The 70162-nt window shown below is 42.9% G+C and overlaps 4 protein-coding genes across 8 annotated transcripts; 1 reads left to right on the forward strand and 3 right to left on the reverse strand.

Annotated features, from left to right (window-relative positions):
* Positions 1-9568: 9568 nt before the first annotated feature.
* On the reverse strand, positions 9569-20377 carry TAP2 (transporter 2, ATP binding cassette subfamily B member). The gene is given in 13 exon segments (XM_047858279.1): positions 9569-9893; positions 9896-10061; positions 10407-10543; positions 10903-11062; positions 11479-11652; positions 11803-11991; positions 13353-13481; positions 13966-14163; positions 16937-17142; positions 17440-17570; positions 19036-19150; positions 19240-19737; positions 20224-20377. Coding segments are annotated over 12 exon segments (2313 nt in total). The 5' UTR covers positions 19730-19737; positions 20224-20377; the 3' UTR covers positions 9569-9675.
* A 1717-nt stretch (positions 20378-22094) lies between these two features.
* Positions 22095-26030, reverse strand: PSMB8 (proteasome 20S subunit beta 8). Of its 3 annotated transcripts, none has more exons than XM_047858284.1 (7): positions 25993-26030; positions 25211-25363; positions 24292-24439; positions 24022-24133; positions 23226-23355; positions 22664-22868; positions 22095-22416 (listed from the first exon to the last, which is right to left on the reverse strand). In XM_047858284.1, the coding sequence occupies exons 2-7, from the start codon at positions 25355-25357 to the stop codon at positions 22328-22330; spliced, it is 831 nt and encodes a 276-aa protein (XP_047714240.1). In that variant the 5' UTR covers positions 25358-25363; positions 25993-26030; the 3' UTR covers positions 22095-22327. The 3 variants fall into 3 exon arrangements, with proteins under 3 accessions (XP_047714240.1, XP_047714239.1, XP_047714241.1); XM_047858283.1 differs by lacking the exon at positions 25993-26030 and adding an exon at positions 25664-25976; XM_047858285.1 differs by lacking the exon at positions 25993-26030 and having other exon boundaries at positions 24292-24600; positions 25211-25337.
* A 489-nt stretch (positions 26031-26519) lies between these two features.
* TAP1 (transporter 1, ATP binding cassette subfamily B member) lies at positions 26520-34374 on the reverse strand. 2 transcript variants are annotated; one of them, XM_047858280.1, is made up of 11 exons: positions 33502-34374; positions 32906-33020; positions 32620-32750; positions 31382-31587; positions 30747-30944; positions 29843-29971; positions 29499-29687; positions 28745-28918; positions 28327-28489; positions 27894-28030; positions 26520-27124 (listed from the first exon to the last, which is right to left on the reverse strand). In XM_047858280.1, exons 1-11 carry the CDS (start codon positions 34097-34099, stop codon positions 26912-26914), a joined length of 2253 nt encoding a protein of 750 aa, XP_047714236.1. In that variant the 5' UTR covers positions 34100-34374; the 3' UTR covers positions 26520-26911. The 2 variants fall into 2 exon arrangements, with proteins under 2 accessions (XP_047714236.1, XP_047714238.1); XM_047858282.1 differs by lacking the exon at positions 26520-27124 and adding an exon at positions 27132-27341.
* Positions 34375-34541: 167 nt separating this feature from the next.
* Positions 34542-39858, forward strand: PSMB9 (proteasome 20S subunit beta 9). 2 transcript variants are annotated; one of them, XM_047858286.1, is made up of 6 exons: positions 34542-34773; positions 36607-36674; positions 37686-37820; positions 38481-38610; positions 38854-38995; positions 39551-39858. In XM_047858286.1, exons 1-6 carry the CDS (start codon positions 34744-34746, stop codon positions 39676-39678), a joined length of 633 nt encoding a protein of 210 aa, XP_047714242.1. In that variant the 5' UTR covers positions 34542-34743; the 3' UTR covers positions 39679-39858. The 2 variants fall into 2 exon arrangements, with proteins under 2 accessions (XP_047714242.1, XP_047714243.1); XM_047858287.1 differs by having other exon boundaries at positions 37689-37820.
* The last annotated feature ends 30304 nt before the right edge of the window (positions 39859-70162 follow it).

Genomic DNA, 70162 nt, shown 5'->3' on the forward strand with positions numbered 1-70162 from the left:
TTTTATAAAATTGAACAAAATAATTTCTTATGATTTTTCTCCTGTTCATGTATTAATTTTTTCCTTGTCATTTCTTATTTTCTCTACTTTTTTCTTGATTAGGTTTGTCAGTGGTTTATTTTATTGAAAAATTTTAAGCTTTTGAATTTATTCTGTTTTCCCATTTTCTAACTCTTCATTTCTGCTTTTATGTTTATTATCTGCTCCTGCTTTCATGTGACTGATTGTGTTGTTCTTTTCACTAAGCCATGTGGTTTCATTCTTTCCTTTAATTGATTAAGGCCATAAATTCTCCACTGAGCACTGCCTTAGCTATACCTCAGAACTTTGAAATCTGATTTTGAATTATAATTTTTCTAGAAATTTTTGGTTTTTTCTCTCTGATCAAGAAAAAGACAGTTTAGCTTTCTATGTGGAGAAGTATTTATCTTTTCTGATTTTTTTTTTATAATTATCCAGCTTGTTCCATTAAGGTTAGAAGATAGTGTCTAGAAGATAGCATTTCTACTTTTAGGAATTTATAGAGGCTTTTTGTGCTGTAATATGTAGTCCATTTTCATTTATGTTCTGCTGGAACTTGAAAAGATGTGTTCTCTATTTCTTATCAATAAAGTTTAATGTAGACCCATCAGATCTAATTTTATACTGTTGGAGTATCTTCTGTGATCATCCTTATTTTTGTCCACTGAGAAAAGTAAATTAAAGTCACCTAACACTAGAACACTTCTGAATATTTTCCTTGTATCTCCCTTAATTTCAATCTTATTAGAGTTGCTGATGTGCTATTTGGAACTTGAATGTATCCCTTATATATGCATTATGAGTTTTACACTTTACATTATAAAGTGCCTTCTTGTCTCAGTTTTTTTCTGTTTGAATTTCATCTCTTTAATAATGGTATCACGACTTTCGCTCTGCTTCCTTTTTGTTTACATTCTCGTGTTATGCTTTCTCATAATTTTATTTTTTGAATAAATGAGTGGACCTTCTGAGTCACTCTATTTTAGGTGTTTTGGGTTTTTTGTTTGTTTGTTTGTTGTTTTTGTATATTGCAAACAGCAAAGTTTTTCTCTCAATCTAATCCAAAACTATTTTTATTTTATGTATATCAGTAGGCTCATTTACAATTAATATAGCAAATAGATTCGGTGTAATTTGTGACCTGTAAGTAACACTATTTTCTGTTAAATATGCCGTTTATATGAGTATTTCTTTTAGAAAGTCTTTCATTATGTCTCATGTTTTTTGTTTTGTTTTGTTTTGTTTTGTTTTAGTTTATTTATCTATTTGGAGAGAAAGAGCATGAGAAGATGAGGGACAAAGAGAGAGAGGGATAGAGAGAATCCCAAGCAGGCTCCACACTGTCAGCACAGAGCCCGATGCAGGGCTCTATCTCATGACTGACCTGAGATCACAACTTGAGCCGATATCAAGAGTCAGACAACCGGCTGAGCCATTGTGCTCCTCATTGTGTCTCATGTTTCCTAAATTGCAGTTTTTCAAATACTACAGACAAGGCCATCAGTAAGTTTGTTCTATATCCTTACTCATTTTTCCATTTAATCTATAATTATTGAGAAATATGTTTCTATTTGTCAGTTTATTCTTATAATTGTGTCTATATTTTCCGACACATTTTGTGGCATTTTTGCGAGGTGTACATTGACCCTGTTTTAGTATAATGTTCTAGTGACTTCTTGCTAGCATTATGCAGTGATCGTCTTTGTCTCTACTAATGCCTTTGGTCTTAGACTATATTTTTAGATATCAAAGTGACCACATTGTCTTCTGTTAGTGTTAGTTTTGTGTATCTTATTGCATGTCTTGATTTTAACCCTTTCACGTCTTTAGGTTTTCTTTGTGATTAATGAGAAGAGCATATAACTGGATTTTGTGATCCCCTTTCCCACAGTTTCACTTTTTGCAGTTTCAGTGACTGCCCATAAGTCAATGATCCTCCGTCTGACATCAGGTCAGAAGGTCAGCCTAATGCTAGGTCACAATGCCTACATCACTTGCCTCACTTCATCTCATCACATAGTCCTTTTATCATTTCACATCATCACAAGGTGAAGAAGGGTGAGTACAACACAATATTTTGAAGGAGACAATACAAAACTTTTATTACAGCATATTGTTACATTTGTTCTATTTTATTGTTAATTTTTGTTGTTAATCTCTTACTATGCTTAATTTATAAATTAAACTTTACCAAGGTATGCATGTATAGGAAAAACAAACTATACATAGAGTTCAGTTGCTATCTGTGGCTTCAGGCATCCACTGGGGGGGGTCTTAGAATGCATCCCCCTTAGATAAGGACAACTGTATTATTTACCCAATCTGAAAACCTTTTTCTTTTAACTCTATATTCAAACTGTTTACATTTACTGGGATTATTAAATTATCTGAATTTGTTTCTACTATTATTGTGTTTTCTATTTTGTTATGTTCTTTCTTTGCTTCCTTTTTTTTCTCCTTTCATCATTCATATTAAATTGATTACTTTTTTTTTTAATTTTTTTTTCAACGTTTATTTATTTTTGGGACAGAGCGAGACAGAGCATGAACGGGGGAGGGGCAGAGAGAGAGGGAGACACAGAATCTGAAACAGGCTCCAGGCTCTGAGCTATCAGCCCAGAGCCTGACGCGGGGCTCGAACTCCCGGACTGCAAGATCGTGACCTGGCTGAAGTCAGATGCTCAACCGACTGCACCACCCAGGCGCCCCAAATTGATTACATTTTAAAGTATTCTCTAATTTCCTCCTACTGGCATAAGATTTTTAATCTAATTTTAATTTTAATTAATTTTAATCTAATTTTAATTTCCTCCTACTGGCTCCATTGGATAAGCATCCTACTTTGGCTTGGGTCATGATCGTGTGGTTCTTGAGTTTGAGCCCCACATTGGGCTCGCTGTGGTCACCCTGTCAGCACAGAGCCAGCTTCAGATGCTCTTTTCCCCTCTCTCTCTGCCCCTCCCCTGCTCACATCATCTCTCCCAAAAACTAAATAAAACATTTTTTTAAATAAAAATAAATAAAGAAGAATTTTAAATTCTAATTGCATTAGTTAAGAGTTACTCTTACATTTTTAACATGGCTACCTAAATTGGCAATATCCAAAGTTAATCTCTACCCTCCTTCCAAATAAGACAAAGGCTTTACAATGTTTTACTTCATCTGCTTCATTCTCATGTTGTGATTGTTCCATCATTTTCTTACATTTAATAGTCATATCTGTTAGTGATTTTTATAGTTATAGTCATTTTTCTTTCCTTATTCTGATTTACCAATATTTTTTTAAAATTTATTTATTTTGAGAGAGAGTAACCGTGAGTGGGTGAGGGGCAGAGAGAGAGGGTGAGAGAGAATCCCAAGCAGACTCCACACTGTCAGCGCAGAACCCAACATGGGGCTCAAACTCATGAATCATGAGATCATGACCTGAGCCGAGATCGAGTCAGACACTTAACCAACTGAGCCACCCAGGCACCCCTAATTTACCAATATTTTACACAGATGTTTTGCTGCTGTTGTTTTGTGTGTGTGTGTGTGTGTGTGTGTGTGTTTCTCATCTTTGTGTCCCAGTTCTTCTTGCTGAATTTAGAATCCTTCTTATGTAAGTAGTAATAAAAACAAATGACAATACCATATAATATCATTTTTTATCCATAAGATTGATGAAATCTAAAAAATTAACAACATTTGGGATACCTGGGTGGCTCAGTTGGTAAAGCACCAAACTCTTGGTTTCAGCTCAAGTCATGACCTCACAGTTTCATGAGTTCAAGCCCCACATCAGGCTCTACACTGATGGTGTGGAGCCTGCTTGGGATTCTCTCTGCCCCCCACCCCTGACTCATGCTGTCTCTGTCTCTCTCAAAATAAATAAATAAACTTAAAACAATTATTTTTTAAATTAACACTTTGTGTTGGTGAGGAAACAGATGAATTCGTATATTGCTGATGGAACTGTGCATGAATATAAACTATATGAAGGCAATTTTGCAACAAGTATCAATATTAGTAATATATATACACTTGGACTCAGCAACTCCCTCTTTAGAATTTTATCCTACTGATATTCTTGCACATGTGTATTAATATGTTTATGTAAGGCATTGTTTATAAAACCAAAGACTTCCAATAACCTATAGGAGAAGACGGGCTAAATGAAATATGGTACTTCCATAAAACAGAATACTATATAGACATATGTTTCTAAGTGTAAAAAATAATGTTCACAACAGTGGGTCTAAGGACCTGCTCTTTGTAAAAAATAGGGAACAAGAACATATACACATATTTGCTTAAATTTTCATAAAATTTCCCTGGAAGGACAATCATAAAGCTTGGAACATGGATTGTGCATGCAAGGGGTCTTGGTGAACCATGAGAAGGATGGGAGTGAGAGTTGCCTTGTATACCTTTTTGTGGCTTTTGAATTTTAAATCACATTAATATAAAGGCCTATTCAAATAAATTGTATCTTTAAAAAAGGAAATAGTAAGAAGGTAAGCAGATAGAGGGAGTATAGGCAACTCTTTCAAGGAGTTTTGTAGTAAAGCTGGGCAGAGTCCATCTTTTCCAAAGCTTTGTGATGCAGGCAAGTTAGTAAATGTGTCTGAACCTCCATTTTCTCATTCTTAGAATTGATATAGTAATATCTGTCACATAGGATTATCCTGAAGATAAAGTAAGAAGATACATGTCAGGCACATAGTATAGCACTAGAATGATTATTGGCATTAAAATTCTTACAACTTGTTGGGGCACCTGGGTGGCTCAGTCAGTTAAGTGTCTGACTCTGGCTCTGGTCATGATCTCATGGTTTGTGAGTTCAAGCCCCGCGTCGGGCTCTGTGCCAACAGCTCGGAGCCTGGAGCCTGCTTCGAATTCTGTGTCTCCTTCTTTCTCTGCCCCTCCCTAACTTGTGCTCTCTCTATGTCTCTCAAAAAATAAAGAAATGTAAAATAAAATAAATTTAAATTATTACAACTTTGAAGTCCATAAAACTCTAGTTTCAAAACCCAGTATTTCCTAGGACCACCAGATGGGCATCAGACTCAATAAGATGGGTGCTTTTTTACTCAGCACCAAAAACTGGGAAGATCTTTGTTTTCCCTACACCCTAGTCTTTTCCCCAAAATTCTGACAACTCCACTCTTCCTCCTCTTGAATCACAACTGCACTGTGGACTGTAAGTTGGTTACCCTATTGGGCTGGGGCATAAAGGACTTGAAATTCAACTCCATTTCCACACAGGGCAAAGCATATGGAATGGGAGGTTTTCTGGGGGCTCCAAAAAAAATCTATGAGAGTTTCCTAAGGTCTCCCTTCTTCCTTTGGAAAGATTAAAATATGACTGAATGGAAAAGATGCTGAAGGTAAGTGACAAGATGGGGAAGTTAAGGGGCCAGAAGATCAAATGGCATTGGAGGGTAGGTGGGGTGAATGAAAAGAATTAGAACTTGGGCAATCCCTATCAAAATAACACCAGCATTCTTCACAGAGCTAGAACAATCCTACAATTTGTATGGAACCAGAAAAGACCCCGAATAGCCAAAACAATCTTGAAAAAGAAAACCAAGCGGTGCCTGGGTGGCTCAGTCTGTTAAGTCAGTTCTGGCTTAAGCTCAGGTCATGATCTCACAGGTCGTGGGGTCGAGCCCCGCATCAGGCTCTGTGCTGACAGCTCGGAGCCTGGAGCCTGCTTCAGATTCTGTGTCTCCCTCTCTCTCTGCCCCTTCCCCATTGGTGATCTCTCTCTCTCTCTCTCTCTCTCTCTCTCTCTCCTCTCTCTCTCTCTCTCTCTCTCTCTCTCAAAAATAAATTAAAGAAAAAGAAAACCGAAGCTGGAGGCATCACAATCCTGGGCTTCAAGATGTATTACAAAGCTGTAATCATCAAGACAGTATGGTACTGGCACAAAAACACACCCTCAAACCAATGGAACAGAATAAAGAACCCAGAAATGAACCCACAACTGCATGGCCAACTAATCTTTGACAAAGCAGGAAAGAATATCCAATGGAAAAAAAGACAGTCTCTTCAGCAAATGGTGCTGGGAAAACTGGACAGCGACATGCAGAAAAATGAACCTGGACCACTTTCTTACACCAAACACAACAATAAACTCAAAATGGATGAAAGACCTAAACATAAGACAGGCAGCCATCAAAATCCTAGAGGAGAAAACAGGGAAAAACCTCTTTGACCTCAGCTGCTGCACAGCAAAGGAAACAATCAGCAAAACTAAAAGGCAACCAACAGAATGGGAAAGGATAATTGCAAATGACATATTGGATAAAGAGTTAGTATCCAAAATCTATAAAGAACTTATCAGACTCAACACCCAAAAAACAAATAATCCAGTGAAGAAATGGACAAAAGACATGAATAGACACTTCTCCAAAGAAGACATCCAGAGAGATGGCCAACCGACACATGAAAAAATGCTCAACATCACTCATCATCAGGAAAATACAAATCAAAACCACAATGAGATACCACTTCACACCAGTCAGAATGGTTAAAATTAACAACTCAGGCAACAGCAGATGTGGAGAAAGAGGATCTCTTTGGCACTGCTGGTGGGAATGACAACTGGTGCAGCCACTCTGCAAAACAGTATGGAGGTTCCTCAAAAAATTTAAAATAGAACTACCCAGCAATTGCACTACTAGGTATTTATTCAAGGGATACAGGTGTGCTGTTTCAAAGGGGCACATGCACCCCAATGTTTATAGCAGTGCTATCAACAATAGCCAAAGTATGGAAAGAGTCCAAATGTCCATCAACGGATGAATGGATATATTCATTCATGTGGTATATATATACAATGGAGTATTACTCGGCAATCAAAAAGAATGAAATCTTGCCATTTGCAACTACATGGATGGATCTGGAGGGTATTATGCTAAGAGAAATTAGCTAGTGAGAGAAAGACAAATATCATATGACTTCACTCATATGAGGAATTTAAAATACAAAACTGATGAACATAAGGGAAGAGAAGCAAAAAATAATAGAAAAACAGGGAGGGGGACAAAACATAAGAGACTCATAAATATGGAGAACAAACTGAGGGTTGCTGGAGGGATTGTGGGAGGGGAGATGGGCTAAATGGGTAAGGGACATTAAGGAATCTGCTTCTGAAATCATTGTTGCACTATATGCTAATTTGGATATAAATTAAAAAGTAATTAATTAATTAATTTTAAAAAAGAATTAGGACTGAGGAACAAACCAGAATTAATATCTGTGGTTACCAAACAGACCACACTTGTAGGCATTTGCCTAAGGTCCACACTTTCACCACCAGGGAACATTTTCAGAACGTGTCCCTGACATCAGGTCTACCTGGGAGTTTCCTTGAGATAGCCATCTTTCAAGATATCCTAAGATCCTAAGGTCTGCTACAACTTTCTGACCTGCCCATCTGGATGCCTGAGTTTTCTTCCCAGCTCAATCACTGACTAGCCGTGTGATTTCAGGCTGGTTTCCCTTTCTTTAAAATAAGATTTGACTGCTAGTTATTTTTAAGATGACTTCCAGGCTTAAAGTATTAGGAATCTATGGGTGTCATTATAGTGAAGATATCAAAGAATTTTAACAAATTATCTTCTTCCAGAGGGCTACAGTTTCCATAAGGTTGAGAGATACAGGAATTATTATTCCTATTGTATAAATAGAGGAAGGAAGGAATCAGGCCAGATTTCTCTCCCTCCAAACAGGTATTTCATGCTCAGTGATAGTCAAGACATAAACAGCAGAATGAAGCAAAGGCTTATCTGCATAAGAAGCTACCTACTTTCACCCCACCCTGTTCCCAACAGTTGCCAGGCAAAAAAAAAAAAAAAAAAAAATCCAGAACAGCAGACATGCTGGCTAGTTCATTGCTTGAACTGGAAAGTACCTGCTGTTTCTGGAAATGTGAAAGTTTCTCTTTCCTAGAATAGGAACCTTCAAAGGTAAGGCCTTCCCAAAAGGCAGTAATGTACACGGCTTTGAATCTTCAGTGGTTGGTGTATGTAGGGAGAACTGAGATCTACTCATTTGTGCAACAGACATTTGCTCATTGTTTACTATGAATGGAGCCCTGTGCCAAGTAGTCAATAGGAAGCTTAATAAGAAAAACAGCCTTCCGTCCAGGAGTTCATGGTCTAGTGGAAGAACAAAGGTGTGGGAGGATAGTTTAATAAAAGCTGTGAAAAAGGCAAGCTCTGGAGCAACAAAAGTACTTTCTCCAGACTAAGGAGATAAGGAAAGTCTTCCTAGACCCAACCACTGAGTTAAATCTTGAAGAACTTGGGATAAATTGGGAGGGTGGGTCAGGGAATGGGAAGAACACACCATATGCAAAGGCACAAAGAACTTAGGAGGGCAGGAAGTTAGCTGTGGCTGAAGCTTAACACAACAGGAAAGGGGGCTACAAATGGGCTGGACCACCTTGCATACTCTGAGGAAGATCTGAGCAGAAAAGAATGAAGATCACTTGAAGGACTTCACAGAAGTGACATCACCCTATGTGTCTGCTAGGAAAACAATGACTTCGTGAATAATGGCTGGAGGAGATGAACCAATGGCGTGGAAACTTCTTTGGAGATGAGATCATATAAGACTAAATGAAAGTTGTTTGTTTTAGTTTTTATTTATTTATTTTGAGAGAGGACAGAGAGAGCTTAAACCGGAAAGGGACAGAAAGGAAGAATTCCAAGCAGGCTCCATACTGTCAGCACAGAGCCTGATGCTCGGCTCAAACCCACGAAACCATGAGATCATGACCTTAGCCGAAATTAAGAGTCGGATGCTCAGCTGACTGAGCCATCCAGATGCCCCTAAGACTAAATACAAGTTATAATAACAACGGGACTAGAGACAGAGAGTGGATTCAGAGCCATTTACCTGATCTGATTATGAATTCAAGATTATGAACACAAGATATAATATAATTTGTTGGTTGAGATTGTGGACTCAGAGGTCAGGCCTGGATTCAACTCCAACTCCACCACTGTATAACCTTGGAAGTTATTTAATCTCTTTGAGACTGTTTCCTCATCTGTAAGATGGGGATAATAACAACCAATCTAATAGAGTTGAGAGGAAAAGGACTAAATATGATAATACCTGAAAAACATTTAGCATAGTTCTTATTCATATTAAAACTCTAATAAATGGTAGATATTATCAAATGTCTTATTAACACTGTTAATTAGGGAACTGTGCTCTACTCCCACCCCATACTCTACAGACATCAGTGAGAATGGGGAAAGATACAGAGAGGCAACCTGGTGAATATTTATGTCATATTGGCTAATATTTATCTGAAAGAACAGATAAGACACTGATAGGATAGCTGGCAAAGTAGTAGCTATAGTTACCTCTGGAAAGTGAAACAAGGGTTAGTTTTACGAATATGTGCCATTTACGTAATAAGAAAACAATTTTTTGTAATTTGACTTTATTTTTTATTTTTTAAAATTTACATCCAAATTAGTTAGTATATGGTGAAGCAATGATTTCAGGAGTAGATTCCTTAATGCCCCTTTACCCATTTAGCCCATCCCCCCTCCCGCAACCCCTCCAGCAACCCTCAGTTTGTTCTCCATATTTATGAGTCTCTTTTAATAAGAAAACAATTTTTAAATAGATGTATTATATCACAATACACTACTCAGCACCAGGGAAATGGTCACAGATAACACCTCCCCCCCGCCCCACTGCCAGCCGCAATAAGAGCACACATGGTCCAAACTTCCAGCATGCTTCCCAGACTCCAGGAATGACTACCCAGAGACACGAGCCCAGGGAAACTGAAAGCACGAGCTGCTCTGGGTCACGGAGATGGCCATGAGAGGGCTTGGTGTCCTGGGGCCTCAGTCCTCCAGTTGTGTCTGCAGCAGACGGGAATAGAGGTCCTGCCCCTCGGCTAGCTGAGTGTGCTCCAGCAGCTCTCCCTGCCTGAGCACCAGGATCTGGTCCGCACTCTGCACCGTCTTCAGCCTGTGCGCGATCACCAGCACCGTTCGGTCCCCACGGGATCTCCAGTCCTGCAGCTGAAGGGGGAGGGTCACAACACCTCAGAAAGGTAAGAACGGGGTGGGCACCACGTCCCCAGTGGGCACCATCTCTTGTGGCACAGGGTGAAGAAAGCATGAAAGACCAGAAAGTTGGAATGAGTGCAAGATAAACTGCCCTTCCCTCTCAGCTGTCCCCTACAGGAGGCGGATAGAAAAGGGAGCTGTGGAGAAAGAGGGGGTGTTCCCACACCCGGGATTCTCCATTCCATTCCCCACCCCCTGAAAAGGCACAGAGACTCATCCGTCCAATTCTGCATAGACTGGTCCTTCAAACGTGCCTCCTCAGGTCCCACTGTCCTGCCCTCCCACACCAGTACTTACAGACTGCTCACACTGGACGTCCAGGGCACTGGTGGCTTCATCCAGGATGAGGACTTGTGGGTCCCGCACAAGGGCCCGGGCGATGGCCAGACATTGTTTCTGTCCCACAGCCAACTGATTCCCTTTCTCCCCTACATCTGAAGAAATGGAGAAATACCCTTCTTCAGACACCAGTGGCCACAACAACATCCTCCTCAGGAGCAGGGGCAAGTGTACAACTGGTATTTCCCCTCGCACGCATCAGGGGGTATGAGAGCCGGTGTGAGGACCTGTGGGGGCTGCCCTCATAGAGGGAGCACGCTTCATAGAGGGAGCACTACTCCCACCGGCTGTTGGGAACAAAGATTCCCGGACAGGACGGGCAACTAAAGAACTCCTGGTGTTGGGGAAGGAGAAGTCGGAGCCAAGCAAAGGGCAAGGAAACACCAGACATGGACTTGCGGGGACACAACCCACACCCCCAAGAATCTCCAGTTTCTCTTCTGACCGAAGGTACCTGAATCCAGTCCATGCTCCATCTCCTGTATGAACCTGTCTGCACTGGCACCGCAGGCAGCAGCCATCACCTTCTCATCACCGCAGCTCTTCAGCCCATAAGCAATGTTGTCCCTCACAGAACCCGAGAACAGCACAGGCTCCTGCCCAACCGAAGCCACCTGTGCAGAGGCGATGGGCGCAGAGGGCTGTGCGTAAACCCCCATGGCAGGGATCCTCCTTACCTCCTCGTCTGCCTCCCTCAGAATGGACTCTTCATGGGGCACCTGGGTGGCTCAGTCGGTTAAGCATCTGACTCTTGATTTCGGCTCAGATCGTGATCTCACAGTTCATAAGATCGAGGCCCGAGTTGGGCTCCACGTGACAACATGGAGCCTGCTTGGAATTCTCTCTCTCTCCTTCTCTCTCTGCCCTGCCCCCGTTCACACACACACACTCGCTCTCTCTCCAAATAAATGAACTTAAAAAAGAAAAAAAAGAACGGGCTCCTTGTGTTTCTTCCACGGATCTCCCATGCTGTCTGCACATGGTTCTTCCCTCCTATCTCCTCCTAACCCTCTTCTTCCTCCCCACCCACCTGCCGGTGCAGGTAGCAGTGTTCATACTGGGAGACAGGCCTCCCGTCCAGCAGCACCTGCCCTTTAGTGGGCTGATACAGATTCTGCAGCAGGGCAGCCACGGTGCTCTTCCCAGACCCATTGGGTCCCACCAGTGCAGTCATCTGACCAGGACGTAGGGTGAACGTCAGCCCCTAGAAAAGTCAGGAAACAGTTAGAGGCTTGCCTCCGGACCCTCCCCTTCTCTTTCTATCAGAGGTAAGATCAACTTCTCAGAGGCAAATGGTCTACAGGCCTCACCCCCTGGGAGCGAGGGGTCCAGGTTCCCTCCCCCTTTCAGACACCTTGAGCACAGGCTGGTCAGGGCAATTGGGATATGCAAAAGAGACATCTTGGAATTCCACAAGGCCCTGCAGAGTGGAAGGCGCCAGCGTCCCCAAAGGAGGCATATTTGGCTCTCGGTCCAGGTATTGGAAAACTTTCTCGGCAGCCCCTATGTTGCAGAGCATATCTCCACACATGTATACCAGGGCCTGGAAAACAGAAAGGGAGGGGTCAGCTAATCAAACGTAGCTTCCCCAGACGCCAACTTCCCAGCTCCTCACACACTCCCCTGCGACACCCTGGCCAAGTCTCTCCTCCCCTCATCCATAAAGGATCCCCTAGGGGCACCTGGGTGGCTCAGTGTGTTAAGCGTCTTCAGCCCAAGTCATGATCTCACGATTCGTGAATTCGAGCCTGGCGTCAGGCTCTGTGCTGACAGCTCAGAGCCTGGAGCCTGCTTCAGACTCCGTGTCTCCCTCTCTCTGCCCCTCCCCTGTTCACATTCTGTCTCTCTCTCTCTCAAAAATGAATAAACTTAAAAAAATTTTTTAAAAAAAAGGATTCTCTACCTTCAAATGTATAATTTAGATGGAATTTAAAGGCAACCCAAAACCCCACTTCTGCCAATTCACAATGTAAAGGATGGAGAGGTCCACACCCCTCCCATATGGCACTATTTCTATCCCCAGACCCTTCCTATCACTGTTCCATATCATTTGGGCACACTCCGTCTTGTCTAACTAGATAGATAGGGAGCTCCTTAAAAGCAGGCACGGTGCCCACCTCATACCTAGCCCAATTCTCCATACATGTAAGATGTTTCACAAACATCTAGGAAAATTATACAATAAACACCAAGACCAAGTAACTAATTATTTTTTGAAAACCAGTAAATATTGGGAAAGAACTAAATGCTATTTTGCCTTTCCTACTCAACCTGTACCACTGGGTAACCAAAGAGCAGATGAGGGGAAGTCTCCCTGCATATAGATGCATTCCGGCTAGTAAATGGAGGAAGGGGAATGTGTCCCTGTTTTGCAAATCCTAATAATTCAAGGGGTCTAGGCACTGAGCATTCATGGCTGACGCCCCCACACATATACACAAGAGAGAGATAAATGGAGTACATACACATATGTTACCTGTATGAAACCACTGTAGTGCATGAATTTGAAGAATTACTTGACTTTTTTTTTTTTTTTTTGGTGTGATGAGGGCTTTGTGGCCAGATTTTGTAAATATAGAGATATTTAGAGATACGTACTAAAGCATTTACAGATAAAACTATATCTTCAATTTGCCTCAAAATAATATGGGTGGGGGTACAGAGGAGACAGACTGGCCATGAGTTGAGAATTTTAAAGTAGGTGATGGGTACATGCAGATTCATTACAGTTTATCTTTTTTTTTTTTTTTTTTGCATATGTTTAAAATTCTCCATAACACAGTGAGTTGGGGGTTGTTTTGTTTTGTTTTGTATTTTTAAGGGCAGCAGATAAAGCCGAAGGCCCAGAGGCCAGAGAGGAAAGAAAACAGGGGGACAAACAGTATGCACAGGTTCCTGACTCACATGCACATGCGTGGCCGCCACCTCCTGGTAGAGCAGAAAGGAGAGCAGTGCACCCTGGGTGAGGTCCCCAGCCAGAATCTGCTGCAGTCCACGGTACAGCATCAGTGCCTGCATTCCCAAACGCAGCATCTGGAAGGTGAAAAGAAAGGCACTGAGAGGGGCACCTCAGTGGCTCAGTCCGTTAGGTGTCAGATTCTTGATTTTGGCTCAGGTCATGATCTCGCAGTTTGTTAAGTTTGAGCCTTGCATTGGGCTCCATGCTGACAGTGCAGAGCCTGCTTGGGATGTTCTCTCTCTGCCCTTACCCTGCTCCCTGATCATGCGCTCTCTCTTCTCTCTCTCTCTCTCTCTCTCTCTCTCTCTCTCAAAATAAATAAGCTTAAAAAAAGAGAAAGGCACTGAGAAAGAGTCCACATTCTTTGCCCTCCCCACTCCTACCACATTGAACAGCAGAGACCCCAGGATGAGCTGGAAGTTTCCCATTGCTTTCCTTGCCCCTACCTAGGTCCTACCCCCCACCCCCCACCTCTCCTCACTCCCCCACACCCCCAGCCCCCTTGACCCCCACCCCCCTCACCTCTCCCCTCCATCCCCTGCCATGCAGCCTTCTCACCCTCCGAAAGAGCCCATAGAGGGTATGTTCCAGGTCTCGTTGCCACCACAGCTGCCGGCATCGCTCCAGGGCCTCCTTATAGAGACAGATCTCCAGCTCCTCGGCCCCAAAACTGCGCACGGTCTGCAGCCCTCCAACTGCCTCCCGCACCACCTGCCCTGCTTTTGCCACTGCGTTCTGGATCTCCTGGAGCACTGCCTGGAAAAGGAGGGCAGGGGATATGAGGGGCTGACTTGGGAGAAGATAGGACACCCCCAGGTCTCATTCCTGCCCTTGGGATGCTCTGCTGATCTACCTAAAAATATCAAACTGTCCTCTTTCACTCTTCTTCCATTTCTTTCCAGAAGGACTCATGACAGTAGAGAGGGAGGGAACAAAATATTACCAAGCTCTCAGTGCTAGGTAGTGTGGGAAATACACGCTATTTGTGTTCCTTCATTTAAGGTAATTCACACAAGTTTCAGTGTCTGAATGAAGAAAGAAGGGGTAGTTTTCCTAAAGGGCCACAGCTAGTTAACAAAAGGTGGGGATGTAACTCAAAATGGATCAAAAACCTAAACCACAGCTAAAACCATAAAACTCTTAGAAGAAAACATAGGGGAAAATCTTCAGAACACTAGATTTGGCGATGATTGCTTGGATATGACACTTAAAGCACAAGCAACAAAAGAAAAAACAGATAAGTTGGTCTTCATCAAAATTAAAAACTTTCATATATCAGAGGACTCCACCAACGGAGAGAAAAGGAAACCCACAGAATGGGACAAAACATTTCCAAATTACGTATCTGATAAGGGGCTAATCTCCAGAATATTGAAAGAACTCCTACGACTCAACAAGTAAAACACAACCCAATTTTTAAAATGAGCAAAGGACTTAAATAGACATTTCTCCACAAAATATATAAAAATAGCCAATAAGCACATGAAAAGATGGTCAACACCACTAATCATTAAGGAAATGCAAATCAAAACCATGGTGAGATATCACTTCATAACCATTAGGGTGGCCCTTATTTTTTATTCTTTTTTTTATTTTTAATGCTTTTTATTTTATTTTTGAGACAGAGATAGAGACAGACAAAGCATGAGTGGGGGAGGGGCAGAGAGAGAGGAGGACACAGGATCCGAAGTAGGCTCCAGACTCTGAGCTGTGAGCACAGAGCCAGAGCCCGACATGGGGCTCGAACTCACGAACCATGAGATCATGACTTGAGCCGAAGTACTGAGCCAACCAGGCACCCCAGTCCTTATTTTTTAAAAAGTGGTACATATATGTATACAACAGAATTTTATTCAGCCATAAAAAAGAAGAAAATCTCACGATTTGCGACAACATGGATGGAACTTGAGGGCATTACACTAAGTGAAATGAGCTAGACAGAGTAAGACAAATACTCTATGATGTCATTTATATGTGGAATCTAAAGAAAAAAAAATTTCACAGAAAAAGAGATCATCAGATCTGCAGTTACCAGAGACCGGAGGCAGGGGTGGCTCAGGTCGTGATCTTGTGGTTTGTAGGTTCAATAAGGGATTGATTAGAGGAAGGTGGTCAAAAGGTACAAACTTCCAGTTCTATGCTAAGTACTGGGGAACGTAATAAAGAAGAAACAAACAGAAGATAACAAGTGCTGGAGCGGGATGTGGAGAAACAGAAATCTTTGGGTATTGCCAGTGGGAACGTAAAATGGTGCAGGCACTGTGGAAACCAGTATGGCGGCTCTTCAAAATATTAAATACAGAGGCACCATATGATCCAGTGATTCTACTCTTGGATATATGCCCAAAAGAACTGAATGCAGAGACTCGAACAGATATCTGCACACCCATGTTCACAGCAGCATTATTCACTATAGCCAAAAGGTGGAAGCTACCCAAGTGTCCAGCAACAGATAAACAAACTGTGGTCTATGCATCAATGGATGATTAGCCTTGAAGCGGAAGAAAATTCTGACACGTTCTACCACACGAATGAACCTGGAGGACATTACAGTAAATGAAATAAGCCATCACAAAAAGACAACTACTGTATGATCCCTCCTGTATGAGATACCTAGAGTAATCAAATTCATAGAGACAGAAAGTAGAATGGTCATTGCCAGGCGCTGGGAGGAGGGGAAATGGGGAGTTATCATCTACTTAGGTACCAAGTTTCAGCTCGGGAAGATGAAGAAAGTTCTGGAGATGGAGGGTGGTGATGGTTGCACAGCAATGTGGAATGCACTTAATGCCACTGAAATGGCATAATTAAAAACAGTAAAAATGGTAATTTTTACATTATATATACTTTACCATAATTTTTCTAAAAAGAGAGAAAGTGGAGCTGATATTCAGACTCAGGACTTCCTGACTCCATGTTTCTACTTTTCTCTACACTCCATCCAAATTCCCTCCCCTAATTATAAAGGGGAAAATTCTATCTAAAACCCTCTAAGACAGCACTTTTAATCTTTTGTGGGGAAGGTATGTACAGACTCCTTTGAGAATCTGATAAGAAGTTATCCTCTCCCGGGGCGCCTCGGTGGCTCAGTCGGTTGAGTGTATGACTTTGGCTCAGGTCATCTCAAGGGTTCATGAGATTGAGCCCCATTTTGGGCTCTCTGCTGTCAGCATGGAGCCTGCTTCTGATCCTCTGTCCCCCTCTGTCTGCTCTCTGTATGCTATTTAAAAATAAGTAAAATATTTTTTAAAGATTAAAAAAAAAGTTTATCCTCTCCCCAGAAAAATGCTCCCTCTCCTTCCTGTCTCTCTCTCTCTCTCTCTCTCTCTCTCTCTCTCTCTCTCAAACACACACATACATACACACACACACACGTGTGCACACACATATGCACACACATGTTTATATAAAGTCCCAGGGGTCAGGGCCCTTCTGAAGCCTGTCAGAACCGCTGCTCTTGGGGCTGAGAAGAGAAGACCTTTGGGAGAGCTTTCTTCTCCCCTGGGGATTCCCCAACAGCCACACATACCTGATGGCGGACATTGTACATCTTTTCACCAGCTATTACCAGAGGCATCTCGAGCAAAGAGAGGAGGGTGAGTCGAGGGGACAGGCTGATCATGAAGCAATACAGCCCCACCGTTTTGACCAGGCTTCGCAAGAGCACATTGGCATTAAAAGCAAGCCACTGGCTCAACATTTTGGTATCGGAGCTCAACCTTGAATTCAGTTCCCCTGGGGAGGACAGAGCCGGGGAGGAAATGGTGTGTAATGGAAGAGCCCCAGAGACACCTCCCGCCCCGACCCTCCCCATTGACACAGCCCCCTCATCCAAACACCCCCTTCAGTTGCAGAGAGACGGGTGGAAGCCACCCCACTACCCTGTCCCAAAGAGAGCACAGCAGCTCCTTGTGCGGGCACAGCAGGTGGAGGCGGGAAGAGAAACTGTTTGGGGGTGGGGCGGGGAGGGGTAGTGGTCACTGAGGGGCAAGAAATGTCCAGGGGAACCCACACCTGGACTCCAGGCCCCACCTGTCTTAGTCTCCTGGAAGAAACTGAGGTCCTGGCGCAGAAGGGAGGAGAAAAGCTGCTCCCTGACCCGCACGTTGATACTGGACTCGGTGAAGGTGAAGATGCCTCCTCGGGAACCTGCGCACAGGGAGCTGTGGGGTAGGGAGGAGAAAGGGGATGAACAGGAAAACAGATGCAGGGAAGGAGGAAATGAGTGAGGGAAGCAGAGGAGAAATCACGGAATGAAAAGAAATGCAAGGTTGGAGAAAGTGTACCACAAGAGGCAGAAGAGAAACAGAGAGGGAGACAAGGGGAGGGGCAGGAATAAACAGAGAAAGAAAAAACAGGTCATGGTGAGCTAGATATGGGAACAAAATCACAACACATACAAATCCACGAGCATTTCTGGGGTTCACTCCATGCAAGGCACAAGGGAAAACTGTAACAGCAATGAAGAGATGCCGTCAAGAGAAATAGCCTATGACTTGCTTCTGACCTGGCCTCCTTCGGTGCTGTCCCTCCAGCCTTCCCCTCTGTCTTGGTCTCTTTCCTCCCCACTCTGAAGTCTTTCTTCCTCGTCCCACATACTTTATTGTGGGAACCACAGCAATGAATTCCCTTGCCCTCCCATTCTCTGGAGCCCCAGAGTCATGCTGTTCCCTCATCTCTACTGTCCCTGCTGTTGAGAATTCCTCTTAGACCAACCACTTTTCCAACAAAACTTAAAGGAAAAGTACTTCACACAATATGGCTTCTAACACAAACCTAGTTACTCTGTTTAGAAGGCTGCTGGGGTCGTCAGATGTAAAATGAGGAGGGTTTGAACTCTGGAGATCACAGTGAGAACGGACAGAAAAGAGCCACAGGAAAAACACTCGGAAAGCAGAGAGTGATGGGGCTAGTGTCTGAACATCAGAAAGGCATCAATGATACTGCTGCTTGGAGCCTAGGAAACTGATCATGTCATAAATGGGAATAAGAAGAGGAAGCCACTTTCAAGAAGACCAGGAGGGAGGATGATACATTTGGAGCTCTGGGTATGTGGAGTGTGAGATGAGAGTGGGTGACCCAATGGGAATGACAAGGAGGCAACCGGATTATAAGATTGGGGCTGGGTGTAGAAATATGGAAACGCTTTCTTAGAATCAAAGAACTGGGTCATGAGGAAAGACTATATTTGAGGGTCCAGAGAAGGAGAAAAATTCTCCAGAGGATATAGAGTGGATTGGGAAGTATAAAGGGAGTCTATAAAAGCTAACTGAAGAAAGAGATCAATAATAAGAGATTATTCAAATGCCAAATGCTACAAAGAAGAAAAGAGAATAGAGGACTGATTTAAAAAAAAAAAAAAGCAGTGGCTTGACCAATAAGTACTTTTGAGTAACTGGTTTCAGCAAAGGGTAGCAAGGATGGAATGGAAGTACAATGTTGGGTAAATATGGTGAATGAAAGAATGAGTGAATGGGTGTGTAAAATAGAATGGTGAATGAATAAACACGGGCATTTTTAGTTTAACTATTTTATGCTTTGCGAACAAAAGCATATGAAAACAAAGTTAGGAAATGGAGGGTACCTGTAAAGATGTGGGACTACCAAATGGACCCAAACATCACCTACCTCACAACGGATATGACGCACATGGAAAAGATGGCGCTGGCAAAGGCATCAGGCTTGAAATCCCCTCCAAGGATGTCAATGACACGACCAGTATAGTAAGGGATCCATGTCTCCCCTGAAATAGGTATGAAGGAGAACAGATGAATGTGCCGGCACCAAGGACCTCTGCCAACCCCCAATTCACGATGCCCTCTCCTGACTCACCCCATACGGCACCACCAAGGAAGATGAAGGCCAAAAGGAGGAAAGGCAGGTCTGGCCTGGAGAGCTTCAGCAGCTTCCACATCAAGTCTGTGTTGTTCTCCTGGCCCTGCTTCTCCTGGGCTCCTGGAGAGCTCAGCAGGGCCCACATTGCCCAGCTTAGCCCCGCAGCCCCGTACTCCAACAGCAGCCAGCTCCAAGGGGCCGAAGCCACTCTGACTGGGGGAGCACTCAAGGCCCCTGGGACCAGGGCTCTCAGGGAGAGAAACAGCGGGATCACCAGGCAGAGAGGGGGCAGCAGTGTTCTCACCAATCCTAGCAGTCCTCCCACCTGTAGCAGCCACCAGAGCCCTCCGAGTCGCAGGGTCCCCTCCAGCCACAGGCCTGGAAGCCCTCGGGGAAACAGAGCCCCTAGAGTCCCCTGAAGCAGCCAGAGTAGAGCCAAGTCAGCCAGCAGCAGGAAGGCCCAGGCTCTCAGGCCACAGAAGAGCATGGTGTTATCTACGGATGGAAGATGAGGAATTACAGAGGTGGGGTCCCAATCCTCGCCCTTAGCCTCACCATCCCGACTCTGCCCAACCCGCCCATCGGCTTCTCATTTTACCCACCCCTACCCTGAAAGATCCCCTGGGTCCCCGGTGCCCATAAGTACGTCCCTCCTACCATACAAGGCATTCTGCCGAGCAGAGGGAGCCTCATCCTTTTTTTTTTTTTTTAAATTTTTTTTTAATGTTTGTTTATTTTTGAGAGAGAGCATGAGCGGGAGAGGGGCAGAGAGAGAGACAGACAGAATATGAAGCAGGCTCCAGGCTCTGAGCTGCCAGTACAGAGCCTGATGCGGGTCTTGAGCCCCCAGACCGCAAGATCATGACCTGAGCCTAAATCGGTCGCTTAAATGAGCCACCCAGGCGCCCCAGGAGCCTCATCCTTTAAAAAAAAATCCCGTGACCCCCGACCCCGACCCCTCCCCCCCCCCCACACACACACCCGTCCGCCGCAGCCGAGTTCCAAAGAGCCGCCCTGCGGTCCCCGCCCGGCTCCCTCGCACTCCCCGGGGTCCAGGGGGACGGGCAGCAGGAGGCGCGGAGTGGGTGGCGGGTCGGGATGCGTCCGTTAGCGCTCCAGGCTTCCGGCCACACGAACTCACCAGCGGCGGCTTCGGGACTGCAGTTCCGGAGGGCTTTCTGCTACGTGCTGAGCCCCGAGCTCTGAAACTCGCTCGCCCAGGCTCACCTTCGTTTCCCCCTTCTGTCTGCCCGCGACGCTCCTCGAGCTGGGGAGTCCCGGCGCCCGCCGCTTTCGCTTTCTCTTCCCCAGACCCAGCCCCGGTTCCGGGCAGGGCCGCCAGCAGGGGACGCGCGACACCTGCCGACCGCGGAGCCCCAGTGTGGAGCCGGGCGAGCATTCGCCAAGCCTGGCAGTGAGCTTCCTGCCCTTAGCAACAGTTACTCTGGAACAGAACGCTGTTGCAAGTGTTTTAAATTGTCATTAAGTAAAATAAAGCTATTTCAAGAGCTGAGATGTTTTGTCATTGGAGAACCACTAGATTTTCTCGCCTCAAGCTCTTACTACCTGAAGCTCTGGTCCTATTTTGAGATCTGCCTCTTCCTCCAACCAAGCCCCAGTTTTAGGGTCTGGGATCAAAACAGGGCCAGATCCTGAGTGAAAAACGCTCAGGACCTCTCCTAGATAGAAGGTTCCAGACACTTTCACCAGGGCCTACGTGGGTTTCCACTTAACCAGATTTTGAGCCAAAAGGCCCTGATTCTTCATTTTCATCTGCCCCCTCAACATAGTACCTTGAGCAGAGCACTTGTTCAGATGCCTCTACATTTGTGTTTCAAATTACGTTGGGAGCACCTTTGGCATATGAGGAAAATGGACTTTTTTCCTGGTGTATTTTAACAGTGATTAAGCCGTAAACAGTATTCTAAATCCCGCCTGACCCAGGGCCCATCTACGGAACATGCAGATTTGTTTATTCCAGAAATAACTCTTCAGATTGAAACAATCTGCCAAACTCAAAATATCCCCAAAGTAAGGATCACTTGCATTCCAAACTACCCCTTTGTTACTGGGGTGTTTACCAATGAAGCACTTCTGGTTTAAAGAGGGGTGGGGGATTTGAAGTAGGGGGTTACTGAAATCACTCCAACCTTGCCATTCTGGGATTTGAAGGCTCTCTCCCTGTTGAGCAAAAGCTCCCTGTTCAGCTACCTCCTACTTTCAGGTTTGTCCTTTGACTAACTCCTTAAGAGGTGACATACCCCATGACACGCACCTCCAGCGTGACTCAAAAAATCTCCTCATGTCTGTTTCATATTTCTAACCTGCTTACTTTTTCTTCATATTCTCCTCTTCAGGGAGTCCTTTTCCTCTTCAGTCATGGTCCTGTCATGACCCATCATGAAATGGAACCCCTAGTGTCCATCTTTGCATTCAATATCCAGTATCTCCAAAGTGTTATTTGAGGTAAATGGTACCATGTTTACAATCACCATATACACGTGAGGTGGAAGCTTTTTCATCTGACTTCACAAAGTCAAAAACAGTTGCTCTAGTACCCTACTCCCAGACGCCCAGACCATTAACAATGGACCACACAGGAGTCTTCAGGTCGCGTCCCTATAAAAAAGGATCCTAACCTAAACTAAATGGCAAATAGGTGTCCACAGACAATGATCGGCCTTCCTGAGGGCATGGAGAGAGGAGTGTGGAAGGAAAGCCCAAGAGAAATGTTTGGTGAAGCCCCATTTCTTAGGTAGGGGTTTGGGTCTCTTCTCAGGGAAAACTTCTCTATTTCCTGCCCCTCCACCCAACAACCCCAGCCTCAAGCCCACTCGGCCACGACACAGAGGCACTTATAACCATTTTCCTTTATTGTGTTTAGTGGGGCAACCAGAGGCTGGGGGAGCGGGAATGATCCCTGAAACGGAGAACACCCAATAGGGTAAAATCCACCCTGCCCCCACTGGCCGCTGGTTCACTTCCACAGAGCTCAGGTCAGGCCCCTCTTTCCTGTGGGGTGTAAGCTGGCCTGGTCCCTGAGTCGGCCACGTTTTGCCAGAGAAGGCGTGTCTGGCCGCCGCCATTACTGACTAGCCTCCCGGTACCGGTGCAGCAGGTCACTGACGTCTGTACTTTCCAATTTCACCCAACCGTCTTCCTTCATGTGGTACACTGTGGGCAAATGAGAATGAACATGGAGTCACCTTTCACTTCAGCAAGTTTCTGTCAATGGTGTTATGTGGAAGGTGACAATAACAGACGCTGAAACATAGGCTGCAAACATACCTTATTACTAGACCGTCAATGCCCCTCTTCTGATGCTGAAAACCTCCTCCCTACTGTGCCTCCCCTGACACTCCCAATCTCAAATCCCCCCTCCCCACCCGGGAGCGTGGTAGTGGTAGCATTGGTCTCTTACTATTGACAACACCTCCAGAATAGCTGTCTCGGTGGGTGGCGTAAACGATAGCCCTGCGGCCCAGCTCATAGGCCTCTTCAGGGCTCAGATCGGGCCGGTAGCCACTATCCATGACCCCATAGGCATAGGTGTTCCCACTGCCAGTGGAGAACATATTTCCTGAGAGCCGAGTCCCATCTGAATTCACATAGTAGAGTCCAGGACCCTATAGGAAACAAGAAGGTTCCAGGTTGGTATTGGGGAGGGAGTTTTTAGTAACATACGGGTTCAAGTATGAGCCAAAAAAGTGGATAAAAGAGTTACTGGAGGACCGCATCTTAGTAACAATCACAGAACTTCAGGAGGAAAAAAAGTTGGAATCAGCTATTTTATCGAAAGGGACAAGCTTATGAAACAGTGGTCCACATCTGGACCCAGAAACAGCCCATGGATATGCCGGAACGGTTCTATAACCCAGTGTTCTCTGCGCCGCGCGTCTTGTAGGGCAGGGAGTGGGAATGTATGATGGGGAACCTGGCCTCTCATCTGTTCGAAGGGAATATGGAGAATGGAAAGCACCCACCTTCTTATCCCAGCCGCATATCATACTGCCCATGGACAGGCCCATGCCCCGGTACTGGAACACCATGTTGGAGAGCAGTTTGGAGGCTGCCGACACTGAGATACGCTCCCCGTTCCGCAGATAGTACAGCCTGGGTACAACAGGGTAGGGGGTGCAGAACACTCAGAGGTGGCAGAAGGCTGGATCTCTGAGCAACCCACTTGATACACAGGAAGTGATTAAAGAGATAAGCATTTGGGAGGAATGGTTTTGTAGGATCTAAGGATCAGGGAGAGATTTATTTGGGACTTAAAGTATCTGGGGGCACCTGGGTGGCGCAGTCGGTTAAGCGTCCGACTTCAGCTCAGGTCACGATCTCACGGTCCGTGAGTTCGAGCCCCGCGTCAGGCTCTGGGCTGATGGCTCGGAGCCTGGAGCCTGTTTCCGATTCTGTGTCTCCCTCTCTCTCTGCCCCTCCCCCATTCATGCTCTGTCTCTCTCTGTCCCAAAAATAAATAAACGTTGAAAAAAAAAATTTTTTTTTTAAAAAGTAAAGTATCTAAACCACGTGAAGAAATCCTAGTAAATGATACCGTCCCACCAGGATTGATGATGCCAGGGCTAAATGACTGACAAATTATCTGGCTTACTAGCTGGAGCACAGGCTGAGATTTGGGAGAAGGCCTTTATCACCAAAAGGCTGTTTTGTGAAGTACTACATTAGCACAGGGGGAAAGGATGAGGAGCAGTGATCTGGAGGTTCCAAGATTCAGAACTGACCAAAAGGCTTAGGAGGGAGATGAGAGGCCTCGCCTACCTGCACTCCTTGGCCAGCAGACGCTCCCAGTACTGACAGTCCGCCGCAGAGCCAGACATGGTGCCAAGCAGGTAAGGGTTAATCTCAATCACCTTATTATACCTTAAGGTGGCTGGAAGAAGATGGAGTTTTGAGAGAGGAGGAACGACCCTGCAACTCTCCCTGTGTGTCCAAAATCAGTATCTGCTTCTGCCTTGGTGCAGATGTTGGCTCCTGCTGAGAGGGGGGCCCAGCTCCCCAGGTTCTGCCTGCTGGAACACACACACTCACCGATGTAAGTCCCAGCAGAAGCACGAGAATCCACCGCCACAACCACTCCATGCTGGAACTTGAAAGCCAGCGTGGTGGTGCCATGGGCCATCTCGATCTGAACATTCCTTTCTCCATTCCCACCATGGGACTGGAAGAATTCAGTGGGCTAATGAGAGAGAAAAGGCAGAGAAAGGGGCACTGAAAACTTCTGAATCACGGGGCTCCAGGAGAGGGCTTAGGAGAGTTTTGAGAACGAAGAGATAGGCAGAGATTCTCCAGCCACCAGTAACTGGAACGGTTAATAACCAATCCCTACAAGGAAATGACCTGGGAAAAGAAGAAGCACGTGACACCAACCTTTTCCATTTTCCAGCACAATAGATATGAAAGGAAATAAATGTTAGCCGTAACTAAACATTGTAAGGGTGGCTTTAATGGGTTTTTTTTTTCCATTCATAAGTCCTTTAACCTCCACAACGGGTGTTGTTAATAATATCCCCATTTTACAGAAGCGATGCCCCAGACCTTGCTTGACTAAGTGATTGAGCCAAGACACAACAGTTGAGTGGCTGAGAGGAGGCTAACAGCCAAAGTTCGCCGGTTTTCCAAGGCACTCCACGGCCCCTATAGCATACAATAGCCCCATGCCAAAGGCTCCGTGATTTGCGTGTGGTGGAGAACTGGCAGGAAAGCTCTCTGGTCTTCCTCCACCACACCTCTAACTCTTTGCCCTAATCTGTACTTTCTAACCCTCAGGCGGTCGGCCCCTGATTCCCACGTGGCCCCCGCCCTGGCACCGCGCGCTGGACGCGGCTTTCCTTGACGGAAGGATGGCCCGCTCTGGGTTTCCTGGCCTCTGGGTGGTCTCAAGGGAGACCCCCCCCATCCCCCTGCACCCTCCTCCCCGCCTTCCCTCGGGGTGTCTTACAGCCCTGACCTGCATTCCTCGGGGGAGGGCGAACTCCGGAGATCGCAGAGAGAAACTGTAGTGTCCAGGGTCCGAGCGAAGCTGACTGCCCAGGGTGGAGAAAGCGCAATCCTTCCTCTGCCCTCGGGGGGCTCCGCACACCTCCAGGAGCGCCATGATCGCCTAGGACCCGGAGATGTGTCGGAAAGGGGAAGCGAAAGCGAAAGCCCGCAGCCTTAAGGGGAGGGAAGCAGAATTTTTTCCGCATCCCCCTGCCCTTTCCAAGAAGAGGCCGGTGGGCGGCTGGAGACCAGGAATATTAGGAACAGGTTTCTCTGCGCCGCCCTTATACGGGCTGAGGAAACCATGGATGATAGACTGTCAGAAGAAAAGGAGAAAGAGAGGGGGCGACTTCGAAAGCCCTCTTGGCGCTGAGATTTCAGTAGACACCAACACGCAGCCGGGCATCTTCTGGACACTTACCAAGTGGGTATGGGATTGTATGGTCTTAAAGGCGTAGCCTCAACCAGAAAGCTACAAGTCAGTGAGAAGCAGGGAGCAGTTTCACCTCCGGGAGCTGCGGTGTTCATAGAAGCATCATTTTATAAAAGTAGGAGAAAGAGGAGGACGTGGGGGCAGTGAGTCTTGAGGACAGGTTCTGGGACAACCGGCAAAGGAATATACCCGCAGCGTCTGGGGGAAGGAGAAGGCTCAGTGTCTGAACCTTTCGACTTGGTCCCTCAGGGCCTCTCCCGGTTCAACGATCCCTCTAACCTACAGCCACCCGCAAGAACCGCCCTTTCTGCTCGCACCTCTTCGCACGACTCCCGCTCGACTGAGCACGGTGAGGGAACTTCTCTAAGCCCCGCCTCTCCTTGCAACCTGTGTTGGCCTAAACTGCCCGGCAACTGTTTACGTCACACGACCATGGCCCTCCCAGAATGGACGAGATTTACTAGACAACCCCGCCCACTAGGCTGAAATTACCCGCGGCAGGTGCCACTTCTGAGCCCGGTGAGCTCTGTGGGAAAGGACCCAGGCGGGGCGGGGCAGGTGGTAAACTGAGCTCAGCGCTTGGCGCGCTTGCACTTCCTCTAGTTGCGCTCGCCCTCCATCTTCCACCTCAGAAAGGCCACCGCTCCGAGCTGCAACTGCTAGTGCTTGGAGGGCGCTGTATCCCACTCTGACTCATCCTTGGGGGCGGACGTGGGAGCATGGGGAAGTGGAGGGGCAACCATAGGAAACAGAAAACTTAAGGGAGGATATGGCATATTTAGGACTGTGAAGTGTGCAAATGCTGGTGAGCCATTTGGTGCACTGAAAACAGGAGAAACCACAGTTATAAAACACCACCTTTATTATAAATACCAAGAATCCAGAGTGTGTTTATGGGCCAGCATATACCTTTAGTCCTATTGGAAAGTATTCTTTCTGTATGTTCTAAAGTTCTTCTCATTTTCAGGGTTCTATCCACAACAAGCCTGGCTCTAAACCCAGTTACACTAAGGGGTTATGAACTCTGTTTTCTTCCAAGAAATCTGCATTATCAAGAGGAGCTTGGAGACGGGGTAACACTCGTGGCAGAATTTCAGGCATCGTTCTAGGATGTCACTCCTCCTAGAAGCAGCTGTCTATTGTGCAGCTCTGGTAACACCTTTGTTCCCAAATTCTCCACTACAGAGGGCAGAAAAACAAGGGAGGGAGGTGGCATGTGCAGGTCTGAGAAGGCTTTCATTCTGGAGCACCTGGCCCGTCAGCAGCCTGCATCATGTCCCAGTAGCGTCCGTTCCTCTCCATGAGCTGCTGGTGGGTTCCTGCTTCACAGATGGTGCCTCCTTCCAGAAAAAGGATTTGGTCAGCCTGCTCCACCAAGCTGAGACACTGGGTGATGAGAAGCACAGACCTAGAGCCCCGCTCAGGGCTTTTGTACAGGAGCTGCCCCATCTGAGAAAAGACACAGACTCTGTCAAGAACCCAGGGAGACACCTGTGTTTCCAGAGCAGGGGCAGATCTCACCAGGATCACTGCCACCTCTGCGAACAACCCCAAGGAGCTGAAGATTCTTGTTCTGAGTGCTCCTCTGTCCCGCCTTTGATTTGTTAAGGACTGTTTACATGAGGTGGCGACAGCAGAATAAAAGTCAGAGTCCTGTGGTGAAACCCTAAGGGAAGAGTAAAGGGTATCAAAAAGTCTCTCCTCTCTACCTATAAACTGGGGATTTTCTATTCTGTTTTAAAGAAATATAACTTAGTGGTAAAGAGCATGAGCATTCAGGTCAGGCAGGCTTGCCTTTGGGTCTACGCTCCACTATTCAACAGCTCTAAGACAGTGAGCAGGCTACTCAACCTCTCTTAGCCTCCATTTTATCGTCTGTAGAAGGAGGATAACAACACCCAGCTCCCAGGCATTTATGATTAGTAAATGAGTGAGACAGTACATGGAGAGAGCCTAGTAGCATGTCTGGCACATAGTAAAAGAGTAAAAGCTCAACTGATATTAATATTGTTAGGATGGTCATCTTATGTTTGGCTTCAGAGATTCAGAGTCTGTAGATAGTCTCTTTGAATTGGTTCTAAGCATCTTGGGGAGCAGCTGTTGGGAACTGAGAATTCCAAGGATTGGTTTGGATAATTATGTTAGTACACCTCACACAGGATGAATGAAGGAGGGAAGATTGGGTGGGATATAGTCACTAACAAAATGTCTCTCTCACCCGTAACTGGCTATTTGCATCAAGGGCACTGGTAGCATCATCCAAGATGAGTACACGTGGTTTCCGGATCAGTGCTCGAGCCAAGGCCACTGCCTGTCGCTGACCCCCTGATAGCTGGCTCCCAGCCTCGCCTACCTCTGCAGAGATAAGAGCCCAGGTGAGGCCTGGACAACCACATGTGTGTCCACGTGCTTGCCTGCGGGTGCGCACACGCATGCACACACACACACACACACACACACACACACACACACCAAGGACTGGATGCATTCACTTTCCTTCTGGGAAGGTGAAGAAGTTCGGAAGATGTGAGGATGAAGAAGCCATAGGAACAAGATCCAACAACTTCAAACTGATCTCAGTGGGTTGGGAAGAATGCTGAATAAAGGTTTCAGTAAAGATGTCTGGGTAATGACACGAGCTAAGAGAGCACCTGTGTTATAGCCCTGAGGGAGTTCAGAGATGAAGCTATGGGCTCCAGACTCCATTGCAGCAGCTATGACTTCCTCCATAGTTGGCTTCTGGACCAGGCCATAGGCAATATTTTCTCGAAAACTCCTTCCAAATAGCTGTGGCTCTTGTCCCACTGCAGCCACCTGGGACAAAATATGATGAAGAGGCATAGAACAAGGAACAGAGGAGTATGGTTATCCAGAGACTTATGACTCAAAATCTTTACTGAAAGCATATCACAAAATTCCACACCACAGCCTCTCTCCTGACTACACGCCATCTCCACTCAAGGTCCATCACTCCTTAGCCCTCCTTTCAGAGTGCTTGGTGACAGTGTTCGTTGAGAGTTCTTCTTACTCAATGCCCCCTGCCCTCCCCCATGCCATCTTCTTGCTCACCCGTGTGTGCAGGTAGCGATGCTCATATTGGGGAAGGGGCTTCCCATCCAGCAGCAGCTGCCCCGTTGTGGGCTGGTAGAGATTCTGGAGCAGGGCAGCCACGGTGCTCTTCCCAGACCCATTGGGCCCCACCAGAGCCATCACCTGACCAGGATTCAGGGTGAATGTCAGCCCCTGGAGGCCAGAGAATCAAAAAAGAAAAGAGGCAGACTAAGGCCTTGAGTCTGTCATTGTCTTGTTACATAGCATGATGTCTTACCCCAGAGAAGAAAGGGAGAAAAAATTGGGAAATACAGCCACTCCTACCCTCCCATAGGCATAGACCTCTGTTCCTCAGGGATGACAGCTCCCCAAGGAGTAGAGATGGAAGGTGAGGCAAAAACCAGAGCAAAGACCAAGGACTGCTATGCCACACACTTGGTATCATGAGAAAGCAGAAAAAGAAATCACATTCTAAATCACAACTGGAAACAAAGAGAAAAGACAGAAGACTAGAGACAGATTTTGCTTCAGCAATTCCTTAGGATGTGAGACCCTTCCCCCTGAGAGCCTCTTCTCCCATCCTCTTTAGAAATCCAAACCCGTTCTTGAGTGTGGGGCAGTTGTACGGAGTAGAAGGTGCTCATCTTTGCCTTCGAAGGATTAGGAAGGATCTATCTGAACCTTGTGTTAAGCAAGCTGAAGGCAGGAAGGAAGTTTGGGATGGCAGTGTCGAGAGTGCGGCCGGTGAACACCAAGGATCGGTAGGTTGTACCTGCAGCACTGGGACATCTGGACGGTTTGGGTAGGCAAAGGAGACATCTTGAAACTGGACAAGGCCCTTCAGGTTTACGGAAGTCAATACACCACTGGCAGGACAGCGAGGAATTCGGTCCAGGTATTCAAATATTTTCTCTGAAGAGCCCACAGCCTTCTGTACCTTGGGGTAGGTGGAGAGCAGTACCTGGAGGCGAGGTATGAGTATTGAGAAGGGGGAGAACGAATCTGCTTGCCAAGGTTATGTGATACGAGAAGGTAAAGAACAGAAGGAAGGTGACACAGGTGGTGACAGAACGTGGGACAGAAAAGCACGGGAGAATGAAAATGGAAGGGTCTCACCTGAACTACCGTGGTGAACTGGATCTGGTAGAGAATAAATGTGACAAGGTCCCCACTGCTTACAGCCCCACTTGTCACCAGCCGCCCACCGATGTATAGGATTCCCACCTTCAGCAGCATCTCTGAGAGCTGTGGGAAAGCCACAGAGAAAAGGGATTGTGGTTGAAAAATCTCGAGGGAGGTGCAAAGAACTAGACTCATTAGTCATTATGAAGATGTAAAGTCCCTTTCCCCCAGGTAAGAGCCGGAGGCTCCCCAGGGGGAAAGGAAGAACGCCGCGTGGGGGCTCCATGGTGTCTTGCTCAGTTACACCACAGAAGCCATCACCATCATCATCGCTTTTGAGCATTTTGCTCTTCACAAAAGGCTTTCGTGAATGTAGTGCCATCTAATATTCATATCAACAACGCTGTAGACAAGGTCATACCAATCCCACTTTTTAAAATGAGGAAACGGTCTCAAGAGAAAATAAGTTACTAGCCCATGGTCATAGAGCTAGTAAATGGCAGCCACCAAGCCAGGAATTCCCAAATATGGCTCTGGTTCTCTTTCCATTATATAATGGCTCTCACTAGCACAGCCACAGAGTCCCAGCATGATGCAGGACCAGGTGCAGGAATTTATGGCTCCCTGAGTGCTGCCTGAGAGGCAAAGGAAGGCCCTGGGACTGGAAAATGTGGCCTCTCCCTAAAAAGGGGGCTGGATGGACTCTGCGTACCTTGGTGAAAGGAAGCCATCCAGAGGGCCTAAAAAGAGGGAGGCAGTTAGGAACGCTGAGTAGGATGAGAACACCGAACCAAACATTGCCCAGTGGAGGAGGAGTGTGGAACAGAGTCATGGAAAAGGGAATGGAGTCAAGGCATCTCAGGGGCAAGAGAATAGGCATTTATCTCCGGGTGCTCACACTGATGGTCCAGAGGTCGACTGCATAGGCCAGAGCCTCCTTCTGATGGAGTGTCTTCATATTCTGCAGCTTTTGCCTAAACTTCTGGGCCTCACCCTCCTCATTGGCAAAGCTCCGGACTGTGGGCATAGCTGACAGAACCTCAATGGCCACCTGGCTGGATTCTGCCAGAGATTCCTGGACCTGTGCTGCCAGTGCCTGTGGAGACATGGACAAGGGATGTCACACAGGGTTGGCAGACCATAAGGGACACTAATACCTGAGTTACCTAGTTGGAGATTAAAGGTGAGAAGAGGCAGCTGAATGAAGAAAAGAGAAAGGGGCACCGTTATACTCCCTGGATACTAAAGAGGCACACAGGAGAGGAAATCACTGAGAAGGATCGTAGAGAATCATAATCTTGAGACCAGTGATCATGTTTGTAAAGGAAGATTGTGGGCAGAAGTTAGAAGAGAGTACACACAGAACATGGAGCTCAACACTGAGCAATCCAGGAACATGGCTTATAGGGCCAGGGAGTCCCGTGAAGATGGGGAATCAAGTGAGGGAGCCAGGAAAGAACCCTGAGAGGAATGAATTCTGCCTAGTCTGGGAAACGAAGGTCTGTGTAGGGTGAGGCATCTCCCTGGACATACCTGGTACCATTTCCCCAGCGTCTTAGGCATAAGAAAAAGCAGAGGCAGGACGACCAGGGTGACCATGGTGAGGGACAGTGACCCCCAGAGCATGAGCCCCAAGAGACACAGCCCCCGCACCAGGTACCACAAAAACAGGCTCAGCTCCTCACTCAGAGACTCACTCAGGGTGGATGTGTCCTCTGTCACCCGAGAAGTGATGGCTCCTGCCAGGGATTGGGAAGAAGACAGTGGATGAATGAGAGGCTCTGGTAGGTGGGACTAGCAATGAGCCAGGGGGAGGGGAAGGGGGGACAACACGATGTTCTGAGGAGGCTGAGGAAAACAAGGTAAGGGGGAGAGGGCAGTTTAGGGATCTCAGTGCAGGGAGAATGAGTATTAGAAAGAAAAAGCCTAGGGGCGCCTGGGTGGCTCAGTTGGTTAAGCATCAGACTTCAGCTCAGGTCATGATCTCACAGTTTGTGAGTTCGAGCCCCCATGTCGGGCTCTGTGCTGACAGCTCAGAGCCTGGCACCTGCTTTGGATTCTGTGCTCCCCCTCTCTCTGCCCCTCCCCTGCTGGTGCTCTGTCTCTCTATCTCAAAAATAAACATTTAAGAAGGAAGGCAGGGAGGGAGGGAGGGAGGGAGGGAGGGAGGGAGGGAGAGAAAGGAGAAAGCCTGGCGGAAGGAAGGAAGGAAGGCAGGCTGCCCATGTGAATTTCCATTTCTCTGACAGATTTTTGTTCCTTGAAGAACACGAATACCCCATGCTGCCTACAAGGGCAAGAAGAGCTTAAGCTGGTCACACAACAGAGCTGGAGAAAAACAGAGGGTGCTGCTAGAAACCTGTCCAGAAAACTATACTGAGCACTGGGCTGGGAATCAAGAGACGGGTTCTATCCCCAAGCTCCTCTCTATCCACAGGTGACCATGCCAGTTTCAGCATTTAGGGTCCAGGTGTCAGTTTCCTTCTCTGTAAAATAGGCAGCTGGACTCTGTGACCTCCAAATTTCCAGGTTTGAAATTCTGTAGCTTCTGTCTAAATAGACACATAGGGATAAATCATGGAAAAATCTTAGATGGAAAAAATTCAGAATATTATGACATAACATAACATAATATTTTTGCTCTTGAGGTATATCGAGAATAAGAAATGACAATGTCTATGTGTGAGAGAGACCAAAGTTATAAGTAAAAGAGGATATATGGGGCATATAGGGAGAATGCAGATATAGAACGAAAGAGTTTCAGGACACACCTGTTTGGTTCTTTTGGAAAAACTCTGTTTCCTGGCGCAGAACAGCCTGAAATACTTCTCCCTGCAACTGGCTGTGCACACGACCCATGGTGCTGTTATAGATCCCATCACCCACGAACTCCAGCACTGCGCTAGAGAGAGATGGAGAGAAAAAGGATCAGGGTGTGTTCAGAGGACAGAGAGAAGGTCCCAAAGAAGTGCACTTTGGACAGCTGCCCCAACTTCTATCTCCCCCTTTTTCTGGGTCCCCCATTCTCAACCTTCCGCCTTCATTCAGCCCCCAGACCTGGCTATGGTGAGAATGGACATGAGCGTTATGTATCTCATGAAACCAGAAGCTGTCCCATCCTGTAGAATGAAGTCAATGAGGCGGCCGGTGAAGAACGGCATGGCCATCTCCCCTGGAAGGAGAAAGGAGGGACCGGTCAGCCAAGCAGATAAGCTCCAACCAGACTGCCCACCCCCCCTCCAGCCCATCCCACTGTTTCACTGTCACCAGTATCCTGAGGGCACCAGCAGAAAGAGGACACTGAGAACACAGCCCTGCGCCGGAACAGGTCACCTTGGAACTCACAACCTTGAGCCCCACCAGACTTTTGTGCGTTTGCTTAGGAAGGCCAGAGGTCATAGGGTGTGCTGACCAGAAGAAAGGACTGGCCCAAGGTAGCCGGTGAAGCAACGTCTGAGGTAGCACTGGAGTCCACGACTCCTGACTCAGACCCAGTCCAGAGCTCTTTCCTGGTGGTCTTCTCACGACCAGAGCTGGGTCGCCTTCCCCCATCCACGTTTCCCAGAACCCACATTAACCGATCTCACTGCCCATTACTTTTGATGCCCGCCCAGTCCCCTACTGTCCGTCCCTCTTACCCGCATCCCTCTTACCAAGACAGGAGAGGACACACAGGACCAACAGGAGCGGGACGCGTCGTATCTCTGAACCCAGGCAGCCTACAAGCCGGCGCACCGCACCTCCTGAACCCCCGTGACTTTCCGGCACACAAAGTTCCCTGAGCTTATGCCAAATGGCAGCGGCAGGCAATGCTGCTACATAACTGAGGGCGAAGGCATCCAGGCGACTTCCCCAGTGCAGGATCCTGGAGCTGTGAGAATCCCTGGGAACTCTCCAAGAGCTCAGCTCTCGGAACAAGGCAAGTCCCGGCAGGGCCAAGCTCAGCGCCGCCGCCAACGACTGCAAAACAGCCAGCCAGCCCCGGACTCCTGCGCTTTCGCTCCCGGAGCCGACCGTTGCCCTGAGAACCCCACGGGCCCCCAGCCACAGCACAGCCCAGCGGCTCAGGCCCACCACCCAGACCCGGAGCAGCGGCAGCGCGGTGGGCACCAGCACGGAGCATATTCCGGGGAGCGCGCCCCGGAGCAGCACCCAGTCGACGAGAACCAGCAGCGCTATCCCCAGCCACGCGAGGGAAGTTCGGGAAGGGCAGAGGCACCCGCAAGGCCTGGGGGGCCCAGAGCTGGCCATGGGCGCGCGAGCGCTGCCGGGGGTCGCGCCCCCGCCTGGGACTCTCCGCTGTCCCCGCCGTGCCGGAGGCTCTGGGTGCCGATCGAGTCTGTGCAGGTGAGGGCGCAGGGACCGGCGGCCGGGAGAGGAGGGAAGGGCGGGCGGAGGCAGGGCTTTCGGAAAGTCCCGGGAACGCAAGGTTCAGGCCGCGCTAGCTAGAAGCCAGCCGTTTCGCGGAAAGGGAAAACGAAAGCTGCAGGCCGCTCTGTAGATCCGCCCCCCTTCAGAATGTGGCCCGCCCAGACTATTTTGGGAGAAGGCGTGGGAATCCGATCTGAGGTTCTGGAGAGAGAAGTCTTGAGGCTCCGCCTTCTCCATCAAGCACACTCGTCCTTCCTTTCATTGCTACCTCTTGCGGATCCCACTTGTCGGGACTTTCTTTACCCCAGCCTTGGGACTTTCTTAACCCCAGGCCTTTTCGTCACTTGTCTCTGGGCAGTTCTGTCCTAAGTAGGTTAGCGCCTGGTGCGAAGCCGCACCGAAAGGACCCCGGCGCCCCCTAGCGGTCTTGGTGAGGGCGCGGGGCTATATAGGCTGAGTGCTGCCCTCGGTCACATGAAGAAAACCAGTGCCCCAGGCGGCAAGGAGCGCGGCGCCTCGCGGAGATGCTGCGGTCTGGCGAGGTCCACACTGGGGTAAGTAGTCTGTGCTAGAGGTTTAGCAGAGGGGTGGAGAAGGTGGCAAGACAGGGGGACCCCGAAAGCTCTGAGGTGTGAGTATGGTGACTAACAGAGTGAGAAGGTAGTTTGTGGCAGCCAGTCAGTGCCTGTAGAGATGCCCTGCGATGAATACAGGGCATGTCTATTCTGAAGGGGGTCTTGAAGGGGTCCGCAAAGGACTAGGCGCACGACGCTGGTGGAGAAGGAGGTGCTTTGACTCTTAGCTGGAAGTGTCGAGGGGAAGCTTCTCTGAAGCGCTTTCGCTTTCAACTCTGGACTAGAGAGAGGGGCTGGTTAAATCAAGGAAGGGGGTCGGAGAAGGTGCAGATGGATGAAGAAATGGTGCCCTGGGTGAAGTAGGAGCGCGCTTGGGAGAGGAGAATATGGGCACTGATTGAGAAGGGACAGCTCATCACACAGATCTTTGATAAACTGGCCCCTGCGTAACTCATACCCCCAGCCCTGATAATGGGGGTTCCTTGTGAGCTGGTGGTGCCCTTCGCCAGCGTGATCCACGAAGGCTCCTGCTTGGCCCAGGTGCTGCTGTGCTCCCTTCCCTGGGTCGTCCCTGCCCACTCCTATCTGCCCGCCCAGGCTCAAGGCTGGCTGGCTTCTGCTCCCAAACTACTGCCACCACCCTTGGCTTGGGGGCAGCTTTGTCTTAGAGAAATAACCTCTAGAATAGGGCTGCCCTTATTCAATGGCCCTCTCTTCATGGTAAGTCAATATGTCTGAAAGCACACTCGGGGCTATAGCCCTGGGGTCCAGAGTAACTTATGGGGTGATGAGAATGCACTAAAACCATTTATAAGGTAGAAAATCTCCCCTCCCTGCCTGATGAGCAGTGGGAAGTAGGAAACAGAAGTCAAAACAAGAGGTGGGAGTTAGACCTGGGTTTTAGTCCCAGTCTGCTATTAACTCTGGGTGACCTTGATAAGTCAGTTGCCTCCTCTATGATTCAGTCTCCTCATTCCAACCAAGAATCTTTAAGGCTCTTTCCAACTCAACAGGAGTAGAAACCGTATAGCTTTATTCTTTTCACCTTCCTGAATTCTTTTCCTTAATTTCTTTTCTTGACCTGAAAAAGTCAGCTTTTCTTGACCTGAAAAACTCCCCCAACAAGCCGCCTCAACGGTACAGATCTCTTCCCCTAGCTACTGTTGACCTCTTGATCAGAAATCCTTAAATGAAAGCTTCATGTTAAATCATCTCATGTTCCTAGCTGCTTCCCTCCTTACTAATGCATGACCCTGCTAACCACTGCGGCCCTTGATGTTTTCTGCTGTTTAATAAGCTAGTTAAGGGGGATGTGGGGTAGAGAATTGTGGGCGAAAAGAAGACATGACCCTGTTTCCCAAGGTCACAGTCACTTGCTCTGTGTTGGGTCCGTACCATATCTGCACACACACACACCAAGCACACGTGGTGGAAGTAATTCACCTGTGGGGCTGCCTTGCACCACAATTCCTGGGGCGCCAGTGCTTGAAAGTGCCCCCCTGAGCCAAATGTCTACCTCTGAAAACCTCATCCCACCTCTTTCTTTATAGTTGGGAAGGATTCTACTTAAGAAGGTTGGGACCTACGGATGTGATTCTTTCGACCAGGCTATGACCTTCTCTTGCAGCTAGGAGAGGAGATAGAGAAAATGGGAAGATGGAAGGGAAATCCCGTATTGGGAGTCATCTTGGCCTAAATTACTGTATGACCTTGAGCCGGTCACCTCCCCTCTCTGGGAATGTTTCCTCATCTGTAACATGAGAGAATCAAGACTCTTCCTGCTCTGACATCCCATCCTCCACATCTCCGCAGACGACCATCATGGCAGTGGAGTTCGACGGAGGTGTTGTGGTGGGTTCTGACTCCCGGGTGTCTGTAGGGTAAGTACCCGTCAAGGTGAATGCTTCTGGAAGGATGTCAATGGCTCCCAAAACAGATTTTTCTTACCCATTCATGAAGAGACTGGTAAAGTAGAACTTTGAAGAAATTGAGTTAACCTTTCAGAAAGGCCCCTATAATGAGATATATGGCAAGTGTATGGGTCCCTGAATTCATGGAGGAGAATCAGGAGCCTGAATGCTTATGTGGCCTGTCCCTACAGGAGTAGGTATATAAGAATAAGGTATGAGAAGGAGGTAGGATACAAAGATTTCAGGGTCCCTCCTTCCATCTATGTTTAGAAATAGAAAAGATGGTTCTGGGCACCTGGGTGGTTCAGTCAGCTGAGCATCTGACTCTTGATTTCAGCTCAGGTCATGATCCCAGGGTCGTGGGGTCGAGCCCCAAGTCCTCACTGAGTGTGAAGCCTGCTTAAGATTCTTTCTCTCCCTCTCTCTGTTTCTCTCTCCCACTCGTGCTCTCCCCCACTCATGCTCTCTCTCTAAAATGAAATGAAATGAGATGAATAAAATAGAGTAAAATAAAATAAAATAAAGTAGAAAGGAAAGAAAAGATGGATCTTCCAAGCAGATATCCTAGCTTCTCATCCAGTACATGTTGAACTAATTTTGTCTCCTCCATCCTGACCAGTTTCCTCATACGCGAAATGGGTATATGGGATTAGGTCAATATTGCTTACTTTATGTCCCAAAGAACACACAACTTCCTCTAGATGGGTATAGTAAAGAAAAATTGCTTAAGCACATTATTCTTAAGGTACTATTTTTTGTTTTATTATAAACTCTAAGCCTGAAAAATAAGTCTAATTTTGATCATTACTTGCAATATTTTGTTTAATTTGAGATGATTTTTTTTCCTGCTCCAATCCAAGTATGAAATTTCATGTACTCTGTGGTGGCTGTTCTCTTGTCAAATAAATTTGACAAACACTGGATGATTAACCTCAAAAATTGTGGCAACACTAACGCCGATGACTGTTGACTCCTTCCCAGCAGAAAGGCAGTGGTAAACCGAGTGTTTAACAAGCTGTCTCCACTACACCAACACATCTATTGTGCTCTCTCTGGTTCGGCTGCTGATGCCCAAGCCATGGTTGACATGGCCGCCTACCAACTGGAGCTCCATGGGTATGAAGCTTTGGGGTTCTCAGTCCACAATCACTAGAGTTCTCCCAACCAGAAAACCGCTATAGTGTCCTATTCCAGGAGCACTGCAGTGAAAAGTGAAAAATTCTTGTTTGGACTCCTGTTTTTATTATCTTTGAAATGGCACTTGAATCCCAAACCTGGTTTCTGCATCTGTAAAGTGGAGATAATTAATAATACCTACCCTATCTCACCCAATGGTTATTTTGAGAATCAAATGATCCATGCGAAAATGACTTGAAAATTGTAAATCACTCTCCTAATATAAATAACGAGAAAGAAGATGATGATGTGGCCTACCATACTATCAGGCAGTTACCCTGTGAGAAGCCAAGATCACTGGTGCAGAAGTAAAGCTTATCTGCTTTTATCCATAGAGGCAGGGCCGTTTCAGCCAAGAGTTATACAATTGGGGGATGGGTGGGTAGGACAAAGAGTAAAGGAGGGGAACATTGAAATCTTCTTAACAGTTGGTGGTGTGAGATTGGTCTCCCTGTACATGTGGGAGAGAAGCTGGCGTTTGAACTATTACAAGTATGGGTTTCAGATTTCAGGTGTCCCTTGGCAGGGATCATGGTAACAGCACAGGAGGGTGGAACGTCTGGAAATTATATTGAGCCCTATTACTAACACTTCGTTTAGGTTGGAACTGGAAGAACGTCCGCTTGTTCTAGCTGCTGCCAACGTGGTAAGGAATATTTCTTATAAATATCGGGAGGACCTGTCTGCACATCTCATAGTAGCTGGCTGGGACCAACGTGACGGGGGCCAGGTGAGTCTTTCCCAATGTACTCCCTCCCTTGGTGTTCCCCGCTACCCTAGAGAGGGAGATAGAGGTCATATGTCATTCTAGCAATGAGTTCCAAGGACACTGCCTTTAAAAGCATAGTATAATCTCAACGGACGGGAAAAAGAGATAGTGGGGCTTTGTTGCAGAATAGAGACACCCTGACTGTCTCAGTGGCAAGGAGAGGATTGATGCTTCCATAGTCTGACCTGAGGACACCTCCCTTAGGTGTACGGAACCCTGGGAGGAATGCTGACTCGGCAGCCCTTTGCCATCGGTGGCTCTGGCAGCACCTATATCTACGGTTATGTGGATGCGGCATATAAACCAGGCATGTCCCCTGAGGAGTGCAGATGTTTCACCACCAAAGGTAACTAACCAAGTGGAAGGGTGCCTGGGGAGGGTTTTCAAACACAGGAAGGAAGTTGAGAGTAAGGAATACAATGAGGAATACATGAGTGACCATTTAATGTCCAAACTGGAACACTTTTGAGAGTGAAAGAATGCAGGACAATGCTACACTAGATGGGACTTCAGAACAAAGGCAAAGATCTGACTATTTTTTTGAGTACCCCATATTAAAATATACAGTTACTCTAAGAATCACTGGTGTGCTAGAGTGGGCTTGGGCTAGCTCATGAGAGTCAATTGTTAAATATTCAAGGATTCATAAGCTGCTTATTTAGCTATTCATAACTTGAAATCCATTGTGGTGAGAGTTTTGAGACCACCAACACCAGGAGATGTTACAATAAAGACTTTATTTTTTTAAGTTGGTTTACCAGCACACCACTTGATATGTGTCCCTAGGAGATGGGTTTTCAGGTCTGAAAGTGGTAGTAAGCTTATAGACAGGACGGGAAGGAAGAGATTTCTGAGGCTAAGTCATTCTCTTTCCCTCTCTCCAACCTGAAACCCTCTGCAGCTATCGCTCTGGCCATGAACCGGGATGGCTCTAGTGGGGGTGTCATCTACCTGGCCACTATTACAGCTGCTGGTGTGGACCATCAAGTAATTTTGGGTAATGAGCTGCCGAAATTCTATGACAAGTGAATCTTCCTCAGACCTCCTTTCCTTATTTTGTAATAAACTGTCTGGGACCAGAACCTGGTATGGTCAATGGAAAATGGGTGCTCAAGGAGATGAAGGTTAGGGGAGGGGGCTTCTTCCCTCCCAGAAGTTAGATACCCTTTCTTAATGTGTTCATTCACATTAAAGATCAATACATGACAATTGCTTAAAATTGAATGATTTGTGAGTCTCAAAGAACAATAACAACCATCAAAACACTGAGCAAGGTATTCACTAAATGCTTATAAACTTTATCTCTTACAACCCAAACAAAAGAACTTACATGGATTAGACTACTACTTCCATTTACAGACAGATGAAGGCTTAGAAAAGGTTAGTCCCTTGACCCAAGTCAAAGCAAATTCAAAAGCAGAAATCTGGAATTTAGTTCTTTTTTTTACCGTATGCCCTTCCTCTCCCACTATATGAAACTTTCCATTCCCTCAAGCATCGTATATCATGTCTTCCTTGAAATCTGCAATAGTTAGCCAGCACAGTGGTTGACACTCAAGAAGTTATTACCAGATGCCTGAGTAACTGTTGTTAAACAGGCCGACTTACAGCCCAATCTTTGCCATGCACTTCCCAAGTGACAGGACAAATTATTCCCCTTCTGTGAGCCCTCACTTCCTCTTCTGTCAGGTAAAGATGTTGAGCTACTTCTAAGGTGGGATATGGCTTGGATATCCAATGTCATCTTGCTAATAAGTGAGCAGTTAAGAGATATATTTAACAGAAATCATAGTAGGCTACCCAGGAAGCTGCTGTCTGCTTTTCTTTCTGGATCTCGGGCTTAACATATAAATTCAAAGTACCCTAAAACAAGCCTATGCCCTCGGGAGTATGTGTTTCATTTGGAGGAGAAAAAAAAAATCTAAAATTGTAGAGACTTGAGTTCTTTCTAGCCATGATATTTAATTTATTCTGAAGTTTAAAGTAATAGCTTAAGAACCTATCTCTCCCACTGATCACAACTAGAAACTCTGGAAAGCAGACAAAAAGCAAGTGCGGAAGGACTCTGAACAGTAGACAAAAGCAGGTGGGCTATGAGGAGAGCCAAAACTTGGAGAGGGAACACTCCCCATGGGTAGTTTTGGATTTGTCTCCCTCTTTCATCTCCCAGCTTTGTCCTGAAGTCAGGCCTCAGGTGCAAAGCCGCAGTGCCCTAAATTGCCTAGAGAAACATCATTGTTCTGGGTGGAGGAATGGAGGAACCGGAAAAAAGGAACCCTGTGTAGGGGAAGAGTGCAGGGGGGTTCCCACATGAGGGAGCTGGCTGGAGAAGGGGATTCCTTGAGTCTAGGTTGGAACCCTCACGAGTACCGAGTGACCCTGAGATACACAAACGGGAGGCACAGCACGGACTTTTTGAGGGCTGAACTAAGATTTAAGCCTTTTAAAATTAGAAAGCTGTCTTTTTCTTTATTGGCCAATGAATTGTGTCTTGTGTCCCTCATTCCAAAAAGGACTTGTAGCAGTTCACAGAGACAGACACAACTGAAAAAGGGGAAGGAAGAGAAGAAACTGGGTCAGAGAGAAAATAAAGCTAGGAAATAAGTAAAGCCAGGGGATCAAACTAAAATACAAAATGAACATCTTCTGTTAAGATTCTCAGGATCCACATAACAGTAAAAACATATGGTATTTTCTTTCTCTGTATGACTTATTTCACTTAGCATAACACTCTCCAGTTCCGTGGGGGAGGGGAAGAAAAAAAAAAAGACTCTGAGGGAGAGAGCCAAAGCATAAGAGATTCTTAAAAACTGAGAACAGGGGCGCCTGAGTGGCGCAGTCGGTTAAGTGCCCGACTTCAGCCAGGTCACGATCTTGCAGTCCGTGAGTTCGAGCCCCGCGTCAGGCTCTGGGCTGATGGCTCCGAGCCTGTTTCCGATTCTGTGTCTCCCTCTCTCTCTGCCCCTCCCCCATTCATGCTCTGTCTCTCTCTGTCCCAAAAATAAATAAAAAACATTGAAAATATTTTAATAAAAAAAAAACTGAGAACAAACTGAGGGTTGATGGGGGGTGGGAGGGAGGGGAGAGTGGGTGATGGGTAGTGAGGAGGGCACCTTTTGGGATGAGCACTGGGTGTTGTATGGAAACCAATTTGACACCACACTCAGGTATCACCTCACGCCAGTCAGAGTGGCCAAAATGAACAAATCCGGAGACTATAGATGCTGGAGAGGATGTGGAGAAACGGGAACCCTCTTGCACTGTTGGTGGGAATGCAAATTGGTGCAGCCGCTCTGGAAAGCAGTGTGGAGGTTCCTCAGAAAATTAAAAATAGACCTACCCTATGACCCAGCAATAGCACTGCTAGGAATTTATCCAAGGGATACAGGAGCGCTGATGCATAGGGCCACGTGTACCCCAATGTTCATAGCAGCACTCTCAACAATAGCCAAATTATGGAAAGAGCCTAAATGTCCATCAACTGATGAATGGATAAAGAAATTGTGGTTTATATACACAATGGAATATTACGTGGCAATGAGAAAAAATGAAATATGGCCTTTCGTAGCAACGTGGATGGAACTGGAGAGTGTGATGCTAAGTGAAATAAGCCATACAGAGAAAGACAGATACCATATGGTTTCACTCTTATGTGGATCCTGAGAAACTTCACAGGAACCCATGGGGGAGGGGAAGGAAAAAAAAAAAAAAAGAGGTTAGAATGGGAGAGAGCCAAAGCATAAGAGACTTAAAAACTGAGAACAAACTGAGGGTTGATGGGGGGTGGGAGGGAGGAGAGGGTGGGTGATGGGTATTGAGGAGGGCACCTTTTGGGATGAGCACTGGGTGTTGTATGGAAACCAATTTGTCAATAAATTTCATAAAAAAAATAAATAAATAAATAAATAAATAAATAAATAAACTCAAACAATGACCTCCTTTAAAAAAAAAAAAAAAAAGAAACCAATTTGACAATAAATTTCATATTAAAAAATGAACATCAAAAAAAGAAAAGAAAAGAAAAGAAATGGAATACTGGATTTGTCTTATACTGGCAAACAAGAGCAAATTGTAAAATATTACGAAATTGTGAAAGACAATTGTTAACCATGGGTATCTTAACATTGGCCATGATTGGAAGTATTTATTCTACAGAAACCAGGAATGTTACACGTCAGAATTTTTTTCCCCAGAGAGCCAGTTTAACAGGGCATATATTTATCAACCAGCTACAGATGGGTAAAAAACAATTGGCTCTGAGCTACAAGGTGGTGAAAACAAAGAAGGAAAGGAAATCAGGTATGAGGTTCAAAAGATTCATATAAAAGGTACAGCACTTGGGGCACCTGGGTGGCTCAGTCCGTTGAGTGTCCAACTTCGGCTCAGGTCATGATCTCGCACTCTGTGAGTTTGAGCCCCGCATCGGGCTCTGTGCTGACAGCCTGGAGCCTGTTTCTGATTCTGTGTCTCCCTCTATCTCTGCCCCTCCCTGCTCATGCTCTGTCTCTCTCTCTCTCTCTCTCTCTCTCTCTCTCGTCAAAAATAAATAAACCTTTTTTTAATGTAAAAAAAAAATAAATAAAAGGTACAACACAGGGAATATAGTTAATGATATTGTAATAGTGTTGTGTGGTGACAGCTGGCAGCTACAACTTGTGTTGGACATAGCATAACATAAACTTGTGGGATCACTATGTTGTACACCTGAAACTAATATAACATTATGTGTCAACCATACTTCAATTTTTAAAAATTAACTAAAAAGAAACCATCCAACAAAAACAACTCTATATACATGAATAAATTTTCAGGTCACATAGAGGATTTGCAAAAACAGGATATGCATGATACCCTAAAGGAAACTACAGTAGATTCCAAAGTATCAGTATCTTTGAAAAAAGCTACATTTTATAGCCATATTATACTAAAAGTAGAACTTGATAACAAAAGGATACCTAAAATTCTCACAGTTTGCAAACTAAGAAAGTATTAATGAATAACGTGGATTTAAAATGTAGTCATGGGGTGCCTGGGTGGCTCAGCCAGTTAAGTGTCTGACTTTGGCTCAGGTCATGATCTCACAGCCCATGAGTTCAAGCCCCACATCGGGCTCTGTGCTGACCATTCAGAGCCTAGAGCCTGCTTCACATTCTGTGTCTGCCCGTCCTCCACTCACACTCTGTCTCTCAAAAATAAATAAGTGTTAAAAAAATAACAATAATAGTAAATGATAAATGGCAACGACATTTTAAAAAATAAAAGGCAGTCATGAGAGAAAATAACACGTTTAGACCTAGGTGGTAAAAATGTTGCATATCAAATTTTTGAGATGCAGTTAAAGCAGTACTCAGAATTTTACAGCTTCAAATACATTTATTACAACAAGAAAAGTTAAATATAAATGGCCTAAAATTTCTCCAAAATTTTGAAAAAGAGTGATTGAATAAACTTAAAGCAATAAGAAGGAAGGAAATTATAAAGATAAGAATAGAAAGCAATTTAATAGAGAACAAAAACTATGTAGTAAAAATTCACAAAACCGAAAGCTCCTTCTTAAAAAAATATTTGTAAGATACTCAAATTTAGAACAAGACTAATGATGAATAAAGGGGAGAGAAAATGAAGAAACAACATACGGAATGAAAAGGGGAGAATAGCCTACAAATATTACAGATATGAAACTTAATAAAGGGTATAATTATCAAATCGAAAATTGAAAAATTTCGATGAGACAGATAGCTCCTAGAAAAATTTAAACTAATGCAATTTGTACAAGAAATGAAAATTTGAGAATACCAATAAATATTGAAGAAATGAAAAAAGTTGCTAATAGCATCTGATAAAAGTAATTTTTTTAAATGCCCACATGGTTTCACAGGTGAGTTCCATCAAACATTCAAAGAGTATACAACTCCTATCATATGTGCTTTTTTCCAGAAAATAGAAAAAAGATTAAAGCTGTTCAGCTAATTTTATTAGGCTAGCATAATCTTGATTTCAAAATGAGGTATGGGGAGGGCGCCTGGGTGGCTGAGTTGGTTAAGTGTCCTACTCTTGATTTCTGCTCGGGTCATGATCTCACTTGATTTCGGCTCAGGTCATAATCTCGTGGTTAGTGGGTTTGAGCCCCGCGTCAGGTTCTGCACTGACAGCACAGAGCCTGCTTGGGATTCTCTCTCCCTCTCTCTCTGCCTCTCTCTCTCTCTCAAAATAAATAAATAAACATTTTTAAAAGAGGCGGAGGAACAAAAAAGGTAATAGAATGAACTGTCAAGCACAAAGCAACTCACTTTGAATAAAGAATATATACACACAAAACAATACACATTTTTCAAGAATACATATACCCAAAAGATATATACAAAACACAGGAGAAGGGTTGCCTTTGGTGAAGGGAAAGAAACTGGAATTTGGGAAACGTGCATCAAAAGAAATAAATAGTAACAAACATAGAGAAGATTTTGTATGGACCAGTGATGACCATGTGCCATGAACTGAGGAATATAATTCTACTATTTGTAAGATTTTTTTTAAATTAATGACTCAAAGAAAATCATAGCTCTGAGAGCAATTTATTCTATATTTCCATGACAAATATTCGATAATTCCCTATTTTTTCCATCTAACTAAATACAGGGAATATAGTTAAAGTGTTCAGTTGAGGGCGCCTGGGTGGCGCAGTCGGTTAAGCGCCCGACTTCAGCCAGGTCACGATCTCGCGGTCCGTGAGTTCGAGCCCTGCGTCAGGCTCTGGGCTGATGGCTCAGAGCCTGGAGCCTGTTTCCGATTCTGTGTCTCCCTCTCTCTCTGCCCCTCCCCCGTTCATGCTCTGTCTCTCTCTGTCCCAAAAATAAATAAAAAATGTTGAAAAAAAATTTATAAATTGTTCAGTTGAAGATCAGGATTTAGACAGGGGAGATAGAAATTTAAAAAGCTTAGATTCCTCCCTACATTTACAGCATCTCTCTCCAATTAATTATCTCCAGTAATATGTATTTTTTATTCTAAGTCTTTTAGAATCTAATAAACATCCTCTTTTTTATATAATGAGCCAGAATATATGGATTATCTTTGGTCCTCTTTACCAAATTCTTAACTCTGCTGGTTATGGGCAAACATTGTAAGAAGAAAACTGTCTTAATTCCATTGACCTTATTCAGAAGCATTGGAAATTGGTTCAACAATATTCAACTTTACCCAACAATGTTTATGACAGAGTTGTATGTGGAGTATAGGTATGTGTAATACAGACTATATGCTCTCAAAAACTCAGAGATGAAGTACAGATATTCAATGTTTATCTAAACTGTGTTGGCAGGGAAGAGAGTGGATTTCTCTGGGAAATGCTTTCTCTAGGAAATGTAATAGTCAGAGTCCTCTGGGTACCTGGGTACCATATCTGGGTACCATAGCCTAACCCAATTGACACAAAATCAGCCATCACATGGCTCAAGGTGCAACTTTGAGATAAATGTGGTGGGAATGTTGAGGAAGGAAATGGACTAGGTGCTAACCCATTAGGACAGATGAAAGATCACTGAAGTGTCAGACTGACCTCACATCCCAGGTAACATGCAAACAGGTTTTAGATTAAGTTAGGTACCAAACAAATACTGAGTGATTTCATTGAGGATTTTTTGTCCCTACCTTTATGGGCTAGCTGCCTTAGACTGCCTTAGAGAGCATACATAGAAAAAAGAACAAATTAATAGCTTTTCATCCAAACTCAAGACATGAATGAGAAATTCTAAAAAACCACTGTAGCAGTTTTAAAGGATACCTTTTCTTCTGTACCCTAGCACAGATGTAGATGAGGGTCATAAAGCTATTAATTGTATAACCCCATAGTGTCTCTTATGCTAAGGTAAGGCCACTAGTTGGGAAGATTCGGGCCCTGAGATATGACATGGTAATATATGAACAGATACAGGGAAGTCAGACAACTGTGAATCCTCACTCTCCCAAGCATCTTTGCTGGAAGAAGCAGACCCATTGCATTAGTTATTTATTACCCTGCCATACCCACTCTATTGGTTATCTATTGTTGTGTAACAAATGGCACCAAAATTTAGCAGCTTAAAATAATAAAACATTTACTTTGGGGCATTATTGGGACAATAGGAGACATTTGAATATGGACTGTGTATTTGATAATATTGTATCAATTTTAAGTGTCTTGGGGGTGATGCTGGTGGTATTGTGGTTATGTAGGAGAAATATCCTTGTTCTTGAAACACACATGCCAAACTATTGATGGATGCATTGTCATAACGTCCACAGATTATTCTCAAATGGTTTAACAAAATAGTTCCTCAATGGTAAATAGATAAATAAAATGTACTGTATTCACACAATGGAATCCTATATAAGAAATCCATATGAATAAACTAATAATTCAATAGCATGGATAAATCTGATAGAAACAATATTGAGTGAAGAAGGCAGACACACAAAAAATACATACAAGTATCTTTCAGTTATATATTGCTGTGTAGCAAACCACCCCTAAATTTCATGACTTAAAACAAAACCAATCATTTTATTATCTCCTGAGAGTCTGTAGGTTAACTGGGCTTTAAGAGGTACTGATGTAACCCATGAACCAAAGCATTTATTCACGGCAGATCCTCCACACAGCATCTCACATTCCATATATGGACAACAGTTATGTTTTCTGGCTGACTATGGGATTCCACAATCCTTAGAATACTCTAAAACTTGCCCTGCATTATGAGTCCTCCCTCCCCAGAGTAGAAATCAGAAAACTCAATTCCCTAGGCCCTCTTTAAAGCTAGGGCACCAATCAAATTCATCCACCTATGACTTCAGTTCAACACGGAGCAACAGAAGGAAATGGAGGTCCACTCTGCACTTATTTCACTAACAAAGGTGACAGAAGAAGACTGGCTTTTGGGGAAACAGTGGTTAAAAAAAAGAAGTTCCTGGAACAGAAGTGGTTGAGGAGGTGTCTTCAATACCAATTGTGGTAAAGTCCCGTTCCTAACAACAGAGGAAAAAGCAAGGTTTAGAAGAAGTGGGACAGCAGCAGTGATGCGGTTTATCAGACATATTCTGTGTCTGGGTGGGGGAGGGGGTGCAGGGGGGTGTCTTGTCCTGTTTATAATGAGCCTTCCATCTGTTGTCTCCACATTTCTACTCTAAAACCCTAAGTCTGAGAGAAATGTATTTTTTTGGACTTTTTGAAGTCTTATCAAACTCATTAATGAAGGACCCAGGAAGAATAAAAGAGACTTGATTCAAAGACAAAAAAAGAAGGTGGGGGTGAGAGAGAGATTTGCAAAACCAAGATGAATGTAGTCAGGAAAAATTGCTGTTAGAGATTCAAAATGGTTAATGTACAACAGAGCAATAAAATCACAACCTTGACATATCTTCTTTACCAGAGAAAAAGCAAAGCCATCATACCTTATCAGCTTTCTACAGATTAATCTCTAATAGTACAAGGCTGGCTGGGTTCTTTTTAGTCAAGTTACAATCCCTAACACACCCAGATTGTGATCAGGCAGAATTATGAGAAAGTATTCAAGTATGAGAGTGAATAATCAAGCAAGCAAAATTTTTGCCTTATTTCTAATTTTTAGAGCAGTTTTTCCTGTATAAATAAGATTTTTCAGAACATTTTCAGTAATGTTCTAATTCAGTATCATTAGATGGATAGTCTCTTTTATTTAGCCAGTTTAGATTTCAGACATAAAGACTTCCTCGTTGCGTGTTTGACAAAGGCAAGGTCTTATTATTTATTTTTACTGAAGTATAGTTGACACACAATATTATATTAGTTTCAGATGTACAACATAGTAATTTGACATTTATATACATTAAAAAATGGCTACCACAATAAGTCCTATTATCATATGTCACCATGTGTAGTTATTACAATATTATTGACTATATTCCCTATGTTGTACTTTACTTCCCTGTGATTTATTATAACTGGAATTTGTACTGTTTAAGCTCCTTCACCTATTTAACTCATCCTCCCACTCTCCTCCTCTCTGGCAACCACCAGTTTGTTCTCTGTGTGTATAAATCTATTTCTGTTTTGTTTTGTTTTGTTTTGTTTGTTTTGTTTGTTCATTTTGTTTTGTTTTTTAGATTCTACATATAAGTGAGATCATACAGTATTTGTCTTTTTGATTCATTTCACTTATTTTACCCTCTAGGTTTATCCATGTTGTCTCAAATGGCAAGATTTCTTTCTTTTTATGATTGACTAATATTCCTCTGTGTGTGTGTGTGTGTGTGTGTGTGTGTGTGTGTGTAGACCATGTCTTCTTGACCCATTCATCTATTGATAGACACTTAGGTTGCTTTCATGTTATATTTTGGCTATCATAAATAATGCGGCAATAACTATAGGGTGCATTTTTTTTCAAATTAATGTTTTTGTTTTCTTTAGGTGAGTACCCAGAAGTGGAATTGCGTGTATGGTACTTCTATTTTTAATGTTTTGAGGAACTTCAAATTATAGGATTATTTGTTCTTGTTCTGTGAAAAATGCCATTGGTGTTTTGGTAGAGATTACATTGAATCTCTATATTGCTTTGGGTAATACAGACATTTCAACAATATTAATTCTTCCAATCCATGAGCACAGCATATCTTTCCATTTATATCTATCATTTTCAATTTCTTTCATCAATGTTTTATAATTTTCAGAGTACAAGTCTTTCACCTTCTTGGTTCAGTTTATTCTTATGTATTTTATTCTTTTTGATACAATTGCAAAAGGAATTGTTTTCTTAATTTCTTTCTGATAGTTTGTTATTATGATATAAAAATATAACCAATTTCTGCATATTAATTTTATATCCTACAACTTTACTGAATTCATTTGTTCTTCTAAAATTTTCTGGTGGAGTCTTCTCCCCTTTCATTTCTGATTTCATTTATTTTCCACCCTGCATCTTTCTCTCTCTCTTTTTTTTAATGAATCTGGCTAAAAGTTTATGAATTTTGTTTATCTTTTCAAAAACCAGATCTTGGTTTCATTGACCTTTTCTATTGAGTTTTTGGTCTCTTTTACATTTATTAAGTTCATTATAATCTTTATTATTGCCTTCTTTCTACTGGCTTTAAGATTTGTTTGTTCTTTTTCTAGCTCCTTTAGTTGTAAAGTTAGGTTGTTCATTTGAGATTTGTCTTGTTTATTGAGGGAGGCCTGTGTTGCTATAAACTTTCCTCTTAGAAACTGCCTGCACTATGTCCTGAAGATTTTGGACTATTGTGTTTTCATTTTTACTTGTCTCCATTTATTTTTTATTTACTCTTTGATTTTTTTAGAATGACCCATTGGTTGATTAGTAGCATTTCTGTTTAGCCTCCATGTGTTTGTGCTTTTTCAAGGTTTTTCTGTGTACTAAAGCAGTCCTATAATTCCAGTGCTTAAACCCATAAGTTTGTTCTCTCATTCTAATATCTGCAATATCAAGAATCAACAATACTTAGTAGAGTCATTTCCAATGAGTTTCTGAGATTGTTGTTTTCTATTATTTCTGCCAGAAGACAAAAAAAATTCTTTTTAATGTTTATTTTTGAGAGAGAGAGAGACAGAGTGCGATGAGGAAAGGACAGAGAGAGGGAGACACAGAATCCAAAGCAGGCTCCTGGCTCTGAGTTGTTAGCACAGGACCCGACATGGGGCTTGAACTTATGAGCCATGAGATCATGACCTGAACCAAAGTCAGATGCTTAACTGACTGAGCCACTCAGGTGCCCAAGACCAAAAATTTTAAGTTTTTATTTAAATTCCAGTTCGTTAATACACAGTGTAATATTAGTCAGGTGTACAGTTCAGTGATTCCATACTTCCATACAACACCCAGTGCTCATCACAAGTGCACTCCTTAATCCTCATCACCTATTTCACCCATTTCCCCCACTCACTTCCCCTCTGGTAACCATCATCAGTTTGTTCTCTATAGTTAAGAGTCTGATTCTTGGTTTGCCTCTCTCTTTTTTTTCCCCCTATGATCATTTGTTTTGTTTCTTAAATTCCACATGTGAGTGAAATCATATGGTATTTGTCTTTCTGTAACTGACTTATTTCACTTAGCCTAATACTTTGTAGCTCCATCCACACCATTGCAAATGGCAAGATTTCCATTTGTATATATAATAATAATATTCCATTATATATATACGTATATATACATACATATATATACATGTATATGTATATATACATACATGTATATATATGTATGTATATATACGTATATATATATATAGTACATCTTCTTTATCCATTCATCAGTCTATGCACATTTGGGCTGTTTCCATAATTTGGCTATTTTAGATAATGCTGCTATAAACATCAGGGTGCATGTATCCCATTGAATCAGTATTTTTGTATTCTTTGTTAAATATCTAGTAGTGCAATTGCTGGATCGTAGGGCCTGGTTTGTTTTGTTTGGTTTTGGTTTTTTGTTTGGTTTGGTTTGGTTTGGTTTTTGTTTTTATTCTTTTTTTTTTTTTTTTACTTAAATTCAAGTTAGTTAACATACAGTGTAGCACTGGTTTCAGGAGTAGAATTTCGTGATTCATCACTCACATATTACACCCAATGTTCATCCCAACAAGTGCCTTCTTTAATGCCCATCACCCATTTAGCCAATTCTCCATCCCTCTCCCCTCCAGCAACACAGTTTGTTCTCTATACTTAAGAGTCTCACATGGTTTGCCTCCCTCTCTGTTTTTATCTTATTTTATTTTTCCTTACTTTTCTCTGTGTTCATCTGTTATGTTTCTTAAATCCCACATATGAATGAAATCACATGATATTTGTCTTTCTCTGACAGATTTATTTACTTAGTATAATACCCTCTAGTTCCATACACATTGTTGCAAATGGCGAGATTTTATTCTTTGTGTTCGCTGAGTAATATTCCGGTGTGTGTGTGTGCGTGTGTGTGTGTGTGTGTGTGTGTGTGTGTTTACCACGTCTTTCTTATCCACTCGTCGATTGATAGATGTTTGGGCTCTTTACATAATTTGGCTATTGTTGATAACACTGCTATAAACATTGGGGTGCATGTGGACCTTTGAGTCAGCATTCTTGTAACCTTTGGATAAATACCTAGTAGTACAATTGCTGGATCCCAGGGTAGTTCTGTCTTTAACTTTATTTTTTAATTTTTTTAATGTTTTATTTATTTTTAAGACAGAGAGAGACAGAGCATGAGTGGGGATGGGGCAGAGAGAGAGGGAGACACAGAATCTGAAACCGGCTCCAGGCTCTGAGCTGTCAGCACAGAGCCCGACACGGGGCTCGAACTCACAAACTGTGAGATCATGACCTGGGCTGCAGTCAGAGGCTCAACCGACTGAGCCACCCGGGTGCCCCTGTCTTTAACTTTTTGAGGAAACTCCATACTGTTTTCCAGAGTGGCTGCACCAGTTTGCATTCCCACCAAAAGTGCAAGAGTGTTTCCCTTTCTCTGCATCTTTGTCAATACCTGTTGTTTCTTATGTTGTTAATTTTAGCCATTCTGACCAGTGTGAAGTGATATCTCATTGTAGTTTTGATTTGCATGTCCCTGATGATTAGTGATGTCAAACATCTTTTCATGCATCTTTTGGTCATCTGTTGGTCTTCTTTGGAAAAATATCTATTCCTATCTTCTGCCCTTTTTTTAGTTGGATTATTTGTTTTGAGGGTGTTAAGTTTGATATGCTCTTTATAGATTTTGGACACTCACCTTTTATTAGATATGTCATTTGCAAATATCTTCTTCCATTCCATAAACTGCCTTTTCGTTTTGTTGATTGCTTCTTTTGCTGTGCAAAAGCTTTTTATTTTGACGTAGTCCCAATAGTTTTTCTTTTGTTTCCTTTGCCTCAGGAGATATATCAAATAAAGGTTACTATAGCCAATGTCAAAGAGGTTCTCCTCTGTGTTCTCCTCTATTATTTTAATGGTTTCCTTTTTCACTTTTAGGTTTTCAATCCATTTTGAATTTATTTTTGTGTGTGGTATAAGAAAAGTAGTCCAGTTTCATTCTTTTGCATGTTGCTGTCCAGTTTTCCCAACACAATTTGTTGAAGAGACTGTTTTTTTTCCATTGGATATTCTTTCCTGCTTTGTCAAAGATTAATTGACCACATAGTGGTGGGTTCATTTCTGGGTTTTCTATTCTGCTCCATTCATTTATGTGTTAATTTTTGTGCCAGTACCATACTGTCTTGATCACTATAGCTTTGTAATATAACTTGGAAGTCCAGAATTGTGACTTTAGCTTTGCTTTCCTGTTTTAAGGTTACTTTGGCTATTCAGCATCTTTTGTTCTAGCTTTGTGAAAAATGCTGTTGGTATTTTGATAGGGATTGCATTAAATGTGTAGAATCCTTTGGGGAATGTAGACATTTTAACAATATGTGTTCTCCCAATCCATGAGCATGGAATGTCTAGCCATTTCTTTGTGCCATCTTCAGTTTCTTTCATCAGTGTTTTATAGTTTTGAGAATATAGGTATTTCACCTTTTTGGATAGGTTTATTCCTAGATATCTTATTATTTTTGGTGCAGTTGTAAATAGGATTGTTTTCTTAATTTCTCTTTCTGCTGTTTCATTATTGGTGAATAGAAATGCAACAGATTTCTGTGCATTAATTTTGTATCCTGCAACTTTACTGAATTTTTTTTCTTAGTTCTAGCAGTTTTTTAGTGGAGTCTTTGGGTTTTCTATATAGAGTATCATGTCATCTACACATAGTGAAAATTTTATTTCTTCCTTGCCAATTTGAATGCCTTTATTTCTTTTTGTTGTCTGATTGCTGTGGTTAGGATTTCCAATACTATATTAAATAACAGTGATGATAGTGGATATCCATGTGTTGTTCCTGACTCTAAAGGAAAAATTCTCAGTTCCCCATCAAGGATGATATTTGCTGTGGGTTTTCCATATATGTTCTTTGTTATGTTGAGGTATGTTCCCTTTAACTCTGCTTTGTTGAGGACTTTTTTTTTTATCATGAATGGATGTTTTATTTTGTCAAATACTTTTTCTGCATCTATTTCAAGAATCATATGGTTCTTCTTACCCTTTCTTTTATTAATGTGGTGTATCACATTGATTGATCTGCCAATATTGAACCACCTTTGCAGCCCAGGAATTACTCCCACCTGATTGTGGTAAATGATTATTTTAACGTACTGTTGGATTCAGTTTGCTAGTATGTTACTGAGAAGTTTTGCATCCAGTTCATCAGGAATATCAGCCTATAATTCTCTTTTTCAGTAGAGTCTTTATCTGGTTTTGGTATCAGGATAATGCTGGCCTCATAAAATGAACTTGGAAATTTTCCTTCCTTTTCTGTTTTTTGGAATAGTTTGAGATGAATAGGCATTAGCTCTTCTTTAAAGGTTTGGTAGAATTCTGTGAAGCCATCTGGCCCTCGACTTTTGTTTGTTGGGAAATTTTTTACTACTGATTCAATTTCTTTCTTGCTTATCAGTCTTTTCAAGTGTTCTATTTCTTCCTGTTTCACTTTTGGTAGTTTATATGTTTCTAGGAATTTATCCATTTCTTCCAGGTTGTCCAATTTGTTGGCATACAGTGTTTCATAATATTCTTTTATACTTGTTTGTATTTCTGTGATGTTGGTTGTTATTTATCCTCTCTTACTTGTGATTTTATTTATTCGGGTCATTTATCTTTTCCCTTTGAGAAGTCTGGCTAGAGGGTTATTAATTTTATTAATTCTTTCCAAGAACCAGCACCTGTTTGATCTGTTCTATTTTTTGTTAGTTTCTATATCATTTATTTATGCTCTAATCTTTATTATGCCCTTCCTTCCACCGGCTTTAGACTTAGTTTGTTGTTCTTTTCTAGCTTCTTTAAGTGTAAGGTTAGGTTGTTTACTTGAGACTTTTCTTGCTTCTTGAGGTAGGCCTGTATTGCTATGTAGTTCCCTCTTAGGATCGCTTTTGCTCATTGCAAAGGTTTGGGCCATTTTGTTTTCATTTTCATTTGTTTCCATATTTTTTTTTCTTCTTTGATTTTCTGGCTGACCCATTCATTGTTTAGTATCATGTTGTTTGACCTCTATGTATTTGTGGTCTTTCCAAATTTTTTCTTATGGTCGACTTCAAGTTACATAGCATTATGGTGAGAAAATATTCATGGCATGATCTCAATCTTTTTGTACTTTTTGAGGTCTGATTTGTGACCTGGTATGTAATCTATTCTGGAGAATGTCCCATGTGCACTTGAAAAGAATTTGTATTCTGCTGTTTTAGGATGAAATGTTCTGAGTATATAAGTCCATTTTGTCCAGTATGTCATTCAAAGCTATTGCTTCCTTGTTGGTTTTCTGCTTAGGTGATCTCTCCATTGATGTAAGTGGGGTATTAAAGTCTCCCCCTACTATTATTGTATTATTATCAATTAGTTCCCTTATGTTTGTAATTATCTTATATATTTGGATGTTTCAATGTTGGGTATATAAATATTTACAATTGTTAGGTTTTCTTGTTAGATTGTCCCTTTTATTATGATATAGTGCCCTTCTTTATCTCCTGTTACCATCTTTGTTTTAAAATCTAGTTAGTCCTGGGGCACCTGGGTGGCTCAGTGGATTGAGCATCTGACTCTTTTTTTTTCTAACTTTATTTATTTGTTTTGAGAGAAAGAGAAAGCACACATGTGACCAGGAGAGGGCCAGAGACAGAGAGAGAGAAACCCAAGCAGGCTGTGCACTGAACTCACAAACCATGAGATCATAACCTGAGCCAAAATCAAGAGTCAGACTCTTTTTTTTAATGAAATTTATTGTCAAATTGGTTTCCATACAACGCCCAGTGCTCATCCCAACAGGTGCCCTCTTCAATGCCCATCACCCACTTTCCCCTCACCCCCACTCCCTATCAACCCTCAGTTTATTCTCAGTATTTAAGAGTCTCTTATGGCTTACCTTCTTCCCTCTCTGTAACTTTTTCCCCCCTTTTCCTCCCCCCCTGGTCTTCTGTTGAGTTTCTCAGGATCCACATATGAGTGAAAACATATGGTATCTTTCTCTGCCTGACTTATTTCACTTAGCATAACACTCTCCAGTTCCATCCAAGTTGCTACAAAAGGCCATATTTCATTCTTTCTCATTGCCAGGTAGTATTCCATTGTATATATAAACCACAACTTCTTTATCCATTAATCAGTTGATGGACATTTAGGTTCTTTCCACAATTTGGCTATTGTTAAAAGTGTTTATAAACATTGGGGTACAAGTGCCCCTATACATCAGCACTCCTGTATCCCTTGGGTAAATTCCTAGCAGTGCTATTCCTAGGTAGATCTATTTTTAATTTTTTGAGGAACCTCCACATTGTTTTCCAGAGTGGGTGCACCAGTTTGCATTCCCACCAACAGTGCAAAAGGGTTCCCATTTCTCCACATACTTGCCAGCATCTATAGTCTCCTGATTTGTTCATTTTAGCCACTCAGACCAGTGTGAGGTGGTATCTCAGTGTGGTTTTGAATTGTATTTCCTTGATAAGGAGTGACGTTGAGCATCTTTTCATGTGTCTGTTGACCATCTGGATGTCTTCTTTAGAAAAGTGTCTATTCATGTCTTCTTCCCATTTCTCCACTGAATTACTTGTTTTTCGGGTGTGGAGTTTGATGAGTTCTTTATAGATTTTGGATACTAGCCCTTTATCTGATATGTCATTTGCAAATATCTTTTCCCAGTCTGTCAGTTGCCTTTTAATTTTGTTGATTGTTTCCTTTGCAGTGCAGAAGCTCTTTATCTTCATGAGGTCCCAATAGCTCATTTTTGCTTTTAATTCCCTTGCCTTTGGAAATATGTCAAGTAAGAAATTGCTGTGGTTGAGGTCTGAGAGGTTTTTTCCTGATTTCTCCTCTAGAGTTTTGGTGATTTTCTGTCTCACATTCAGGTCCTTCATCCATTTTGAGTTTATTTTTGTGAGTGGTGTAAGAAAGTGGTCTAGTTTCATTCTTCTGCATGTTGCTGTCCAGTTCTCCCAGCACCATTTGTTAAAGAGACTGTCTTTTTTACATTGGATACTCTTTCCTGCTTTGCCAAAGATTAGTTGGCCATACATTTGTGGTTCTAATTCTGTAGTCTCTGTTCTAATCCATTGGTCTATGTGTTTGTTTGTTTTTAAATTTACATCCAAATTAGTTAACATATAGTGCAACAATGATTTCAGGAGTAGATTCCTTAATGCACCTTACCCATTTATCCCATCCCCCTTCCCACAACCCCTCCAGTAACCCTCTGTTTGTTCTCCAAATTTAAGAGTCTCTTATGCTTTGTCCCCCTCCCTGTTTTTATATTATTTTTGCTTCCCTTCCCTTATGTTCATCTGTTTTGTCTCTTAAAGTCCTCATATGAGTGAAGTCACATGATATTTGTCTTTCTCTGACTAATTTTGCTTAGCATAATACCCTCTAGTTCCATCCACTAGTTGCAAATGGCAAGATTTCATTTTTTTTATTGCTGAGTAATACTCCATTGTGTGTGTGTGTGTGTGTGTGTGTCACATCTTCTTTATCCATTTATCCATTGATGGACATTTGGGCTCTTTCCATACTTTGGCTATTGTTGATAGCACTGCTGTAAACTTTGGGGTGCATGTGCCCCTTCGAAACAGCATACCTGTATCCCTTGGATAAATACCTAGTAGTGCAATTGGTGGGTCATAGGGTGGTTCTATTTTTAATTTTTTGAGTAACTTTCATACTGTTTTCCAGAGTGGCTGCACCAGTTTGCATTCCCACCAGCAGTGCAAAAGAGATCCTCTTTCTCCACATCTTCACCAACATCTGTTGTTAGCTGAGTTGTTAATGTTAGCCATTCTGACAGGTGTGAGATGATATCTCATTGTGGTTTTGATTTGCATTTCTCTGATGATGAGTGATGCTGAGCATTTTTTCATGTGTCGGTTGGCCATCTGGAGGATGGCGTTTATTATTGGAAAAGTGGAGAAGTGTTTATTTAGGTCTTTTGCTCATTTCTTCACTGGATTATTTGTTTTTTGGGTGTTGAGTTTGATAAGTGCTTTATAGATTTTGTATACTAATCTTTTATCTGCTATGTCATTTGCAAATATCTTCTCCCATTCCATTGGTTGCCTTTTAGTTTTATCGATTATTTCCTTCGCTGTGCAGAAGATTTTTATTTTGATGAGGTCCCAATAGTTAATTTTTGCTTTTGTTTCCCTTGCCTCTGGACATGTGTTGAGTAAGAAGTTTCTGTGGCCAAAGTCAAAGAGGTTTTTGCTTGCTTTCTCCTCGAGGATTTTGATGGCTTCCTGTCTTATGTTTAAGTCTTTCATCCATTTTTGAGTTTATTTTTGTGTATGTTGTGAGAAAGTGGTCCAGGTTCGTTTTTCTGCATGTCTCTGTCCATTTTTCCCAGCACCACTTGCTGAAGAGAGTGTCTTTATTCCATTGGATATTCTTTCCTGCTTTGTCAAAGATTAGTGGGTCCATTTCTGGGTTCTCTATTCTGTTCCATAGATCTGAGTGTCCGTTTTTGTACCAGTATCATGCTGTCTTGATGATTACAGCTTTGTAATAAAGCTCAGAAGACCAAATTTTTAATGGTAGTTTATAGCAGAGTCCTTCAGGAAAGCATGAGAAAAAGGTAGAAAATATGTTTGTAATGAAATGAGATCGTTCTGTTGAATCAATTACAGTAACCAACAATATCTGAATAAAGGGGTAGAATCTTCTATATATCACAATTTCACAAAGACTTATAAGTCATTATTCAGAAGGTAAGAGCATGTTCTAGATAGTGAGGGTATTAACAACTTTCCACAGTCTTCTAATCCATCCTGTAAAGTGCATACTAGGATTCCTACCAATTAACCTGAGTATTTTAAATTTTTTTAATGTTTATTTATTTTTGAGAGAGAGAGAGAGAGAGAGGGAGAGAGAGAGAGAGAGAGAGAAGGGCAGAGAGAGAGGGAAACACAGAATCCGAAGCAGGCTCCAGGCTCTGAGCTGTCAGCACAGAGCCTGACGTGGGGCTCAAACCCACAAACCATGAGATCACGACCTGAGCTGAAGTCAGACTTTTAACCAACTGAGCCACTCAGGCGCCCCTAACCTGAGTATCTTAAACCCAGAAACAAAATCTTCTTAAAGACAAATATATTAAAGTCACCATGCCTAACTTGGAATCTGAACAAGAATATATACGCGTTTACCCTTTCTGAAACATACACAGTTCTAAAACATTTCTTGTTTTCTACCTGAGCAGAATTGATGAAGGAAGGTTGAACTGTTCTTTATTTGTTAGCTTTTCCCACATCAAGGGTTTGTTAGGGTAGCTCTTTTGATAGTTTAGAATTAATTTAAAGTATATAGAGCATGCCAAATGCACTTAATTACTTCTATCCTCCTGCATTTTATAAGGTAAAAGATTAAGCCATTGTGCTACCTAGTGGTCAAGTGGGTAATGACTACCTAACGGGGAAAACCAAAGTTTTTTGTCGTTGTTGCTGTTTTGTTGTTGTTGTTGTTGTTTTTAAGAGTAAAAAAATATTGACAGTTTTAATATTCTAAATCCAGGATCTGGGTTTCAGGAAGGCAACAACAAAAAAGAATTTTAGGCAGAAACTGATTACTTATTTAAGTGCACAGATACCTGAGAGTGAGCAATTGTTTTAGCTTTTGCTACCCCAATAACCAGAATGAGAATAAAATATTTAAAACTAAATATAATTATAAGTTTTAGGTCTCTCAGAAACAAAGGAATTTTATTTGTTTTAAAAATAATTTAAGAAAATGACACTATCAGCACAAAGCACTCAAAGTTATCAGGATTCTGAGTGAAAGTATTCTAAGATAAATTTCTGCTAGCTGGGAAGATTACACTAAAAGAAAAAAGAAATTTTTCTACCCCTCTTTAAGAGTATAATGAATATTCCGGGCGCCTGGGTGGCTCAGTCAGTTGGGCGTCTGACTTCGGCTCAGGTCATGATCTCGCAGTCTGTGAGTTCGAGCCCCACGTCGGGCTCTGTGCTGACAGCTCAGAGCCTGGAGCCTGTTTCATATTCTGTGTCTCCCTCTCTCTGACCTTCCCCCATTCATGCTCTGTCTCTCTCTGCCTCAAAAATGAGTAAACGTTAAAAAAAAAAAAAGAGTATAATGAATATTCCAAGACCAGTTTTGAACCACAAGCTCTCTCCTTTTTTGCTTGTTAATTTTAATTCATCATTATGTATGTGTTTTAAACATACAGAAATATGTATGTAGTTATATGACAATATTAATTAACTTCAGCTTTAAGATGTAACTAACTTCACTAATACAATACACCAATGTGTGTGCCCCCATTGAATTTACCACCTTAATTTGAGTTGTGCAAAAGTAGATACAGATAAGAGTGTATACATAAAGTTGCTTGATGACCCAGTACTCTTTCTCTCTGTCTCTATGAATTATTTCTTTTCAGAATTTTGTAGGTAATCAAAAGTCACTTGGGGCGCCTGGGTGGCACAGTCGGTTGAGCGTCCGACTTCAGCCAGGTCATGATCTCGCGGTCCGTGAGTTCGAGCCCCACGTCAGGCTCTGGGCTGATGGCTCAGAGCCTGGAGCCTGTTTCCGATTCTGTGTCTCCCTTTCTCTCTGCCCCTCCCCCGTTCATGCTCTGTCTCTCTCTGTCCCAAAAATAAATAAACGTTGAAAAAAAAATTAAAAAAAAAAAGTCACTTATTGATTAACTCAACTTAATCCAAAGTCACAAAATCATTTAAGCTGAGACATAATCACTATTGATTTTACAAATTTTTCCAAGAGGCAAAACTTTTAAATTTTACAAAGAAAGTAAGTGGAGGAACTAAGTCAAATGATCTGCAGCATTGTCTAAAGTTCACAAGAACCCATTTAAAAAAGAAAAATAGAAGCATGTCTTGTGATAATTAGATTAGCTGCATATGTTTATATTTAGGTTTGCTTCCCAAAAACTTGAGACAACAAATGAGTTAAAGAACAAGGAACAAATCCCTTTCTTTTCTCCAAAACCAATTTACAGTGATAAAAATCAAATTAAAAATAAGTAAAATAAAAATAAATAAATATCAAATTAATAGCTGCCTACAGTAGGGAGCGCGAAGAGATAGGAAAACTGACTTAAAAAGGGCAAGAGGGAACTTTTGGGAACAACAAAAATATTCTATATATTGGTTGGGATAGTGGTTATATGGTATATACATTTTCCCAAACTCATGAAACGGGATACTTCAAATGTTTCCATTTGTTTTATGTAAAGTATACCTCAATAAAGTTGATTCAAAACCATAAAATGAGATCAAAAGTTTCAGTTGTGAAGTTTGTGGGCTTCAACAACAGGGACCAAAGAGGTCATTATGTCAAGGACAGCACAAACATACTTTTACCTTTTCAATTCTTAAAATTCAGTTTATTTAAACTAACAAAACAAACCAAAACAAAACCAGTTCACCCATTTCTCCCAGCCCCCACTGCCATAAATTCTTTTTGTAAGTCAGGTGGTTTATAATTTGCTTCCAATAAAATAGAAAGAGGATTTAACCAAGTTGTTAGCTGTTACATTATTTAAAATAATTTTTGAGGATGCTTCATTATGTGATTTAAAAAATAAAAGTATGCAAAAATTTACACAGTTAAGCAAAATTGCTACAGCAAAATTCCATCCATTACCACCTACTTACCTATGTGCACAAAGTTTCCAAGTACTTATGTATATAAAAGGAAAATTCAAAATGAAACTGATGCTACATTTTGTCTCATTTTAGAAAAAGGTATTATTTATCCACAGATACGTTAAGTTTTAATTGGAAAAAGCTCCATCTACCCCATTAAGAGATTCATTGCCAAGACAATTTTACTTTTTTATGGGTGATAAGTACTTATAAAAATGTGTAATATATTTATACTGTTTTGATCTGTTGTGTGCATACCCAATTGCAATAAGTCAAACAAAAGAAACATTTTAACTCTTAGAAATTTATGGCAACAGAAACGTTATATGATAGATTTTGTTGACTTTTTTTTAAAGATTTTATTTTTAAGTAATCTCTACACCTAATGTGAGGCTAGAACTTACAACCCAGAGATCAAAGTCGTGTACTCTACTGACTGAGCTAGCCAGGTATCCCTATAGATTTTGCTTTTGCAGAGAAGTAAATATGGTGATCAATCAAAATATTTTGCATGTTTAGATTTAGGATAAAATTTAGGCAAGTTGAGAATGAAACTGGAGGAAAGAAAAACAATGCAAAACAAAGGAATCTACTCCTGAAATCATTCTTGCACTATATGCTAATTTGGATGTACATTTTAAAAAATAAAAAACAAAACAAGTTAATAAAAAAATCTGAATGTTTATATTTATGAAACAGATGCCAGGTATAAACTCTTGGATACATTTTTTAAATGACTTAACAGTTTTCTTTTTCAAATGCCAATATTGACCATAAATTTACATATACTTAAACTTAAAACTGAGAATTTCCTTGTCAACTTCAAAATGTATGGGGAGAAGAATTCTGCTTCCAAGATAGAGAGTAGATGTACTTTTTCCTGTTCCTCCTGCTAAAGGAATAACTAAAGACCATGGACATTATCATAAAACAAATATAAGAAGACTCTGAAAGGTGAAGAGAAAGTAGGCTGGCTAGCTACTTCAGGACCCAAGGAATCACGCAATGGTGAGTTCCCTGAGATTCCCCTTTGCCTTATGTATCTCAGACTTAGAGCTCCAAAAGTCAGCAACCGAGAAACACCAGAAGTCAAGGGGAAAAAAGGAGGTGGGGGCAGCCTAGCAAGGCAGAAAACTTTAGACAACTGCTCTACTCCAGCCAAACCCCACAGAAAATCTGACTCCACCCCCACCAGCAAAGGCCAATTGAGCTTAGACTTCCAACCCTCCCACATAACACACACACATCAGGGTGGCATCAGTGAACGTGAGTAGGGAACCTGAATGTTCATCCCTTTCTGGTGGAAATGGGCCCAGCCCCCAACCCTCACGGTGCAATTGGAGACCTAGACTTCTATCCCCCATCAATAATGAATCACCTCTTCCAGGCCCCTCTGGGGTGGTATCACACAATGCCTAGTGGAGAGTCAGGATTTCTATCACCACCCAGAGCTAACAAGGCAACCACCGCCACCCCTATCTTGGTGTCAATAATACCCAGGTGGGAAGTAGTAACATGCACTCCTACCCCAACCAGCCAAGAAGGTATCAGTGAACATTGAATGGGGAATCAGAATTCCCATTCCAGTAATGAGGTCCCCACTGGGGTGTCAATAGAGGATGAATGGGGAACCTGCACTTCTACCCCTACCTGGCAGTAAGGAAGGTCACTCGCCTACCCTTGTTGGAGTGGTGTCAGAAGAAGCCATACATACTGTATGATTCCATTTGTGTAACAAACATGAAATGACAAAAGTATAGAAGTGAAAAAAAAAGATTAGTGGTTGTCTGTGGTTACAGGGGTGATGGATGTGGGAGGAAGGTGGGATGAACCATAAAAGGGCAAGATGAGGGACACTTGGAGTGAAGAAAATATTCTGTATCTGGACTGTATCAATGTCAATATCCTGGTTGTAATAATGCCTACAGTTTTGCAAGATGGTTACCATTGGAGAAAACTGAGTAAAGAATAGAGTTTTCAGGGCACCTGGGTAGCTCAGTCAGTTAAGCATCAGACTCTTGATTTGGGCTCAGTTCACGATCTCAGGGTCATGGGATCAAGCCCCACATCAAACTCTGCACTGAACATGGAGCCTGCTTGGGATTCTCTCTCTCCCTTTCTTTCTGCCCCTCCCCGACCTCTCTCTTTCTCTCTCTCTCTCTTTCTCTCTCTTTCTCTCTTGTCAAAAAGGAAAACGAGAAGGAGAAAGGGGAGAAAGCGTTCTATTAGTATTTCTTACAACTGCATATGAACTGACTATCTCAAAATAAAAGTTTTAATTTTAAAAATAAGTATGAAGATGTATATAGTTTTTTAAAATATTTTTAATTTTTCAAAATATTTTTAGGAAGTGCACCAACAGAAAATTTGAGTGAACCAAAATTATACCTGGAATTCTTGGTGCAAATAAGCCTGGAAAATTTAGCCCAATTTGTGGTCCAGTGTGGTCCAGTTCTAGACCATTGTTCTCAGTTCTGCTATTGCTCACTGTTCATGGTGAAGCCAGATATGTCTTGAGTTGCAGGACTACCAAAATCCCATGATCCAAGTTATTTCCTCTCCTTGGCCTTTGGGAGAGAAAAGGAATGGAGATGGAGAGGATGATTCTCCCTTTGGCCTATTGTCCTTTGTTTGGGGATGAATTGTATCCCTGCTCCCTGCACCCCCACCCCCAATCCTCCCAAAATTCCCATGTTAAAGTCCTAACTCCTAATAGCTCAGAAAGTGACTGTATTTGGAGGTAGTGTCTGTAAAGAGATAAGTTAAAATGAAGTCAAGAGGGTAGGACCTAATCTCATATGACTGATGCCCTATTATAAAGAAAAGACATTAGGACACAGGCATACACCAGAGGGAAGGCCATGTGAAGACACATAGAGAAGATGGCCATTTCCAAGCCAAGGAGAGATACCTCAGAAGAAAGCAACCCCAGGGCGCCTGGGTGGCGCAGTTGGTTAAGCGTCTGACTTCAGCCAGGTCACGATCTTGCGGTCCGTGAGTTCGAGCCCCACGTCAGGCTCTGGGCTGATGGCTCGGAGCCTGGAGCCTGTTTCCGATTCTGTGTCTCCCTCTCTCTCTCTGCCCCTCCCCCATTCATGCTCTGTCTCTCTCTGTCCCAAAAATAAACATTGAAAAAAATTTAAAAAAAAAAAAAAAAAGAAGAAAGCAACCCCACTGATATTTTGATATTGGACTTCCAGCTTTCAGAACTGTAAGAAAATAATTTTCTGTGGTTTAAGCTTCCCAGTCTGTGGTACTTTGTTGTGGCAGCCCAAGAAAATTAGGTCCTATATTTGGCCCCAGGCATTGTCCTTATTAAGGAAGGAACTTCTAATGTGAGACGGTAACATTTAATATGATTGTACTGAAGGCTTGGGCACAATGCAAGAAAATTAAAATAGGAAACTCTTCAATTCTGATGGAAGAGGATACCGATTGTAGAGACCACAGGCCCTTCTTAGAGTTTTCCAACTAGAAACAGAACAGAGGTTGCAGATGCTACCAATGCCTGCCCATATTTTTTAAGCCATCACCCTGCAGTGCTCACTGGCTGGGCTCCTACTCCTAACATTTGCATCTCTTTCCTGAAGGCTTTCTCCAAAGCTGTGGAAGCCACTGACCTACTCACAGTGAACTAGAAGGGACAAGGAATTCATATGCCAGAAAGCTGTTTTCTTTTTTTTTCGTAATATAATTTATTGTCAAATTGGCTTACATACAACACCCAGTTCTCATCCCAACAAGTGCCCTCCTCAATGCCCATCACCTGTTTTCCCCCTCCCCTACCCCCCATCCACTCTCAGTTTGTTCCCTATATTTAAGAGTCTTTTGTGGTTTGCCTCCCTTCCTCTCTGTTTGTAACTATTTTTTCCCCTTCTCTTCTCCCATGGACTTCTGTTAAGTTTCTCAAGATCCACAGATGAGTGAAAACATATGATACCTGTCTTTCTCTGACTGACTTATTTCACTCAGCATAATACCTTCCAGTTCCATCCACATTGCTGCAAATGGCATGATTTCATTCTTTCTCATTACCAAGTAGTATTCCCTTGTGTATATAAACCACTTCTTCTTTATCCATTCATCAGTTGATGGACATTTAGCCTCTTTCCATAATTTGGCTATTGTTAAAAGCACTGCTATAAACATTGGGGTACACGTGCCCCTATGCATCAGCACTCCTATATATATCCCTTGGGTAAATTCCTAGTAGTGCTATTGCTGGGTCATAGGCTAGTTCTATTTTTAATTTTTTGAGGAACCTCCACTGCACCAGTTTGCATTCCCACCAACAGTGCAAGAGTGTTCCCATTTCTCCACATCTTCGCCAGCATCTATCGCCAGCATCTATAGATTTGTTCATTTTAGCCACAAATACAGATTTGTTCATTTTAGCCACTCTGACCAGTGTGAGGTGGTATCTCCTTGTGGTTTTGATTTGTATTTCCCTGATGAGGAGTGATGTTGAGCATCTTTTCATGTTCCTGTTGGCCATCTGGATGTCTTCTTTAGAGAAGTGTCTATTCATGTTTTCTGCCCATTTCTTCACTGGATTATTTGTTTTTCAGGCATGGAGTTTGGTAAGCTCTTTATAGATTTTGGATACTAGCCCTTTATCTGATATGTCATTTGCAAATATCTTTTCCCATTCTGTCAGTTGCCTTTTAGTTTTGTTGATTGTTTCCTTTGCAGTGCAGAAGCTTTTTATCTTCATGAGGTCCCAATAGTTCACTTTTGCTTTTAATTCCCTTGCCATTGGAGATGTGTTGAGTAAGAAATTGCAGCTGCTGAGGTCAGAGAGGTTTTTTCCTGCTTTCTTCTCTAAGGTTTTGATGGTTTCCAAGTCTTGCATCCATTTTGAACTTATTTTTGTGTATGGCGTAAGAAAGTAGTCCAGTTTCATTCTTCGGCATGTGTCTGTCCAGTTCTCCCAGCACCATTTGCTAAAGAGACTGTCTTTTTTACATTGGATACTCTTTCCTGCTTTGTCAAAGATTAGTTGGCCATACATTTGTGGGTCCAATTCTGGGTTCTCTATTCTATTCCATTGGCCTACGTGTCTGTTTTTGTCAGGAAGCAGTTTTCAACTAATGACCAAAGTAAGGCACCTGTTTTTCTTAACTGGCTTCACAGCAGTACAAGTCAACTTCTCTCCATCCATTGTTCAAGAGTAATTAACCGTGACTCTTGATCATAGTGCCTGGGTCTCTAGCACCCTGTTTCTCAAAAACTTCTTATTCCTGTCTTTCCTCTCACCAGGATTTTTCCTTCTCCAGAATGCATGACAGCCCATTCTATTGAATATTAAGCAAAGGCAGTTTAGAAACTGTTAGAAATAGGAATGCCTGGGTGGCTTAGTCAGTTAGGCATGGGACTGTTGGTTTGGGCTCAGATCATGATCTCACAGTTCATGGGTTCAGGCCCTGAGACTGGCTTCAAGCTGATAGCATGAAGCCTGCTTGGGATATCTCTCTCTCTCTCTCTCTCTCTCTCTCTCTCTCTCTCTCTCTCTTTTTGCCCCTCCCCAGCTGTCTGTCTGCCTGTCCATCTCTTTCTCTCTCTCTCCCTCTTAAAAAAAATAAATAAACTAAAAGGGAACATTTTTATTTTGTTCAAATTTGTAATGAGAGACAATATGCCCCCCCTCTGGTCCTGTCCTTATATTCCCAAAGTATCTAAGTGTGGGGGAGCACTGATCATCTGTGACACAGTTTTAAGGGATTATAGGGCACAAGGCCCCTAGACTGGCACCATCTCCTCAGCCCAGGGATTCTGTATCAGTTCCAAGGCAAGAAAACTGGCTCTGACTTCATTAAGAGTCCTTCATAAATCTATTATTTATAGCATAAACACTGACTTCAGACATTTACTAATCTAGGCCTTTCTTACATCTTGCCTCTACCATGGTTTTCAAAACTAAATTTTAAATTCAAGAGCTTAATCTTTTGATCATCATTCGTCTGCTGTGGTCACCCAAGGCATGAAAGGGAAATGCCTTATCTGCCTCAGAATTAGAAAGACAAAACAATCCCCAGTTGACAGCTCTGAATTTTTCCTGCCATACGCCTGAATATGTGGAAGCACAGGAAGTGTCCTAGCAGATCCCTAACATTGCAGTTACCCTTGGGAAGCACTGAAATGGCAAGGGAGTGTGACAAAATGGGACTTTTACCCCACACTCTTCTCTATGGTTTGAACCTTCTATAACAAGAACAAGTTCAGGGGTGCCTGGGTGGTGCAGTCAGTTGAGCAACTGACTCTTGATCTTGGCTCAGGTCATGATCTCACGGGTTTGTGGGTTTGAGCCCCGCATTGGGCTCTGTGCTGACGGTGCAGAGCCTGCTTGGGATTCTGTCTGTCCTTCTCTCTGCCCCACCCCAGCTTGTGCTCGCTCTCTCCCTCTCTCTCAAAATAAATAAATAAACTTTTAAAAAATTAAAAAATAAAAGAACGAGTTCAGGTGTTTGCTGTGGAATTTTTTAAATCATAAGAAATAGGACTTTTTTTTTTAATGAAGGAATTTCCACTAGGTGGTAGTAGAGAATCACAATCATTATCAGTCTGACACTGAAGGGCAAAAGGAAATGGTCCTGAAGCTGAGAATCAAATGTTGTAGCCCAACAAATATTTATTTACTAGTTCAGACTAAGGTTTGATTTCTTCACTAAATAGCACATGATACATATCATGCTCTTTAGAGTGATGTTTTTCTACTTACATTCTCCTATAACCTGTTTTTCTATAAACTGGCCTGTATCCATTTATATAGGACTATTGAAATTGAACAATTGGAGTCCATTACGGTTGGAATGATAGAATTTGGAGAGGAGATACACACACGGACAATAAAAATACATACTTTTTCCTTATGTGAAATGAAATTATAGTAATATACCTTGGATCTGCACACATCCCTCTCTTTAAGTCTCCCTGGGTAAAATGAGGCAAGTGCATTCTGAAGGAGTAACCACAGTGGGATACAGCATCCTTACCTAATGTCCAACATGTTTGACTAGGCTGCATCTTTGACTCTTGGGTCTCTGCCCATTTTTTTTTTTTTTGCCCATTTTTTTTAATTCTAGCCTATCCCTAGCTCCAATCAGGCCAATACATGTAAGATCTGGATATTCTCACCTGTGATACGCTGTTTCTTTTCCCTAGAGGTGGCTAGATTTGGGTTCTAATAGCCACCGATCCAGTTTTACAGGGATCCTTTGAAATAGGTGGCCAGATTCACCTCATTATGACTGCGTACCACCATGACCCCACAAATTTATTTCCCTTGGGATCTAAAATCTGCCCAGACTGAACAGCAGTTTAATCCTCGAATGTGTCCTATTAGACCCTGGTTCATGACCCTTGCTTCTCATCTTCCGTTGCTCCCTCCCCAGCTGTGCCTTATTTAATTTTCTTTGATTCTCACTCATGCCAATTCCAGGAGAGACATAGTCTTCATCATTGGTCAGAGTTCCCAGCAAATTGTGCTAGAAATCCTTGGCATTTTAACAATGGAATCACTGCTCACCCATGACCAGCAAACGAGCAAACCAGGCCCATTTCTGAGTTCAAAAGTCTCTGCCTCTGGGTCACTTAATCTTAAGTGTTTAGTTATTTCACTTCAATGCCCAAAGCATTTTTCTTACTGTTTACTTTCACATTTGGTTCCCTGCTTGTTCTTGTGCTCTTTTTTTAAATCCTTGGACATGGCACCTTCTTTCTGCTTTGGCAGGAAGTCAAAGTAAGGGACTCTCACTTTGGCACCCTGAGTCCCTGGCAAATAAACTTGATAATGTTAGGTATTTTGATTTTTGTCTATCTAGTGATTTTTAAATGTGATTTCAAGGGCAGTTTTAATTCACCATTCTTTGATAATCATGATGGACATACTTCTAAATGTATTTATTGTTCATTTGTCTTTCCTTTTCTATAATCCATATTCATGTCTTTGACTATTTTTCTCTTAGATTATTATTAAATTTTCTGAATATAATGCTATGTAAATTATGTGTGATGCAAATAAACCTAGTTTGTGGCTTTTGGGTTTTCTTTCTTAGAGTGTACTCTGAAAAAAGTTTCTAATTTTAATGTGGCAGATTTATTAATCTTTTCTTTTATTTTTATATTTCTTTTTAAAGTCTATATAGTTAACATACAGTGTTATGTTAGTTTTAGCTGTACAATATAGTGATTCAACAGTTCTATACTTTATTCAGGGTTCACATGATAGGTGTGCTTTCCATCCCTTTCACCTATTTCACCCATTCCCTGACCATCTTCCCCTCTGGTAACCATCAGTTTCTTCTCTATAGTTAAGAACCTGTCTCTTGGTTTGTCTCTCTCTCTTTTTTGCTTTGTTCATTTGGGGTTTTTTTCCTCTTAAATTCTATATAGGAATGAAATCATATGGTATTTGTCCTTCTTAGACTGACTTCACTTAGCATTATACCATCTAGATCCATGAATATTGTTGCATAAGACAAGATTTCATCATTTTTTATGGCTGAGGAATATTTCCATTGTATATATACACCATATCTTCTTCATACATTCATCTATTGATGGATACATGGGTTGATTCCATAATTTGGCTGTTGTAAAAAAACGCTGCGATAAACATAGAGGTGCATATATCTTTTTGAAATAGTGTTTTCATTTTCTTTGGATAAATACCCAAATGGATCATATGGTAATTCTATTTTTAATTTTTTGAGGAACATCTGTACTGTTTTCCACAGTGGCTGCACCAGTCTGAATTCCTACCAACGATGTAAGAGGGTTCCCCTTTCTCCACATCCTAACCAACAATTTGTTGTTTTCTGTATTTTCTATTTTAGCCATT

This window comes from Prionailurus viverrinus, chromosome B2 (assembly GCF_022837055.1).
Source record: "Prionailurus viverrinus isolate Anna chromosome B2, UM_Priviv_1.0, whole genome shotgun sequence".
NCBI lineage: Eukaryota > Metazoa > Chordata > Mammalia > Carnivora > Felidae > Prionailurus > Prionailurus viverrinus.

Bases quoted from the DNA above. Each gene is read 5' to 3' on its own strand.
- PSMB8 (XM_047858284.1), bottom strand. From the start codon at position 25,357: ATGGCGCTCCTGGAGGTGTGCGGAGCCCCCCGAGGGCAGAGGAAGGAT. The intron at 24,440-25,210 runs GTCAGGGCTGTA...CTCTCTCATTAG, and splicing joins CCCTCCCCCGAGGAATGCAG to CCCACTGAATTCTTCCAGTC. The intron at 22,417-22,663 runs GTAAGAGACCAA...ATTTGCCCACAG, and splicing joins TTCTGGAGGTGTTGTCAATA to TGTACCACATGAAGGAAGAC.
- TAP1 (XM_047858280.1), bottom strand. From the start codon at position 34,099: ATGGCCAGCTCTGGGCCCCCCAGGCCTTGCGGGTGCCTCTGCCCTTCC. The intron at 31,588-32,619 runs GTGTGTCCTGAA...AATCCCTGGCAG, and splicing joins TTTCCAAAAGAACCAAACAG to GAGCCATCACTTCTCGGGTG. The intron at 27,125-27,893 runs GTGAGAGAGACA...GTCTTTTCTCAG, and splicing joins ATGCAAATAGCCAGTTACGG to ATGGGGCAGCTCCTGTACAA.
- PSMB9 (XM_047858286.1), top strand. From the start codon at position 34,744: ATGCTGCGGTCTGGCGAGGTCCACACTGGG. The intron at 34,774-36,606 runs GTAAGTAGTCTG...ACATCTCCGCAG, and splicing joins CTGGCGAGGTCCACACTGGG to ACGACCATCATGGCAGTGGA. The intron at 36,675-37,685 runs GTAAGTACCCGT...ACTCCTTCCCAG, and splicing joins GACTCCCGGGTGTCTGTAGG to CAGAAAGGCAGTGGTAAACC.